The sequence below is a fragment of the Nicotiana sylvestris genome, chromosome 5 (assembly GCF_000393655.2).
Source record: "Nicotiana sylvestris chromosome 5, ASM39365v2, whole genome shotgun sequence".
NCBI lineage: Eukaryota > Viridiplantae > Streptophyta > Magnoliopsida > Solanales > Solanaceae > Nicotiana > Nicotiana sylvestris.
Window position 1 is genome coordinate 146,790,280 of NC_091061.1, and position 72,089 is coordinate 146,862,368.

At 42.8% G+C, this 72,089-nt stretch overlaps 1 long non-coding RNA gene across 1 annotated transcript; it reads right to left on the reverse strand.

The window, feature by feature from the left end:
- Positions 1–26,389: 26,389 nt before the first annotated feature.
- Positions 26,390–40,054, reverse strand: LOC104237123 (uncharacterized). Its single transcript, XR_713556.2, has 3 exons — positions 39,868–40,054; positions 26,883–26,927; positions 26,390–26,633 (listed from the first exon to the last, which is right to left on the reverse strand). It is a non-coding gene; the product is annotated as an uncharacterized lncRNA (long non-coding RNA).
- Between the last annotated feature and the right edge of the window lie 32,035 nt (positions 40,055–72,089).

Consider the following 72,089-nt stretch of genomic DNA (forward strand, 5'->3'; position numbering starts at 1 on the left):
ATCCGAGTACTAAACTTTTGTTATTCCATTCTCTCACAGATGGTGAGGGCACGCGCTACCAGGCGGGGTGGACGACCACTAGTGCCACCAGCTGAGACCACCAGAGGCCGGGGATGCGATCGTGGTCGTGGCAGAGGCAAATCAGCGAGGGCAGTACCTGTTGATCCACCAGCTGCCCCAGCTTAGGATCAGGCTCCAGCTATGGATGCTCCAGCAGCACCAGTTCAGGCACCAGCTGTGCTCATCATGATTCCGGGTCTTCAGGAGGCCTTGGCACAGATCTTATCACTTTGCACTAGCTTGTCTTAGGCGGTTTCAGCCACAACTACTTCACAGGCCGGGGGAGGCAATCAGACTCCCGCCGCTCGCACATTGAGCAGCTAGTGCAGGGACTTCAGACACCGGGAGGGCATCAAGCCCAGCCGGTCACAGATGCTCAGGGCTATGTGGTTCCTGTCATGCCGGAGGATGAGCAGCGTAGATTGGAGAGGTTTGGTAGATTACAGCCTCCGACCTTCAGTGGCGTAGAGGGCGAGGATGCCCAGCGCTTTTTGGATAAGTGTTAGAGGACGTTTCATCCTACCGGTATTCTGGAGACCAGCGGGGTCGCTTTTACCACCTATCAGTTTTCAGGAGCTGCTTTACTTGGTAGGAGGATTTTGAGAGGCGTAGGCATGTTGGTGCAGCGCCCCTTACTTGGCAGCAGTTCTCTGTTTTCTTCCTGGAGAAGTATGTGCCGCAGTCCCACAGAGCGGACTTGCGTAGACAGTTTGAGTGGTTGCGACAGGGGAATATAACTGTGTCATAGTATGAGTTGAGGTTTTTTGAGTTGGCTCATCATGCCATCTGGATGGTTCGGATAGATCGAGAGAGGATTAGGAGATTTGTTGATGGTATTACTTACCACCTCCGTATCTTATGACCAGAGAGAGGGTGACTGGTGCTACCTTTAAGGAGGTTGTTGATATCGCCCGTAAGATTGAGACTGTTCATCGTCAGGAGCGAGAGGCGTGGGAGGCCAAGAGGCCTCGAGGATCTGGCAACTATAGTGGTGCTCCTTCAAGGGGCCAGTTCCAGCACAGTAGAGGTCGTTCATTCAGGCCTGCTCAGTCAGCTCACTCAGGTTATCGGGGGGCATCTTCGGGTCATGGTTATCATGGATATCAGCAGGGCCAGTCCGCACTCAGCGCCCTTTTAGCTTAGAGTTCATCTCGTGCCCCATCGGTTCAGGGTTCTTCTATGCCAAGTGCATCAGCTAGTCACTCCGGTGCGAGGGGTTCCCTTTAGTCCCCTTCTCCAGCACCTGGGTGTTGTTATGAGTGTGGCGAGATGGGCCACATATGGAGGCAGTGTCCTCGTCGTGTTGCTAGTTTGTCCCAGCAGAGGGGTCAGTCTTTGGCTTTAGCACCAGTTTCTTCACCACCACCCGCTCAGCCAGCTATGGGTGGAGGTCAGTTAGCCAGGGGTTGCCCCAGAGGGGGAGGTCGATTAGAGGGCGGTCAGGCCTGTTTCTATGCATTCCCAGGTAGACCTGATGTTATTGCTTCAGATGCTGCTATCACACGTATTGTTTCAGTCTGCCACAGAGATGCCTCTGTATTATTTGATCCTGGTTCCACCTTTTCTTATGTGTCATCATATTTTGCTCGTTATTTGGGTATGCCCCGTGAGTTTCTTGCTTTACATGTTCATGTATCTACCCCGGTGGGCGATACTGTTGTAGACTATGTGTACCAGTCATGTGTGGTAACTATTGGGGGTCGGAGACCCAAGTGGATCAATTACTATTGAGCATAGTGGATTTTGATGTCAATTCGGGCATGGATTGGTTATCTCCGTGTCGTGGTATTCTGGATTGTTATGCTAAGACAGTCACATTGTCTATGCCGGGTGTGCCACGGATCGAGTGGCGATGTGTGACTGATTATATTCCTAGTAGAGTGATCTCTTTTTTAGAACCCAACGTATGGTTAGGAAGGGTTGTCTTTCATACCTAGCGTTTGTGAGGGATGTCGGGGATGAGACTCCTAGTATTGATTCTATTCTAGTTGTGAGTGATTTTCCCGATGTGTTTCCTGTAGACCTGCCGGGCATGCCACTGGATAGGGATATTGATTTTGGTATTGACCTGGTGCCGGGCAGTCAGCCCATTTTTATTCTGTCGTATCGTATGGTACCAGCCGAGTTGAAGGAATTGAAGGAGCAACTTCAGGAGCTCCTAGATAAGGGGTTCATTCGGCCTAGTGTGTCACCTTGGGGTGCGCAGGTTTTGTTTGTGAAGAAGAAGGATGGCACAATAAGAATGTGCATTGATTATAGGCAATTGAACAAGGTAACAATTAAGAATAAGTATCCTTTGTCATGCATTGATGATTTATTTGACCAGCTTCAGGGAGTGAGGGTGTTCTCCAAGATTGATCTCCGTCCAGGTTATCACCAGTTGAAGATCAAGGACTCGGATATTCTTAAGACGACTTTCAGGACCCGATATGGTCATTATGAGTTCTTGGTGATGTCTTTTGGGCTGACCAATGCCCCAGCAGCGTTCATGCATTTGATGAACAGTGCCTTCCGGCCTTATCTCGATTCACTTGTCATAGTCTTCATTGATGATATTCTGGTGTATTCGCGTAGTCAGGAGGAGTACGCGGAGCATTTGAGAGTTGTATTGCAGAGATTGTGGGAGGAGAAGCTTTATGCAAACTTCTCCAAGTGTGAGTTTTGGCTTGGTTTAGTGGCTTTCTTGGGGCACGTGGTGTCCAGCGAGGGTATTCAGGTTGATCCGAAGAAGATAGAGGCGGTTCAGAGTTGGCCTAGACCGTCCTCAGCCATAGAGATTCGTAGTTTTCTTGGTTTGGCAGGCTATTATCGCTGGTTTGTTCAGGGATTCTCATCTATCGCATTGCCCTTGACCAAGTTGACTCAGAAGGGTGCTACATTTGTATGGTCGGACGAGTATGAGGAGAGCTTTTAGAAGCTCAAGACAGCTTTGACCACAGCTCCAGTGTTGGTTTTGCCATCAGCTTCAGGTTCATATACCGTGTATTGTGATGCTTCGAGAGTTGGAATTGGTTGTGTGTTAATGCAAGAGGGTAGAGTTATAGCTTATGCTTCTCGTCAGTTTAAGCCCCATGAGATGAACTACCCCATTCATGATTTGGAGTTGGCTGCCATAGTTTATGCATTGAAGATTTGGAGGCATTACTTGTATGGTGTATCTTGTGAGGTGTTCACAGATCATCGCAGTCTTCAGCATTTGTTCAAGCAAAAGGATCTTAATTTGAGGCAGCGTAGATGGTTGGAGTTGCTTAAGGGTTATGATATCACTATATTGTACCATCCGGGAAAGGCCAATGTGGTGGCCGATGCTTTGAGCCAAAAGGCAGGGAGTATAGGGAGTTTGGCATATATTCCAGTTGGGGAGAGCCTCTTACAGTGGATGTTCAGGCCTTGGCCAATCGGTTTGTGAGATTAGATATTTCGGAGCCCAGTCGGGTATTAGCTTGTGTCGTATCTCGGTCTTCCTTATATGATCGCATCAGAGAGCGCCAATGCGATGATCTACATTTGCTAGTCCTTAAGGATAGAGTTCAGCATGATGATGCCAGAGATGTGACCATCGGCGATGATAGGGTGTTGAGAATGCAGTGCCGGATTTGCATGTCCAATGTGGATGGGCTTCGGGAGTTGATTCTAGAGGAGGCCCATAGCTCGCGATATTCTATTCATCCGGGTGCCACGAAGATGTATCAGGATTTGAGGCAGCACTATTAGTAGAGAAGAATGAAGAAAGATATTTTGGGATTTGTAGCTCGGTGTCTCAATTATCAGCAGGTGAAATATGAGCATCAAGGACCGGGTGGCTTGCTACAACAGATGGATATTCCTGAGTAGAAGTGGGAGAGAATCACTATGGACTTTGTTGTTGGACTTCCACGGACTTTGAGGAAGTTCGATGCTATTTGGGTGATTGTGGATCGGCTGACCAAGTCCGCACACTTCATTCCTGTGTGTACTACCTATTCTTCAGAGCGGTTGGCAGGGATTTATATCCGGGAGATTGTTCGTTTGCATTGTGCTCCGGTTTTCATCATTTCAGATAGAGGTACTCAGTTTACTTCGCAGTTTTGGAGAGCCGTATAGAGAGAGTTGGGTACTCAGGTTGAGTTAAGTAGAGCTTTTCATCCTCAGAGGGATAGGCAGTCCGAGAGTACTATTCAGATATTGGAGGATATGTTGCGTGCTTGTGTTATTGATTTCGGAGGGTCATGGGATGAGTTCCTACCGCTTGCAGAGTTTGCTTATAACAACAGCTACCAGTCGAGTATTTAGATGGCTCCATATGAGGCTTTGTATGGGAGGCGGTGCATATCTCCAGTTGGTTGGTTCGAGCCCGGTAAGGTTAGGCTATTGTGGACTAATTTGGTAGAGGATGCTTTGGAGAAGGTGAAGGTGATTCAGGAGAGGCTTCGTACAGCGCAGTCGAGGCAAAAGAGTTATGCTGATAGGAAGGTTCAAGATGTGTCCTACATGGTTGGCGAGAAGGTTCTGTTGAAGGTTTTACCCATGAAGGGTGTTATGAGATTTGGGAAGAAAGGGAAATTGAGCCCTCGATTCATTGGTCCTTTTGAGGTGCTTTAGAGGATTGAGGAGGTGGCTTATGAGCTTGCTTTGCCACCCAGCTTGTCGAGTGTGCATTCGGTATTTCATGTTTCTATGCTCCGGAAGAATATTGGAGATCCGTCTCATGTTTTAGATTTCAGTAAGGTTCAGTTGGAGGGTGATTTCGTATTCCGGAAACGTTCAGTGATACTTAAAGTAACCGGAAGATATTCGTATTCCGTCACTCTGCAAGGGGTTGCTTTTTACTCAGAGTTTAACATCGACGATGATGAAACTTTGAGTGATTTTCTAAGGACTCTGGATGAATGCCGGGAATTTCTTGTAATCACAATGTTGGAGATGTACGTGAAGGTCGAAGACGTTCCAAAAAACGAGGTTGTGCATAGCAGAGATAACCCCCAGTCATCGAGTGGTTATTATGGAGCAGTTTTTGCCGGACAGGTTTCGGATGAAAGAGTTTTCCTTGATTTAAACTTATCACCGCCGGCGAATGAGCAGCGAGAAAATAATTTATACCCTACTTTCCATAATTCACAAGACGAGTGGTAAACTTCAATTTTCATTTGTGTTAATTATGTATATTTTTGGCGTATTGAATTTGTATTAACGCTCATATATTTAATAGGGGTACCGACTGGATATGAATTTTACAAGTGGCCCATCCGGTAGTCATCACTTAATTGAAAACGCCCATCATGAAATTTCATCACATTACGACTTGTAAGTGAAGTGATATAGCCATATGGAAATCATTTATTAATTCAGTAGCTTATATTTTTGTTGGTTGTGCAGTGAAAACGAGCAAGTTGAACCACCCGTACTCACTCAATTGACCGAAAAGGACGTATTACATCGGGATCTGGCAGATGCACAAAGTGAGGAACAGAACAGTGATTACGATAACAATGTCGATGAATCCGGAGACGAGACACCCTTTTTTCGTGAGGATGGTGATGAGCAAGATGAGGAGGAAGGACCTGATTTGAAGAGAGACCCCCTATACGAAGAGTGTATGAGTCTGAAGTGTCGTTTCATTCAAGGGAGATTCCTTACATTGATAACTTTCCAACTGTGCTGGATGTGGAAGCTCTAACAAGGGATTTTGATGAAATCTGGACAGCAATGTGGGATGAGTCTAGACCAACGGTGCTTGCAAAGGGGATGTTTTTTCCTGATAAAACGCGCTTAAGCAGGGCTTGAAAAAATGCACAATGTAAAAGAGTGTCGTGAAATGCAGGTATGAGAGTCAAGTCCGATGGTATACAAGGTTGTTTGCGGCAGGTGGTTTTGGCCATGTAATTGGATGTTGCGTGCGACCAAGAAGAAGACAGGTATGTGGAAAGTGGGTAAATACATTCACACCCAAACATGTGAAATGGACACATTCAACGGGAATCACTTCAACTTGGATATTGACTTGATTTCTCTTATACTTATTCTGCATATCGAAGCATCCATAAGGTATACAATCAAAGAGTGCATTACATCGGTCCACCGGGAATATGGGCATACCATTACAAAAAGAAAGGCATTTCTCAGGCGCAAACGAGCATTTGAAATTGTCTACGGTAATTGGGATAAGTCATTTGCATCTCTGCCAAAGTACATGGCCGCACTGCAGCACTTTAACCCAGGGACAGTTGTTGAATGGAAGCTTGAGCAGAGTCCGGGAACACCAGAATACATATTCAATTACGTGTTTTGGGCGTTTAAGCCAGCAATTAATGGTTTTTCGCATTGCCGGCCAGTAATATCCATAGACGAAACTCATGTCTATGGAAAGTACGATATCAAGCTATTGATAGTTGTGGCAGTAGATGGTAATGGACAGATATTTCCTCTAGCTTTTGTTGTTTGTGCCAATGAAAGCACAGAGACGTGGACGCTGTTTTTGAACCACATGAAAGAGCACATTGTCAAAAAGCGTTCAGGTATTTGTCTAATATCTGATCGGCACGGTGGGATATTAAGTTCTGTGGAGAACTTGCCTGCATGGCAAGAACCTTATGCATACCACCGTTACTGTGTGAGGAACTTTAAGGCCAATTTCCAAAAGGCACATCCCAACAAGTATCTACATGATTTGATGTGGATGGCAGCAACAGACCACCAACAGCATAAATTCCGGAGGCATATGGATTCTATCAGGCAAGAAGACGAGGCATTCTATTGTTGGTTAATGTGACATGACCCTGAAAAGTGGACGTTGCATGCGTATGGTGGAAGACGATGGGAATTCTTACTACAAACGTGTCAAAGTCCTTCAACGGGTTATTGAAGTCGGCAAGAGGATTGCCCATCACAACCATGGTGCAGATGTCATTCAAGCAGATGGCAAAGAGGTTTGTTCAACGGTCTGCAGCTGCAACGGAATTGATGGAGAGGGTGTTGAATTTATGCCAGTGCCTATGAAGAGATTTGAGAAATACAGACGGCGAGCACATTGGCATTCATTTTTGCAGTATGATAACGAAAGAGGTATTTTTGAAGTTCGCACCGCTATCCATAATAATCGGGGTAATAATGTACATACTGTAAATGAATCTGTAAGGTTATGCTCCTGTGGAATATGGTCCATCTACCACATGCCTTGCTCACATGCCATCAAGTGTTTTCAACGTGTTGGTTATGCGGAAACCAACTATGTTGATCAACAATATAGTGTTTCCAAGTACCTAAACACATATAGTGGTCAGTTGCAGCCAGTGGGTGCTGAGCATTATTGGCCTCCGGAACAATTTAAAATGGTGTGTAACAAGTCCTATTTGCGTAAAAGACAGAGTGCAGAAGAGAACACGTATACGGAACCAAATGGATGTTAGTGACACCGTTTATGCGCGCAAATGTGGTATATACTTGCAAACAGGACACGACCGTCGTAACCTTCAGCTGGTTTGGGTGGCAAAACTAATCAAGCTCGTGGTGGGTGTTCTTCTAGTGTACCTAACTACCCATGAGTTGATGTTGTAATAATTAGTTGTTATATCTATGTTGCAAGATTTATGAAATAAAATTATGCTTGTTAACTATTATTTGTACTTTCCCATTTTACCTATTTAAATAATAATTTAATAAAATTATCTGTATATTTATTATGTGTGTGTTGTCTTGTCGAACTGAAAAAGCTGACCAGCTGACATAAAGTTGTGTTGTCAACATCGTGATATTTAACACGCAAAGTATAGCGCCATTAGATAGTCCGTTATGTGTGTGTTGTCTTGTCGAACTGAAAAAGCCGACCAGCTGACATAAAGTTGTCTTGTCAACATCAATGATATTTAACACGCAAAGTATAGCGCCATTAGATAGTCTGTTATGTGTGTGTTGTCTTGTCGAACTGAAAAAGCCGACCAGCTGACATAAAGTTGTCTTGTCAACATCATGATATTTAACACGCAAAGTATAGCGCCATTACATAGTACATTATGTGGGTGTTGTCTCGCCTATAAATAACAGGCTCATTGTAGTTATGTTGTGTGCTCAAAATTTACTAAAAGCAAATATTTTATTAAATGTAAGGTTTTTTTTTACTAAAAGCAAATATTACACAAATGGCTCAAACTCTTCGTCCACCAAAGTGCAACTGTGGAAAAGCATGCTTGATGCAAAATTGTTGAGAAGGTGGTGAAGTTGGACGCCGCTACTGGCACTGTATGAACCAGTTTTACAAGGTTTCCGGCGAACCTATTTGTGATTTTCAAGAATGGGTTGATGAACCATGTTATCAGGAATGTTACAGAGAGCAACTCCAGTTTCTTCATAATATGTGTTTAAGATAACAGGAACATGAAAAAGAAAGCAATAGAATTATTGCAGACTTGAGGGCGAACCTGATGGAGGTGGGAGAAGAAAAATGGAAAACACAATGGAATTGTGAAGCACAAAAGGATCGAAAAAAAAAATATAAACTGGAACTTGTGGAGGTGAAGGTGAAACTGAAAGAGGTAGAAGAAGAAAAAGAACATCTGGAAGAACGATTTAAGTGGTTAGAGCGGAGAATACATAGCAACCAGGGCTAAACATTGGCATGTATGTGTTTAGTGTATTTTTCATATTTCATGTATTTTTATTATGTTGGCCTGCTATATTTGTGTTTGTGATTGTGTTTGTACTGTAGTAATGTTTTCCTTGTGTGTTGTACTAAATTTTATTTTAATTGAAGTAGAAGTTAAGTTTAAGTGCTTGTGTTGTACTAAATTTTATTTTATGAAACTATCAAACGAATGGAGAACTAAAAAAAGTAATGCGCATATTCGATTAAATAATATTGTTAATGTATACAAAAATATTATTTACATCATGTCAATGTGTCCCGCATCCGGTGTGTCTCAATGCAGCCGCTGGCATGAGGCGCATCTCCTCCCGCCCGGGTACGCTATCAGGATCATCATCATCAAGTCGTCTCCTTATAGCTGGATGCGGCGCAAGATAACATGTATCGGTGGTGTTGTCAGCTCCAGTAGAAGGCTACATAATAATATGAAACTTAGTATAGAAAACTACATAACAATTCACAACAATTTATATTGTCTTACCATCATCGTCTTTAAATCCTGAATGTAGTCATCTGTCGCTGCATCGCATGAAGCCTTAAAAAGGAAATTAATAAAGTTAAAGAAAATAAATAAGTTACAGTTAACATAAATTCAAATTCAATACTAATAAACTCATACCTACGCATATGATGTGGAGCCACGTTGTTATGATGGGTGTGTGTAGTGCATTTAGGACTTGATTGAGCGACAAGTTTGCAAAGTTGCTTAGTGGGAATGAGTGCAAGTTGAAGTTCTGTTGTTATGTGTTGTTGGACGATTGAAGCAACATGTTGCCTAGTGTTCTCAATTCCTCCTCCTGGAATGTATGGTTGTCGAGTAGAGAGTGGTATGCTTGAAGCATTTCCGGAGCATTCATGTTGTAGGGCTGAGTTTCGGGAGGACTGAGGTGGATTAGGTTTTGGCCATTCCAATTGTTCATGGGCGGGAGGTTTGATGATTCCACTATTTAATTTTCCTGCAATGGGTAGTAGTTGAGTGGGTGTGGTAGAGCTTGGTATGGTATTATGGTGTTGTTCCCTAGCGGCATGGGAGCTAGTTGGAACATGCATGGTGGTGGAGGAAGCGTGCATGGGATGAGGGCAAGGGTGTTTGGAGTTGGAGGTAGAGGTTGTTGGTTCATTAGGCGTGGAGGTCCTCCCCAATAAGAAATACATGAAATAGTGAGGGTAAGTACATCATCTCCCTCATGGATTATTTCAATTATTTATGCAAAAAATAACATACTTTATAAGAATGTTTTGTTTGCTAACCTAAAAGAAATGGCTAGCATTATACATCTTCCTTGGTTAATTTGTGGAGACTTTAATGAGGTAACAAACGCATCCGAAAAGCTTGGGAAAAATCCCATAAAAATAACAGAGTGGTTGCTTTCATTGACTGTATAATTGCTATGAATATGATGGACTTAGGTTTTGTAGGGCCACGTCAATCGTTCTACTCAGCAATAGGAAATTCCCCTCCCCCATAGGTCCCGGGAACTAGAGGAAAACAAACAAAATACTCACGATTCAGTGATGGAACCACTCTTTTTGACGGAGGAATGTTTAACACTAACTTTTCTCGAAAATACAGAAGAACGAATTCTGCTTCAAGCACCTCCAAACACGTGCAAGGTATATCTCAACATACGATCTTATGCATGGTTGCCGATACAACAATATGTGGTGAACATATGCCCAGCTACTGCAACGAACTTGGACCTAACACTAGCTCCAAGAGGGAACTTAACAAATTTCCTGCCAATGAAAATTCTCTTATGGAACTGTAGAGGTAGAAACAATCCTACCTTCTAGTGTAATATGGACGCCATTCTATAAGGAAGCATACCATCCGTGTTAGCTCTTACTGAAACACGTATGACTGACCATGAAACTTTACTGCAACAACAGCCTTTCACTAACTTAATCCAAGTGCCAGCTTACTGCAACGAACTTGGACCTAACACTAGCTTTAGGAGGGAACTTAACAAATCTCCTGCCAGTGAAGATTCTCCTACGAAACTGTAGAGGTGGAAACAACCCCACCTTCCGGCGTAATATAGACGCCATTCTACAAGGAAACACACATCCGTGTTAGCTCTTGTTGAAACACGTATGACTAACCATGAAACTTTACTGCAACAACTGCCTTTCACTGACTTAATCCAAGTGCCAGTTTCAGGTTTCTCTGGAGGAATAGCCTTGCTGCGGAACAATCACAAGGTCACAATTGAACCAATGGTCCTCAGACCAAACAAGAAATACATGAAACAGTGAGGGTAAGTACATCATCTCCCTCATGGATTATTTCAATTATTTATGCAAAAATTAACATATGTTATAAGAATATTATGTTTGCTAACCTAAAATAAATAGCTAACATTATACATATTCCTTGGTTAATTTATGGAGATTTTAATGAGGTAACAAACGCGTCCTAAAAGCTTGGGGGAAATCCCATAAAAATAACAGAGTGGCTGCTTTCATTGACTGTATAAATGCTATGAATATGATGGACTTAGGTTTTGTAGGGCCATGATATACATGGACAAACAAACCTAACTGGCTAAATAATAACAAACTTGTTTTGGAAAGATTAGACAGATTTATAAGTAACCCTGAGTGCTTAGACCTTTACCCTAACTCAAACGTAATCCACCAACCCTGTATCTACTTCGACCATTGCCTCTACTTCTTAACCTTACTAGACAACATTCCAAACCTAAAAGTAATTTCAGATTTGAAACTCTGTGGCTACGTCATCCAGCTTTTAAGCATTTAGTGTCATCTTGTTGGCACTCTAATCTAGATTACAATAACGCAATAACTACTTTTAAAAAAATGTCGCAACAATGTAACTCTACTTGTTTTGGTAATATTTCTCAAAATAAAAAGGAAGTTGGCAGCTAGAATTAAAGATCTTCATAAAATAGATCCAAATCACAAACACATGTTCCACTACGACCTGGAAACAAAACTTATTTTTGACTACAATAATATTCTTTGTCAAGAGAAAGATTTTGGAAACTAAAATTTAGGGTTCAATGGCTAAATGAAGGTGATGTCAATACAAAAAATTTCCACACAACTACCATCCACAAATGACGCAAAAACAGGATTCTTGGCCTAACTGACACTGTAAGAAACTAGACTTTGGATCAAGATGCAATTATCTCTACTGTCACAAATTATTTTGAGGAAGTGTACACTACTGAATTAATTTATAGTGTTAAAGAAGTCATCCCCAGAAATATTAACTCCCTAACATATGAAGACCAATTGTCTCGCATAATACCACTTTCAGCTTACGAGATCCAACACGCTATCAAATCCTTTAAACCTCTTAAAGTACCAGGACCCGATGGTATCCATCCTCTATTTTCCAACAATTCTAGGAAGGCACTAACTGTGCTGTTAGCAAAATTTGCATGGACGCATTCTCCTCATCCCAGATACCTCCTGAAATCAACTCTACTTACATCACCCTCTGTGACGACCCGGCCAGTCGTCTCATGAGTTACCGCTCCGTTTTCCCTATTTTAGCTTATTTACGCTTCGTTATCCGTGTTTTATGTAATCGGATTGATTAGTTTGAGTTCGGAGAGGATTTGGTAAGAAATGAGTCACTTAGTCTCTTTTAAGAATGCTTAAGTTGGAAAAGTCAACCAGATGTTGACTTATGTGTTAGAAGACTTGGAAGTGAGTTCTGATGGTTCGGTTAGCTTCGGGAGGTGATTTTTGACTTAGGAGCGCAATCGGAATGGGTTTTGGAGTTGTAGAGAAGATTTAGGCTTAAATTGGCGAAGTTGATATTTTGGCGATTTTTGTTGATAGGCGATATTTTGATATAGGGGTCGGAATGGAATTTCGAGAGTGACAGTAGTTTCGTTGTCTCATTTGGGATGTGTGTGCAAAATGTTAGGTCATTCGGACGAGATTTGATAGACTTTTTGATCGAAAGCATAGTTTAAGAGTTCTTGGAGTTCTTAGGCTTGAATCCCCTGTTAAATTAGTGATTTGATGTTGTTGTGAGCATCCCGAGGTTTTGAACAAGTTTGAACGATGTCATGGGTCATTCCGGGATGTTTTAGGCCAAAATCATAGGTGTATCAGATCGAGAAGGGTTGCAGGCCTCGGAACTCACCCGCATGGACCGCACAAAATGAAGTGCGGTCATGGTATGTGTGGGCCGTAGTAGTTTTGTGCGGGCCGCGGTGGTTTTGCGCGGACCGCGGTGCTTTTGCGCGGACCGCGGTGGTTCTGTGCGAACCGCGGAGGCTGAGATCTGAGGGGTACTCTATAAATACGAGGTTTTGGGTTTTATTTGATATCTTGACCTAGAGAGCTCGGATTTTGGCAATTTTCGAAGGTTTTTCAAGAAATTCATCGGGGTAAGTGATTCTAACTCAGATTTGGCTAGAGTACATGAATCTGTCGTTGCATTCATCATTTAATTCATGATTTGGGATGGAATTTGGGAAGAAAATTGTGAAACCTTTCAAAAATATAAAATGATTATTTGAAGGACCAAATGGTATCGGAATTGGATAATTTTGGTATGGTTAGACTCGTGAGGGTATGAGGATTGTGAAAATATAAATTTTACCTGATTCCGTGACGTGGGCTCGGGGCTCGGGTTTTGCTAATTTCGTGATTTTTGATATTTTTCGGATATTTTCGCTTGGGCTTTGTTCCTTTAGCATATTGTGACGTATTCGTTCTGATTTTGGATAGATTCAATGCACGTGGAGGCCAATTCGAGGGGCAAAGGCGCCGCGAGCTATAGAATTAGCCGGCTCGAGGTGAGTAATGGTTGTAAATGATGTCCTGATGGTTTGAAACCCCGTATTGCACATCGTAGTACTATATTGAGGTGAGACACGCGTTGGATGATGAGTGTGGGGTCTTTTACTGCTAGGGATTGTGACTTGGTCCGTTCCGATTGATGATTTTACCACGTATTTGACTGAAATTTATTTGTTATCATCACGATTTGGGCTAATTGCCATATTTGGGCTTCGTGCCAACTATTGGAACCCTTCGGGGATTTTTATCACTATTTCCTCACTGCTTTGACTTATTATTTGAACTTAGTCCTGTTGATGTCTACTGTTTTACAAACTCAACCACTTTTACTTAGATTTGAAAACTTATATGATATTTCTAAATGATGCTTTGGGCTGAGAACTACTATTTTACTAATGCCCGAGGGGCTTGTGATGATTTTCGGGCGGAGTGAGGCCGAGGGCCATATATGAGGATATGTTGAGTGATGTGAGGCCGAGTGACGAGTGATGTGAGGCCGAGTGCTGAGTGATGATGCCACGAGGTGGCTTGATATAGCGCTTGGGCCGTAAGGGGCCCCTCCAGAGTTTGCACACCCACAGTGAGCGCGGGTACCCATTATGATCTGAGAATGAGCCCGAGGGGCTGATACTATTCTGAGTGATTGATACTGAGCCCGAGGGGCTGATACTGTTCTGAGCGATTGGTACTGTGCCCGAGGGGCGGATTTCTACTTGTTATTTATCTGTTAAATTACCTGTTTTACTTGTTTTCAAAAGGGATATCATTTGATTTCTTCACTGATTTACTGTTTTAAGTGATTTTATTGCTTGATATGGAATTGCTTTGTGCCTTTACGTGTTTTCATTCTTTTAGCCATTATTTATAATTATTACTTACTGAGTCGGAGTACTCACATTACTCCCTACACCATGTGTGCCGATTTAGGCGTCGCAGAGTCCGCTCCTGAGTGCTGATTCTCCCAGTTCAGACAGTGATTCGGAGACTACGAGGTAGTTGTTGGCATTCACAGCCCCGTGCCTCCCTTATCTTATCATTTTCATATTTTTAGAACTATTGTATCGGATTTAGTGTTTAGTAGACTTGTATCCGGATTTCTTAGTTGCTCATGACTTGTGACACCCTGGTTTGGGCTGTGTCGGGATGGTTTCTACTGTTGTTATCGTTAATTCCGCAAATTGTTGCAATTACATCATGTTTTAGGACTACTTATGGTATTTAACTGTTTAAAAGAGGTGGTCTATTTTGGTCTGGCTGGCCTTGTCTTCACGAGAGGCGCCATCACGACCGGGTTCGGGGAATTGGGTCATGACAAGTTGGTATCAGAGCCTAGGTTATATAGGTCTCACGAGTCATTAGCGAGTTTAGTAGTCTCGCGGATCGGTATAGAGATGCATATGTTTATCCTCGAGAGACTGCTGAACCTTTTTAGGAAAAACTTTATATTCTTGAAACTCTCGTCGTGCGAACTTGTTGGTCCGAGTACTAAACTTTTGTTATTCCATTCTCTCACAGATGGTGAGGACGCGAGCTACTGGACGAGGTGGACGACCACCAGTGCCACCCACTGAGTCCACCAGAGGCCGTGGACGTGGTCGTGGTAGAGGCAGAGCAGCGAGGGTAGCACCCGTAGATCCACCAGCTGCCCTAGCTCCGGATCACGCTCCAGTTATGGATGCTCCAGCAGCACCAATTCAGGCACCAGTTATACCCATCGTGATTCCATGTCTTTAGGAGGCCTTGGCAAAGATCTTATCAGTTTGCACTGGCCTGGCTCAGGCAGTTTCAGCCACTACAGCAACAGCTACATCATTGGCCGGGGGAGGCAATCAGACCCCCGCTGCTCGCACACCTGAGCAGGTAGTGCAGGGACTACAGACACCAGGGGCACCTCCAGCTCAGCCGGTTGCACCAGCTCAGGAGTTTGTTGTGTTAGTTAGGCCGGATGATGAGTAGCGTTATCTTGAGAGGTTTGGTAGACTCCAGCCTCCATCATTCAGTGGTGCTGAGGGCGAGGATGCCCAGGGTTTTCTTGATAAGTGTCAGCGGATGCTACGTACAACAGGGATTTTGAGACTAGTGGTGTGGCATTTACCACCTTTAAGTTTACTGGGGTTGCCTTCACATGGTGGGAGGCATATGAAAGGCATAGGCCGGTTGGAGCAGCGCCCCTTACTTGGCATGAGTTCTCCACTCTATTCTTGGAGAAGTATGTACTGCGGTCTCACAGAGATGATCTGCGTAGGCAGTTTGAGTGGTTGCGACAGGGGGATATGACTGTGTCACAGTATGAGTCGAGGTTTTCTGAGTTGGATCGTCATGCTGTCTGGATGGTTCAGACAGATCATGAGAGGATCAGGAGATTTGTTGATTGCCTTAACTACCATCTTCGTATTCTGATGACTAGAGAGAGTGTTTACATTCAAGGAGGTGGTTGATATCGCTCGCGAGATTGAGATGGTTCGCCATCAGGATCGGGAGGAAAGGGAGGCCAAAAGGCCTCGAGGATCTTGCAGTAACAGTGGTGCTCCTTCGAGGGGCCAGTTCCAGCATGGTAGAGGTCGTTTTTTAGGCCTGCTCAGTCAGCCCACCCAAGTTATCGTGAGGCATCTTCGGGTCATGGTTATCACGGTACTCAGCAGGGCCAGTCATCACTTAGTGCCCTTCCAGCCCAGAGTTCATCTCGTGCCCCGTCAGCTCAGGGTTCTTCTATGCCGAGTGCATCAGCTGGTCACTCCGGTGCGAGGAGTTCCCTTTAGTCCCCTTCTCCAGCACCTGAGAGTTTTTTTTAGGAGAGTTTGGACATGTGTGGAGGCAGTGTCCTCGTCGTATTGCTAGTTCATCTCAGCAGAGGGGTCAGCCCTCGACTTCTGCTCCAGTTACTTCACCACCCGCCCAGCCAGCTAGAGGTGGAGGTTAGGCAGCCAGGGGTCGCCCTAGAGGGGGAGGTCGATCAGGAGACGGTCAGGCCCATTTCTATGCACTTCCAAGCAGGCCAGATACTATTGCTTCAGATGCTGTCATTATAGGTATTGTTTCAGTCTGCCACAGAGATGCCTCTGTATTATTTGATCCCGGTTCCACCTTTCTTATGTGTCATCATACTTTGCTCGTTATTTGGGTACACCCTGTGAGTTTCTTGCTTTACCTGTTCATGTATCTACCCCGGTGGGCGATACTGTTATTGTAGACCGTGTGTACTGGTCATATGTGGTGACTATTGGGGGTCTGGAGACCCGAGTAGATCTATTGCTATTGAGCATGGTGGATTTTGATGTCATTTTGGGCATGGATTGGCTATCTCCGTGTCGTGCTATTCTAGACTATCATGTTAAGATAGTCACTTTGGCTATGCTGGGTGTACCGTGGATTGAGTGGCTTGGTGTGACTGATTATGTTCCTAGTATAGTGATATCTTTCTTGAACCCAACGTATGGTTGGGAAGGGTTGCCTTTCATATCTAACATTTGTGAGGGATGTTGGAGCTGAGACTCCTAGTATCGATTCTGTACCAGTTGTGAGGGATTTTCCCGATGTATTTCCAGTAGACTTGTCGGGCATGCCACCGGACAGGGATATTGATTTTGGTATTGACCTGGTGCCGGGCACTCAGCCCATTTCTATTCCGATATATCGTATGGCACCAGCAGAGTTGAAGGAATTGAAAGAACAGCTTCAGGAACTCCTAGATATGGGCTTCATTCGGCCTAGTGTGTCACCTTGGGGTGCACCAGTTTTGTTTGTGAAGAAGAAGGATGGCACGATGAGAATGTGCATTTATTATAGGTAATTGAATAAAGTAACAATTAAGAACAAATATCCTTTGCCTCGCATTGATGATTTATTTGATCAGCTTCAGGGAGCGAGAGTGTTCTCCAAGATTGATATCCGTTCCGGTTATCACCAGTTGAAGATCAGGGATTCAGATATTCTTAAGACTACCTTCAGGACCAGATATGGTCATTATGAGTTCCTTGTGATGTCTTTCGGGCTAACCAATGCCCTAGTAGTATTCATGCATTTGATGAACAACGTATTTCGGCCTTATCTAGATTCGTTCGTTATTGTATTCATTGATGATATTCCGGTGTACTCGTGTAGTTAGGAGGAGTACGTGGAGCATTTGAGAGTTGTGTTGCAGAGATTGAGGGAGGAGAAGCTTTATGCAAAATTCTCCAAGTGTGAGTTTTGGCTCAGTTCAGTGGATTTCTTGGGACACGTGGTGTTCAGCGAGGGTATTCAGGTTGATCTAAAGAAAATAGAGGCGGTTCAGAGTTGGCCTAGACCGTCCTCAGTCATAGAGATTCGTAACTTTCTTGGGTTGGCAGGCTATTATCGCCAGTTTGTTCACGGATTCTCATCCATTGCATCGCCCTTGACCAAGTTGACTCAGAAGGGTGCTCCATTTGTATGGTCGGACGAATGTGAGGAGAGCTTTCGGAGGCTCAAGACAGCTTTGACCATAGCTCCAGTATTGGTTTTGCCATCAGTTTCAGGTTCATATACCATATACTGTGATGCTTCGAGAGTTGGGATTGGTTGTGTATTGATGTAGGAGGGTAGAGTTATTGCTTATACTTCTCGTCAGTTGAAGCCCCATGAGAAGAACTACCCTATTCATGATTTGGAGTTGGCCGCCATAGTTCATGCATTGAAGATTTGGAGGCATTACTTGTATGGCGTATCTTGTGAGGTATTCACTGATCATTGCAGTCTTCAACATTTGTTCAAGCAGAAAGATCTTAATTTGAGGCAGCAGAGATGGTTAGAGTTGCTTAAGGATTGTCATATCACTATATTGTACCATCCAAGAAAGGTCAATGTGGTGGCCGATGCTTTGAGCCAAAAGGCAGCGAGTATGGGGAGGTTGGCGTATATTCCAGTTGGGGAGAGACCCCTTGCAACTGATGTTCAGGCCTTGGCCAATCGGTTCGTAAGGTTGGATATTTCGGAGCCCAATCGGGTGTTGGTTTGCGTGGTTTCTCGGTCTTCCTTATTTTATCGCATCAGAGAGTGCTAGTATGACGATCCGCATTTGCTTGTCCTTAAGGACAGAGTTCAGCATGATAATGCTAGAGATGTGACCATTGGTGATGATGGGGGTGTTGAGGATGTAGGGCCGGATTTGTGTGCCCAATGTGGTTGGGCTTCGGGAGTTGATTCTGGAAGAGGCTCATAGCTCACGGTATTCCATTCATCTGGGTGCCACGAAGATGTATCCGAATTTGAGGTAGCATTATTGGTGGAGAAGAATAAAGAAAGATATTGTGGGATTTGTAGCTCGGTGTCTCAATTGTCAGTAGGTGAAATATGAGCATCAGAGACTGGGTGGCTTGCTTCAGTAGATGGTCATTCCTGAGTGGAAGTGGGAGAGGATCACTATTGACTTTGTTGTTGGACTTCCATGGACTTTGAAGAAGTTTGATGCTATTTGGGTGATTGTGGATCGGATGACCAAGTCTGCGCACTTCATCCTTGTGTGTACTACCTATTCTTCAGAGCGGTTGACAGGGATTTATATCCGGGAGATTGTTCGGTTACATGGTGTTCCGGTTTCCATCATCTCAGATAGAGGTACTCAGTTTACTTCCCAGTTTTGGAAATCTGTTCAGCGAGAGTTGGGTACTCAGGTGGAGTTGAGCACAGCTTTTCATCCTCAGACGGACGGACAGTCCGAGCGTATGATTTAGATATTGGAGGATATGTTGCGTGCTTGTATTATTGACTTAGGAGGTTCATGGGATGAGTTTCTACCGCTTGCAGAGTTTGCTTACAACAACAGCTACTAGTCGAGTATTCAGATGGCTCTATATGAGGCTTTGTACGGGAGGCGGTATAAATCTCCAGTTGGTTTGTTCGAGCCCGGCGAGGCTAGACTATTGGGGACAGATTTGGTTCAGGATGCCTTAGAGAAGGTGAAGGTGATTCAGGAGAGGCTTCGTACAGCGCAGTCGCGTCAGAAGATTTATGTGGACCGGAAGGTTTGAGATGTGTCCTACATGGTCGGTGAGAAGGTATTGCTGAAGGTTTTGCCCATGAAGGGTGTTATGAGGTTTGGGAAGAAAGGGAAGTTGAGTCCTCGATTCATTAGGCCTTTTGAGGTGCTTCGGAGGATTGGGGAGGTGTCTTATGAGCTTGCTTTGCCACCCAGCTTGTCGAGTGTGCATCCGGTATTTCATGTTTCTATGCTCCGGAATATTGGGGATCCATATCATGTTTTGTACTTCAGCACGGTTTAGTTGGATGATGATTTGACCTATGATGTGGAGCTAGTAGCTATTTTGGGTCGTCAGGTTTGGAAGTTGAGGTCAAAGAATATAGCTTCAGTGAAAGTGCAGTGGAGAGGTCGACCCGTGGAGGAGGCTACCTGGGAGGCCGAGTGGGAGATGCGGAGCAGATATCCTCACCTGTTTGAGGCTTCAGGTATGTTTCTTGACTCATTCGAGGACAAATGTTTGTTTAAGTTGGGGAGGATGTGACGACCCGACCAGTCATCTCATAAGTTACCGCTCCGTTTTCCCCTATTTTAGCTTCTTTACGCTTCGTTATCCATGTTTTATGTGATCGGGTTGATTAGTTCGAGTTCGGAGAGGATTTGGTAAGAAATGAGACACTTAGTCTATTTTAAGAAGGCTTAAGTTGGAAAAGTCAACCGGATGTTGACTTATGTGTTAGAAGGTTCGGAAGTGAGTTCCAATGGTTCGGTTAGCTTCGGGAGGTGATTTGTGACTTAGGAGCGCAATCGGAATGGGTTTTGGAGTTGTAGAGAAGATTTAGGCTTAAATTGGTGAAGTTGATATTTTGGCGGTTCCGATTAATAGGCGAGATTTTGATATAGGGGTCGGAACGGAATTCCAAGAGTGACAATAGCTTTGTTGTGTCATTTGGGATGTGTGTACAAAATTTTAGGTCATTCGGACGAGATTTGATAGACTTTTTAATCGAAAGCATAATTTAAGAGTTCTTGGAGTTCTTAGGCTTGAATCCCCTGTTAAATTAGTGATTTGATGTTGTTGTGAGCGTCCCGAGGTTTTGAACAAGTTTGAACGTTGTCATGGGATGTGTTGGTGCAATTGGTTTGGAATTCCAGGAGTTCTGGGTAGGTTCCGAGATGTTTTAGGCCAAAATCATAGTTGTAGCAGGTCCAGAAGGGTTGCAGGCCTCGGAACCCACCCGCGTGGACCGCACAAAAGGAAGTGCGGCCGCGGTATGTGTTGTGCGGACCGCACAAAATGAAGTGCGGTCGCGGTAGTTTTGTGCGGGCCGCGGTGGTTTTTTGCGGACCACGGTGGTTTTATGCGGACCACGGTGCTTTTGCGGGGACCGCGGTGGTTCTGTGCGGACCGCGGAGGCTGAGATCTGAGGGGTACTATATAAATACGAGGTTTAGGGTTTTATTTAATATCTTGACCTAGAGAGCTCGGATTTTGGCGATTTTTCGAAGGTTTTTCAAGAAACTCATTGGAGTAAGTGATTCTAACTCTGATTTGGCTAGAGTACATGAATCTATCATTAAATTCATCATTTAATTCATGATTTAGGATGGAATTTGGGAAGAAAATTGTGAAACCTTTCAAAAAATATAAAATGATGATTTGAAGGACCAAATGGTATCGGAATTGGATAATTTTGGTATGGCTAGACTCGTGAGGGTATGAGAATTATGAAAATGTAAATTTTACCTGATTCCGAGACGTGGGCCCGGGGCTCGGGTTTTGCTAATTTCGGGATTTTTGATATTTTTCGAATGTTTTCGCTTGGGCTTTGTTCCCTTAGCATATTGTGACGTATTCGTTCTGATTTTGGATAGATTCGACGCGCGTGGAGGCTAATTCGAGGGGCAAAGGCGTCGCGAGCTAGAGAATTAGCCGGCTCGAGGTGAGTAATGGTTGTAAATGATGTCCTAAGGGTTTGAAAGACCGGATTGCACATCGTAGTGCTATATTGAGGTGAGACACGCGTTGAATGATGAGCGTGGGGTCTTTTACTACTGGGGATTGTGACTTGGTCCGTCCCGATTGATGATTTTTCCGCGTATTTGACTGAAATTTATTTGTTATCATCACGTATCGAGCAAATGAGGAGCTCTGAGATTTTCTGAAATAGGAAGTTTTTTATGAAATCGCAGATAAGAATCTTTTTCTTAGTTTCATGCAAAAAAAAGTGGAACAATCAGAACGTCAAATATGCAATTTCTCTTCTATTTCTGGGTGTACCTGTATTTCATGTTTATGTAAATTGTACAGATTTTTTCTTCTTATTGATTTTTAACTGATTTGCTTCAGATCTTCTGGGCATGCGCCTCACTGGTGGGACACAAGGTGTGCCAAGGCGTACGTCTGAGTGGTTTGAGCGTGCGTTCCGTGGATATGCGCCCCCCACTCTCACCTCAGTGCGATTTACCATCGCCTCGCCCAAAGACGAGTCTCAAGGCGCGCCCCATCAGCGCCTTTGAAAACACTGATTCTACCCTCCACAGACTCCGGATTTTACTGGGTTGTTGTTGTCGTTTTATTATTTATAAAAATAAAATCTTTTTCCCCATTTTCATGGGTTTTGTTTGCAACAATGGGAATGGATCTTCTACCCATTTTTTTCTCGGACATAGTTAACGAATTCACCCAAATCAAAAACCTTATAATCTATTGATTAAAATGTGCAGAAGTTTTGGGATGATATGCGAGTTAATAATACTAGATTTTGGGGAAAAGATGAAGAATGGTATAGTGGAGGCAGAAAAATAGGTTAGTGATTAGGCCATTTGGTGAAGAAAAATGTTTAGTGGAAAGAAAAAATAATTTTACTCCTATGACATATTTTAGGCGTATCAAAAGTTGTATCTAATTTAATTAAAAAGTTAAAAAGTTGTAATAAGTTGTATATAAAATAATATTTTAAAAGTGGTTGTATTTTTTTATAAATAACTCTTTAGATTGTTGTATTCCGGATAAATTTCCCCTAATTCTTCCATGTTGCTCTTATGGTAAACAACCTCCACTTCCAACCAAGAGGTTGTGAGTTCGAGTCTCCCCAAGAGCAAAGTGGGAAGTTCTTGGAGGGAAGGATGTCGGGGGTCTATTTAGAAACAGCCTCTCTACCTCAGAGTAGGGGTAAAGTCTGCGTACACACTACCCTCCTCAGACCACATTAAATTGGATTATACTGGGTTGTTGTTGTTGTTGTTATTGCTTCCATGGAAGTCGTCTATATAAGGCTAGCACAAACCTAAACAAATGAAAATAACAATATAACCTCTTTCTATGGTTAGCATTAAGATCTGTATCTATACCATATTAAAAGCATGAACCCCTTAGTTAAAAGTTAAATTACTTAAATGCCCCTTTAAATTATATTAAAACCCTAATTTTAAAATAAAAAATAATAATGCCTACAAGAGGGCCCAAGCGACGTTTCATGCTTTATTAAGAGACTATCACGACCTAACCCCGAACCGGTCGTGATGGCGCATCTCGTGAAGACAAGGCCAACCAGTTGCCAACTCAACTTTTAAAGCAGATAATCAACATAAAAATAGTCTAAACATGATTTAAAAAATACTAAATAGCGAAAATATCGATAGCAATGCGGAAAGTCCAACTTGACACAGCCCTAACCGGGGTGTCACAATTCACGAGCATCTACTAGGGTATAAATACAACTGAAAGTCTGAAGTGTACAAATACAGACTAATGAAATGAAGAGAGAGAAAAGTGGTGCTGCGAACGTCGGCAACTACCTTGCTAAACTATGATGATTCTGCATCCGACCAGCCAATACCCACTACCAGGTTCAGAAATACCTTAATCTGCACACAAGGTGCAGGGAGTAAAGTGAGTACTCCAACTCAGTGAGTAATAATCATAACTAAAATCTGAATGGTAAGAAATCACGTAAAGCATATCAGGATGTTGTATAGAAGCAGTTCAAATCCAGTAAGAGAGCAGTGAAGCTGTAAAATCTCTTAAAACATCTTAGCTCAGTTTGAAATTTCTTTGAAAATGACTTTTTTCAACAGTTATACAAATGAAGGCAAAACAATTAGTGCAGATAAGCACAGAAATTCGCCCCTCGGGCACAGATACACAATTTAAACAAGTAAATGGCAGGCAAATAAGAAAAGATAAGCACATAAGGTTCGCCCCTCGGGCACAATGTCATCAAATCCGCCCCTCGGGCAATATCTCAGAACAGTACCAGCCCCTCGGGCTCAATCTCACATCACAATGGGTACCCGCGCTCACTAGGGGTGTACAGACTCTGGAGGGGCCCCTTACCGCCCAAGCGCAATATCAAGCCATCTCGTGGTGTCAAATCTAGTCCCTCGGCCTCATATCAATCAACAGGCCACCTCGTGGCGTACATATCTCAGGCCCTTGGCCTCATAATCAAATCAGTATCTTAGTGCTGCGGCGTGCAGCCCGATCCAAAAGTATCCTCACAATACAGTCCCTCGGCCTTACTCAGTCAAACATCACATAAGCCACTCGGGCAACAGTAAAACATGATGCTCAGCCCAAAATGTTGTTTGAAATATCATTTCAAGTGTTAAAGCAAAATAAACTTGGCTAAGTTTTGAAAACAATGGAAAATAACATAACTGAGTTCAACTATAAAATTAAAACAGTGAGGAAATGTCAACAACAATCCCTGAAGGGTTCAAATAGCTGGCACTAGGCCCAAATATGGCATTCAGCCCAAATAATGATGATAGCAATTAGTTTTCAGTCAAATACGCGGTAAAATCATAAATCGGGATGGATCAAGTCACAATCCCCAATAGTACACGACCCCACGCTCGTCGTCAATCGTTTGTCTCACCTCAATATAGCACTACAATGTGCAATTCGGGGTTTCAAACCCTCAGAATATCATTTATAATCATTACTCACCTTGAACCAGCTAAATCTTTAGCTCGGGCGCCTTTGCCCCTCGAATCGGCCTCCACGTGCGTCGAATCTATCCAAAATCAGAACGAATACATCACAATATGCTAACGGAACAAAGCCCAAGCGAGAACAATCAACAAAGGGCACGATTCCCGAATTACCAAAACCCGAGCCCCAGGCCCACGTCTCGGAATCGGGTAAAATTTACATTTTCAAAATCCTCATACCCTCACGAGTCTAACCATACCAAAATTATCCAATTCTGGTACCATTTGGTTCTTCAAATCATCATTTTATATTTTTGGAAGATTCCACAACTTTTCTTCCCAAATTCCATCCCAAATCACGAATTAAATGATGAATTCAATGATAGATTCATGTATTCTAGCCAAATCTGAGTTAGAATCACTTACCCCGATGAATTTCTTGAAAAACCTTCGAAAAATCGCCAAAATCCGAGCTCTCTAGGTCAAAATATTAAATAAAACACAAAACCTCATATTTATAGAGTACCCCACAGATTTCCACCTCTGCGGACAACACAAAAACGACCACGGTCCGCACAAAAATGACTGAGGTTGCACAGGTTGCTTTAGTATTTTGGCCATAACTTTCGCTACAAATGTCAAAATTGCAATATCTTTACTTATCTGGAAACTAGACACGAAGGGCTACAACTTTCTTTGAATCATCTCAAAATTCCTTCTGGAGCAAAAGATATGAGCTTCCGAAGTAGGACCAGTGAAATATTCCCCACCGCGACCACACTGCATTTTGTGCGGTCTGCACAGCACCTATCGTGGCCGCACTTCATTTTGTGCGGACCGCGCTGGTGGGTTCCGAGGCCTGCAACCCTTCTGGACCTGCTACAGCTATGATTTTCGGCCTAAAACATCCCGGAACCTACCGGGAACCCCCGGAACTTCAAACCAATTGCATCAACACATCCCATGACATCGTTCAAACTTGTTCAAAACTTTGGAACGCTCACAACAACATCAAATCACCAATTTAACATAGGATTCAAGCCTAAGAACTCTTAAATTATGCTTTCGATCAAAAAGTCTATCAAATCTCGTCCGAAAGACCTGAAATTTTGCACACACATCCCAAATGATACAACGAAGCTACTGTCACTTTCGGAATTCCATTCCGACCCCTATATCAAAATCTCGCCTATCAACCGGAAATCGCCAAAATATCAACTTCGCCAATTCAAGCCTAAATCTTCTCTACAACTCCAAAACCCATTCCGATCACGCTCTTAAGTCACAAATTACCTAACGGAGCTAACCAAATCATAAAAATTCCAATCCGAGATCAAATACAAATAAGTCAAATCTCGGTCAACCTTTCAAATTTTAAGCTTTCAACTGAGACTGTTCTTCCAAATTCATTCTGATTAACCTGAAACCCAATACCAACGATTTACATAAGTCATAATACACCACACGGAGCAAGTCATGCCCGAGAACTGGCGAACGAAGTGCAAAAGGTCAAAATGGCCGGTCGGGTCGTTACAGAGACACAACTTACAACCATTCTGCGAGGGAAAAGACACATTGAATAGCTAACTCCAAATGGTGCTATTGTTAATAAAATGATTGGTACCAATTATTGCCGAAATATGACAATATCCAAAGCGTATCAAATACGAGCATTATATATCACTACAAGAAAAATGGTCATTAGCGACAACAAATCTAGTTCCTAAAGGTGTGATTCTGGTCCTTGAAGGTCAATAACGACCAGTAAAATCTGGTCACCACTCGTCGCTAAAGGCTCCGCCGCTAAAGGCCAATAACGACGAGTTGAGGAGCTGGTCCTTGAAGAGTTTTAACGACCGTAAAAGTTCTAGTCCCTAAAACAGTTTTAGCGACCATAAATCTGGTCCTTAAGCACTTTTATTTTGGTCCCTAAGTATAGACCAATTGCTGCCTACAATATTTAGTAACCAGTTATACGAGTCTTTTCCAGTCATATTTTATTTATAAATTATATTATTTTTAGTATATAAAATCACATGCACGTAACAAAAATATCAATAAAATCATGCTTTCATATACAAATATACAAATGTACATGTATAAATTGGTTATGAATTACAAAAAAGCGTATTACATCCCATTGGTAATTGTATAACCATGAACCATATGTCACCGTGCTCTTTACACAATCTTTTAGCAAAAATAACTGCTTTCCTAACTACCCTTGCAAGTGAAACAATATTGCATGAAGTCTTCAAAACTTGCATCTTGACTTGTAAGTTCAACTCTTCAAACCCTCTAAAAAATAAAAAGTAAATTTTCCTTTAGAAAATTATGAAGATCATATTATGTATTTGAAAGATAACAACAATGAGAGGAACACTTGAATATTGCATACTTTCTTCTCCTTAAAATAAAGCATATCATTTACATATATAGTCCAATTTCACCTTTTCAAATATAGATTAATGTAAAATAACCTATCCATATTTACAAAACACATTATACGAGTAGCAATACTTTTACAAGTTTCAATAATGTACATACCTTTAACCAATATACAGTGAACCGTATTTCCTCCAGTGAGACAATCTGGAAGTAATTAAATATAGTTTAGATCATGAAAATCAGTTTGTGCTCAACACATAAATTATAAACCAACAAAAATATCGTATAAAAAAGTTTACTAAAGCGCAACCTCATGGCCAATGATAGTGACTAACAACTCAAACAATTCAAGGAGGAAAGACTTCTTCATTTGCCGTTCAAGAATATGAATAAAGAAAAGAGTAAAACTATTATTAGCCTTATAATCAATAATTTTGAGAACTAGATATTGAGCAAATTACATAACTAAGAGCCCAAGACAAAAGGCATTATACAATCTGGAGGATGAAGCTCAAACCACTAACCATTCTCCATATATGTTTTTGTTCAAATAAAATAATTAGTCTAGAGCTAACATTAGTCATAACCTAAGAACTCCAATGAAGATGTTCCTTAAGAACTATTTATTTGAAAAAGATCAAAGTAGATGCTGAGAATTACAATAAGAAAATTTTATTTACATGCCATATATATTGATATTTCCTCCAAAGCTTGACCAAAAAAAGAACGTCATGAAAGTTCCATTCACAACCCATCTCAGGGTCATAATAGATACCTTATCAAATTAGGCACAGGGGCTAGGCTACTATGTGAGATAATTATACTGGGGCTATTAGCTTTAACAAGGATGAATCATTAGAATTGAACTATCCAATAGATAAATTATACCCATAACAGAACTGCAACAAAATGATAAGAATAATTATGTTCCTCCAATGTAAAGACAGAGATCCATTTTCAATGGCCAAAGTGAACAAATATCTGAAGATAATAACAACTTTTAGTTAGAGTAAGATGCAATTGTCCTTCTTACAATATTTTTAACTACACCCAACCTCTTTCCTTTCTATTATTTACTTCGTGAAGTTTAAGTAAGATGCAATTGCCTTACAACCAATATATTCTCAAAACAACCAATATATTCTCAAAACAATAAGAACAAACACCAAATATTAAGATTGATGAAGCATTAGAGTTAAATTTCATAAATTAATCGCCCATAAAGGTATTGCCAAACAACTTTTATTGAATTATATTTGGGTTTAACATTGTCTTCTAATTCAATTAAAACTAGCTAAGAGATATTGAGATTGATAAAATAAGATGTTTGTGAGCTAAGAGAATGACCTCATGTGTAATCTGATGTTGCAATCTTAAAGAACGTTTCTTTTGTCGATATCAACTACTACGTCTCATCTTCCACAAGTTCAAACCACCAGTTGCGAAAAAACATATTATAAATGCATAGTGTTTGAAGATTGCAATATATTATAAATAACTAATAGAAAGTGTGGTAGAGTAAGCTATTGCTATGTTGAGCTTTCTATTCTCTCATCTCACTCTGTTTCATCTCCTTTTGTCTTCTCTCTATCAGTTGGTTTCCATTATTGTTCAATTGCAATTTCCCTTATTAGTCTATTGTAATTTAGTTGAGTAATTTTGGTATAATTAGTGTATGCGACGAAATTAGAGGGTCCAATTTCTTGTTGTTAAGTCACTTCGGAAGAACACCTCGAGGCCTCGAGGACCCGAAGTTGTGACCGAGTTCCCTCCTTCGAAACTCGTCAATGTCCGACCCGAAGAGAATATTGATCGAGGCTAGAGTAAAATAGGGGATTCCCAAGGCACACTGCTAAGTCTGACAAAGTCGGTCTGCCCGAAGCCTGTATCAAGGTGTCGCATCTAGCCGTCCCATCTCCAAACCTTTACAATTAATGCATATTTGTACTATGTTGGATTCTCCCTCCTATATAAAGGGGATCCTCATCACTTTGTAAGGGGTTGTTGTTGCTCCAACTACTCTACACGAAATATAACAACTCTCTCTCTTTTCTCTCTAACATATTTTCCTATCGCTATTACTTATTATTCTCATATTTGTTCTTCATTTATTGCTTGTTATTGGTCATATAGAGCCTCCCTTGATTATATCCTAACTATTAGCCTTTTCCCGATTACCCCTGATAGCTCGAGCCCGAGCCCAGACATCGACCTCGAGGCCCCTCATCGGTCAGTCCGAGGCCCAAATAGCTAGCCCCTCGATTTGATTATTGTATGCGGCGAAATCAGAGGGCTTAATTTCTCGCTATCAAGCTACTTCGGAAGAATACCTCGAGACCCTGAGGACGTAGAGTTGCGACCAAGTCCCCTCCTTCAGGGCTCGTCGAGGCCCGACTCAAAGAAGACGAAGATCGAGGCTGGAACAAAAAGGGGAGTTCCCTAGGCACGCAGCTAAGTCTGATAGAGCCAGCCTACCCAGAGCCTGTGTTAGGCGTCACATCTAGTCATCCCATCTCCATACTCCTACAATTAATGTATGTTGTACTATGACCGGATTTCCCCTCCTATATAAAGGGAACCCACACTACTTTGTAAGGGGCTGCTGTTACTCCAACTATCCTATCCAAGATCAATAATCTCTCTTTCTTCTCTCTAACTTATTCACTCTTACTCACTCGAGGCTACTCTTTGCATTTATTGCTTTCATACTTATTCTTCATTTAATGTTTGGTCTTGGCCATAAAGAGTCTCCTTTGATCATATTTTAACTGTTATCCCTTCCCGATTACCCTCGATAGATCGAGCTCGAGTCAGATATCGACCCCGAGGTCCTTCATCGGCCCGTCTGAATCTCGGGCAGCAAGCCCCTCGGTTTGATTATTGCCCTGTTTTAGCTCGTATCTCATCGTCAAAACTTCATACTCTTAGCATCAGCTACTCTAACAACTAGCATAAAAATAGATCACGTATTTTTAGAATCCCATTTTACAAATTTAATTGTCATTACCATTTTCACGGTAAACAGTTTGGCGCCCACCGTGGGGCTAAAAAAATAGTGATTATTTTCTTGCTAGTTTCATTACACAAACACAAGTTATCTTTCACGTCTTTTCTTGTTCAAGATCTTTGATTTCAGGTCAAAATGTCTGGCTCGGTAAATAGAGTCGAGAACGACAACCTCGAAAACCACGGGGAAAACAGTGTGGCTATTTCGGCTGTCGACGCGCCACCACAGAATCCCGGTAAGACGCCCGGACCGATTCTAGTGGACGTAGATTCACAGGACGCACAACAGGTCGACGAAACCTAGCACACCGATAGGAGCATACGATATAACGACCGATAGGAAGCCCAAAGAACCCCAGCCCGGGAAGAACATGAAGTTAGTCTTCATGTTATTTTTGAAATGTTCCAGGCACAACAATTGGCCATCGCTCAGTTACAAAGCCATCCAAACACTCCCAGCATAGCAGTGCCGGAAACAGCTCCCCCAGTCGAACATGTACCCGAGAGATCGAGCAATAACGGATCGGTAGCCGATCCCGCCATCGCGAAAATGCTGGAGGACCTCACAGAAAGGATCAAGTCAGGCGAGAAAATGATAGCAGCCAATGATAAGAAGGTCGAAACCTATAACTTCAGAGTCGATCAAATCCCGAGTGCGCCCCGGCCCTAAAGGGTGTAGATTCGGGGAAGCTCGTGCAACGGCCATTCCCCGACGAAGCGGCCCAGGAACCCACTCCAAAGGAATTCAGAATGCCTGAACTCCCTAAGTACAATGGGACCTCAGATCCCAACGAACACATCACTGCCTATACGTGCGCGGTAAAAATCGATGACCCAAAGAACGATGAGATCAGGTCCGTCTTATTGAAAAGGTTTGGGGAAACACTCTCGGAAGGGGCCATGATATGGCATCATAACCTAGCACACAACCCCATAAACTCACTTACCATATCGGCAGATTCCTCCATAAAGGCACACGCCGGTGCCATCAAAGCAACGGCGAGAAGACCCAACACATCCGGGACCAAGCAAAGGAATAACGAAATGCTGCGAGAATTCGCATCTCATTCCCAGATGGAGCAAATGGGACTACCCCCGGTCTCGGATGATAGGGCAATACATGTCTTCACTCAAAGCCTAAACAAACCAAGCCCGACGATCCCGAGGCAGTTAAAACAAAACTTGCTCGGGTACCCAGCCAAGATCTAGTCGGATGCCTATATCCGGCACCAGTTGCAAACCAGGGCCGTGGATGACTATCCAGGAGTCCCCTCGGGCTCAGCATACCCAAACAGGCTTCTAGAAAAGAAACCAATGCCAAACAGAGAGAGGTACCACCCGTACGTCGCAGGCGGGAGAAACGCCCCAAGGCGCAATCTACCTCACAACGATTGGAGAATGGATCGAGGACAATATCATTGAGGTATCGTTAATAGAACCAGATTTGACGGGGACACGAGGCCAGCGAGGGTGCCTCGCCCATCAAGATACAATTTCAACATCGCTGTATCAAACATACGTGTTCATCGTCAGCAAAACCAGGGACACCAGATGACCCAGACCTATTCAACAGAACCCCTCTCAGAGGAATCAAAGCTGGGTATGTGAACTACATAACAAATGCGAACGCAAAGCCGGGGATAGCCACCAGCTCCGGAGGAAAAGAGCCAAGTCACTCAACAAAAACCACTGTTGAGAACTGACGAGTGACTGAATTCAGGTTCAGCCCCGAGTAGGGAAGGCGGCCAGGAAGAACGAAGCAAATGGGCCGAAGCATTTTTCCACGATAGTGGAGGAGCAACGACACTTTTAAAGAACTCATAAAAGGGAGAGCACAAATGCTCGCCGCCAGAGAAAGGCGGATCTAGGGACATATCCCCGGGGACACCCTCACAATCAGCAAAGAGGGCACCAAGACCTTGTCTCGGCCTCACACTGACACACTAGTAACCTTCTTCCTCACTCAATCCATTTTAAATAAAACATGTGTTCATAAGTTCAGATGGCTCGATCAATGTTGTCGGGCCGAGGATAATAGGGCGGTTCGATCTGCCGGGTCAAAACACTACCACCTCTTGAATCTTTGACGGATTCCAAATGGCTATCACTACGACAAGGAGAAAGACCACTCTCTCAGTCAGTGTGGCTAGCGTAGACCGGAACGCCAAATCCCATATCGTCAAAAGAGGCGCAATGAATGAACGCCTTATTCAGGCGGTCGCGGATACACCGCATGAAAGTGGTACCTCCCCCTCTTCGCCAAAGAATGAAACCCCCAATGGAGGATGGAATTGAAACCGTCTGTGGGGAACGACACGCAACAACAAAAATGTTTGCATTACGAAACGTGGCGCCGGTATCGATATCTCCACTCTCGAAAGAGTCAAAGGGTAAGAGAACCACATATTCGGCCATGCTCGATTAAACACAGCAGAGGGTTTCACTAGAGTCCTCGCTCCAGAATAGCAGGACATATCGAACCCCAGAGCGTCGCCTGCGCATCCCGCGGTAAAGTAAAACTACCTCCCCCCCTTTGTTATTTTGCACTAACCTGTATGCAGACACCCGGCCAAGGCACTCGGAAGTGCTAACTCTACCTGAAGATCCCAAGGCCTTAACGACACATGTCGCACTCTTTCCGCTCGGCCGAACTTCCGCCCCGAAGAGGGTCTCATCAGCAAGGTTCTTAACAGAACAACGCGCCTCCTAAGGAGGATTCAATAAGCCTACCGGACTTTTTTCGCGATCAACCCTGTACCGGGAAAGGACAAATGAGGTCCCAGTGAGAAATCATGTACCGGGCCAAACAGTCAAAGGAACCGTGCCCGCACGGGCCGAGCTCACGACAACCAAACAACATGTATTTATGCCAAGTAATTAAAGAATATATTTCAACATCTCGTACTCCAAAAGAGAAAATTTCGGCATGCTCACGGCAAGGATTCCCTCCACTGGATACGTCCCGAAATACTCGGAGACTTAGCGTCAACAATGCGGCACCCGCACGACCTCAGGTTCAGAATTCCGAGCCCATAAGGCCCCAACGAGGCAATTCCGAGCTCACAAGTAACGGCCTTTGAGCCTAAGCAAACTCGATGACTTGGAGACTGTCGCCAATCACCATATGCTGGAAAACCCGAGGCCGTAAGTCCTCGAGCGGGTAGACTTGGTCTAAGCCAGATCTATTTTATATAGCAACAAAAACTGTAAGACCTCAACAGGCATGAAAATTTTGTAAGACCTCAACAGGCATGACAAACTGTAAGACCTCAACAGGCATGACAAAACTGTAAGACCTCAACAGGCATGAAAATTTTGTAAGACTCAATCCCGAAGTTTAGGCTACATGTCGCATTTGTAAGACTCCCGAAAGGGCATACCCTCGATGTAGACGCCTAAACTATTACTCGAGATCAAAAATGGCCCCGTCCAAACACATATGACTACGGTCAAAACGGCTGCACCAGCCAAATTAACGCGACTCGGGGATGACAGACCGTCGCTAACAAACTCGCAGGCCATTACTTCGAATCTACTTCGAAAAGAGCCGGTTAAAATGGGCTACCTTCAATAGGAAAACGAGCTTCAACCATGTCAACTCCAAATCACGAGGCTTCGAGCTACTCAGCCTACGAGCTAAACCTTCCGAGGTGCTGGAACATCGCCGCTAACGACTTGAAAACGAGGTTCTTCTTGAATCGACGACGGGTTAGGCAAAATTATTTTAAAAAGACCTTAATGAGAGGAAAACAAAGCCTACAATATGCCCACGGGCAAAAGTGTAAGAGCCATTTTTGCCAGCCAAACGAGCCTCCGGGCCGCACACTAAAAGGTTGCAACGACCAACAGCGTAAGAGCCACTGTCGCCAACTTGAAAAATTGAAAACTTGAGGATTAAAATGAGCTCGAGTCATAACCCGATTTGGAGACCGAATCGAAAATAGTTAACTACACATGCCTAAGGGCACATCGTAAGCGCCATTGCCGCCAGCAAAACGAGCCTCAGGGCCACACACTTAAAAGGTCGCTTCGACCCAAGGCATATAAAAGCCATTTTCTTCCGCCCATGCAGGCACAAAAAATTTGAGGGTCAATTAAGCTCGAGTCGCAACACGACTTAGAGACTGAACCCAAAATAGTTAAAATACAAATGCACAAGGGCAAGGAATAAGAACCATCATCACCCGCCCGTGCAGGCACAAGAGATTGAAGGTCAGATAAGCTCGAGTCAAAGCCTGACTCGGACACTAAGCCCAAAACAACTGGGCAAAGCACGAAAGCTCTAATGCCTACTCACGTCAAAAATCGCACTTGACCAAGCATGAAAGAGTCTTCGGGCCTGTCTAATGAGTTTCGGATCCATAGGGCTCCCGCCAAACACCGAAACCACCCGCCTGGTCAAAAGCAATGCAGAAAGAGATACAAAAAAGATAAAGCTTCAAGTTTCTTTTATTTACATACGCAAAAGGTGCGCTCTCCATTTACAAACATGCTCTGTGAATGTCAAATACAAAATGGAAAAGTGACGAAATCTACGTTCTGCTCCAAGAAAGCTACGGCCTACCAGCCCCAGCTTTGCTCTCTGTGACGTCGGCAAGAAGTAACCGAGCATCCCGCTCGTCCTCCCTCGCTCGAGCCAACTCCTCTGAGAGAACGAAACCCCTAGCGCTGATCTCTTGGAGTACCTCTCTCCGGGATCTGCAACAAACATATTCCTCGATCCTCTTTTCACGATCAAGGTCCCGTCTCAACTCGGCATGGGCATCAGTACCGTCCTTCAAATGAATCGCCATCTCCTGATCAGCCTTATCCCAACTCAATGCTGCTTCAGCCCGAGCATCAATTATCTCATCCCTGACCGTCGAGATATCAGACTCGAGCCTCGCGATCATATCCAACTAAACTGAAGCGTTGTCACGAGCCAAACGGAGTTGGGCATCGAAAGCGGGAACTTTAGCCAAGGCACCCTTTTCTTCTAAAGCTTGAGCCTACACCTGAGCCCTCAGTTCACCACAAGCACTCCTAACTCAGTCAGCTTCGCCCCTAAGGTACTCCAAAGCCTCCATCTTTTTTTGCAACTAAGATAGGCAAAAGGATTAACCTTAAAGGTCAAAAGGGCGAAACACATCCTACGAAAGGTTACCTGCTCCATCAAATAGATCTCGTAATTCGAGCTTCAGAACGCCTTATATCGCCAGTGCATCGACTCAACCTCCTTCTCCTCGCTAAGGAGCCTAAGGGACTCACCCTCATCCAGAGCTTTCCGAAGCCTAGCCCCATGACGGAGCAGATCAGACCTAAGCCTATCAAAGGCCTGCAAAAGAAAAACTCGATAAAGAAAGGAAAACGCAAAATACAGAAGGTCTTCACCGAAACTCACCATGAAGTGAAGCCGACAGACTTCCTCGAAGGCCGAGCACACTCCTGTTGGTCCAGCCCCTTCGGCCCTGGAAGAACCAACCTCGGTCGAGGCATATTCACTCGGAGGAACTACCGTTCCGGAACCAAATGCTCTGGGAACAGCAGGCTCGGGCGATGTCCTCTCCTCGAAGACATAGGCTCGTTTAGCCCCACTAAAAGCTCCATCGCGCTGCGAGTGTAAGTCCCATTCACCTCCATCGTCCCTTGGCTCGGAGGCCGATGACTCCTCCCCCTCTCCGGAGGAACACCCGATACCTACGACGGCAAAGCCAGTAGAAAGGGGAAAATGTCATTTCGAATATACGTAGACCAAGGTGAAAGCAGCCTATGCGCATACCTTGATATTTCGCTTCCCATCTGCCACGGGACACAACTCGCCACCTACGCTCGTCGCAAGTTGAATGGGTCACCAACTTCCAGACCCAACCGGGCAGATCGGGAACTTCACCTGGCGTCCATGAAGTTGCTATAGAAGAGGAGGACACACAATTACTCAACTGGTTTTTGCTATAAGCAAATCTAAAAAAGCACGAGACACTCCACTCACGTGCGTAATTCCATCCCTCGGGAAATGGCATGAGCTCCACGGGGATGATGTCAGTCGTCCGAGCCCGGACGAATCGCCTGACCACTCTTGATCCTCATCTTCCTCATCATTGACAACAAAGGGCGTGGACGAGCAGCATCGCAAGGTTAACATGCCTCGATGATGAAAGGGCCAGTACAGCCTGACAAGGTGGCTACACGTGAATTAAAGCCCAGCCTTCTCCGCAAAGAACCTCATCATCAGTACCACTCACCAGGACGGATGTATCTACGCCAAAGTAACCCGATACTTCAGGCAGAAATCAAGCACGACCCTATCAAGGGGGCCTAATGCAAAAATGTATACGTATACATTCAAGAATCCATCAGCAGAGTCCGTAATACTCTCATCGGGGGAAAGCACCTGCAGCGCTATCCCCTCGCCCCATCTGCAGTATCTCCTTACCGTCTCCAGATGTTCCTATATTATCAAAGACATAATCTTTAGAGTGAACTCCCGTAGATCCTGAACACTAGGAGTGGAACTCTCCCCTCCCTGCCGGGCCAGCCCCGAAGTAGCTGCCATAGCTATGGTAGAATTGACTGACTAAAGTAAGGACATGCGCCAACACTTTTTGCGCCTGAAGAAACGAAGGACCCGATGCCAAGGCAGAAGGATAGATATCTAAAATAATGATATCTTCCAAAGAAGCAAAAGCCGCCCCACATATATGTGGGAAACAACAACAATTCGCCTATCTATAGTAAGCCCCGGGAGGCCAACGGCCTCGGTACAGATCCCGGGGTGGTACCCGACTTCCGAGACCTTCATCGACAAGAAGGTAGGCTTCAAGGAGCCAAATATATCATCTCCAGCCCCGAGGTGGTGCCCGACCTCGAGGACCTTCAGCAAAAAGAAGCCAGGCTTCGGAAAACCTTCAGCGCCATCATAGAACTCGAGGTGGTACCCGATCTCGTGGTTTTCCTTTCTAAAACGAAAAGTAAGCACCTAAAGCTCCGCCCATGAAGACTCAAGGAAGGATCAAGGCATCGCCTAAGTATAGGCAACCCCTCAATGGAAGTCTATCCACTACGCTTTAAAAGGCTATCTACATCAAGTTCAAAGTATCCCCAAAGGTACCCGAAGCTGACCTTCGCTCAGGATACCGTTCTCAAAAACTTCGAAACTTAGCGTACTATCTCCATGCAACTTGAAGGGCCTGACGGCCCGAATCCATCGGACCAATTTAGTCTTGGTCCGATGTATGATAATGGGCTCGAAAAAGAGCCATGCCAATCGGTAGAAGATCGAAAAGAATACTCGCATCCAAGTTAGATATTAGCGGTCGACAACAAAGGAAAACGTTCAAAAACCTCGAAGCGCACAAGAACATACAACAATAGGGCATGTATCAAAAACAGGAATCAAGGAAGTATCTTTATATTCATGAATATTCATGTAGCACAGCCCTCGAGCGGCCCTCTCATATGATTATAAAAGCCTAGAGACTGGTCTACTTTCGAAGGTCTGCCTCCTGCAACAAGCGCCTCCGGGCACGCATCCTCAGAAGCCTCATCTCGGCCTTCCATACTGATATCCCCAAAGGATAGGGCGAGAAGCAGGGAGGGATGAAAAAATGCCATAGCTCTCCGAAGGTCGAGGACCCTCGCTGGCCAAGAGAACCTCAGAGAAATAGCGGACCGGGCGAGCCTCGGCCTCGCTTGCACGGCTACTTAGAGTCCACTTCTTGGAACATTTAGCCGTGCAAGCTACCAGCTTGAGGCAGAGCACCACGTCGAGCCAGGGTATGAAGGTGAGCAGTGGTGTACAATCCGAGCCCCTTTTTGAGCAGCGATATATAATCCGAAGAGCTTTTCGCGAGCAACGAAAGTTGACCCCCATATGTCATCATCTCAAGCAAACAAGGACAACAACAACAGACGTAACAACAACCACAGCAGCAACAGGATGGCATGGTCGTGCTCGATAAAGGGAAGCCCCGGCAAGAGGCCGCAACACAGCCTGCGGGAGCTCTGCCGAACGGCCTTGAGGCCACGAGTCCCAAACATGATGTTCAAAGATAGAGGAAGATGATAAGAAGAAATGGGCAAATGAGCAGATGAAGGCATCTTGGATATAAAAACTATGCCAAAGCACCCTCATTTATAGGGGGTAACTACACAGTCATTGAGGCTTTGGAAGATTGACCAACGGACGCAATTACTGCGTTCATGAAGAACCGAATCGATGGCGGTACATTCATCTTGAATAATGGAAATCGACAGTGCATTGAATGGTGTCAAATACACAAGTCCGTGGGATATCTCGGTTGTCGCAAATGCTTGCACTACAGGTTGCATCATTGGTATGACATCACCGCGAGAAACTTGTGGAGTTAGGTGTCAAAATCATTTCCCATCGCTTCGTTCTGGGAAACGCGGAGATTATTTATATGTGGAAAAATTAGAGGGCTTAATTTCTCGCTATCAAGCCACTTCGGAAGAATACCTCGAGACCCCGAGAACGTGGAGTTGCGACCGAGTCCTCTCCTTCGGGGCTCATTGAGGCTCGACTCAAAGAAGACGAAGATCGAGGCTGGAACAAAAAGGGGAGTTCCCTAGGCACGCGGCTAAGTCTGATAGAGCCAGCCTACCCAGAGCCTGTGTCGAGGCGTTACGTCTAGCCGTCCCATCTCCATGCTCTTACAATTAATGTATGTTGTACTATGACCGGATTCCCCCTCCTATATAAAGGGAACCCACGCTACTTTGTAAGGGGCTGCTGTTACTCCAACTATCATACAGAAGATCAATAATATCTCTCTCTCTCTTTCTTCTCTCTAACTTGTTCGCTCTTACTCACTCGAGGCTACTCTTTGCATTTATTGCTTTCATACTTATTCTTCGCTTATTGTTTGGTCTTGCCCATAAAGAGCCTCATTTGATCATATTTTAACTATTATCCCTTCCCGATTACCCTCGATAGATCGAGCTCGAGCCAGATATCGACCCTGAGGTCCTTCATCGGCCCATCCGAATCTCGGGCAGCAAGCCCCTCGGTTTGATTACTATCCCGTTTTAGCTCGTACCTCATCGTCAAAACTTCATACTCTTAGCATCAACTACTCTAACAACTATCATAAAAATAAATCACGTATTTTTAGAATCCCATTTTACAAATTTAATTGACATTACCATTTTCACGGTAAACAATTATAACTCTACTCTAGTTCGTATTTCGCCGTTAAGCTTCACACATCTAGCATCAACTGCTTTAACAACTAGCATAAAAATAGATGATCCATAATTTCAGCAATATTGAAGCACTAATAGTACAACCTCAAAATATATGATCCATAGTTTATTCACAAGATCTAACACCACATAATTAGAAGACAAAATAAAATCCAAAGGATTTGATCTTATCATCAATAGACAGCTTTCTTTGTAACAAACTCCACCTTAGAGGATAATTTAAATAGATGAGGCTTCATCAAAGGCATTTTATTCATAAGAGATGGACTTTTACGTTGTTTAATGAGGTTTCATGCATTCAAGCAAATAACTTTTCTTATAAGTAGATCCAATCCAAACAACCTAGTCATATTTTGATACCAAATGAATTTTAATCCCACCTCACTAGAAAAATCTAGGAACAGAGTGAGAAAACTTCAGCAAGTGACACCACAACATTGCATACTACAATCTCCTTTCCTTTCCTAACACAACACGTCATATTTGGGTCAAAGATTTTTTTCTTTTGTTCTTTTTAACTTTGGAATAATAAAAAGACAAACTTTTTAGACTATATAACAATTAATTTAATCAACTTTCAGTATTTATTTTCATTTTTTTGAGAAAGTGCTCACAATCCCAAAAATACAAGTATTTACAGTTGCATTCAAAGGGACATCTAACCAGAGAAAGACTTCTGTTATCTACATTTCTTTCTTCTCACAAACAAAACAACTAAAGGGAGATTTCGTTTATTCCCTCATCCTCCTTGCTCTACACCCAATCTTTAACCCTAACCATAACCGCCATCCTCACATCTCGATACTCCCACTTTAAATCCTACACCGCAATAATAAATATTCAGCATAATTCGTACAAAATATCATCATTCTCTGCTATCAATATTCACTAAAAAAAATTTTAGTCTTCAACCAAAAAGAGAAGAAAAGTGACAAACCTGTTCAAATTGATAACCATTGTTATTGTTAGTTTGTGAGTCTTCACCCAGTTCAAATAGATATCACGTGAGTCTTCAGACTTTAAGACATAAATTTGAAAGAGTTGATTGTTAAGGACTTCATATGCTTTCAGATTAAAAAGCACATTGAGAGAATAGGGTTTCATTTTGGGGGGAAATACGAGAGAGAGGGGGGAGGGGGTTGGTGGGGGTTAATTAATATGCGTATTCATATTTCATCTAATAAATAGGAGTAATTTTTTGTGATAACCCAAAATGTAATCTTTAAATTAAATAATCATCTCGATGTTTTAAGACCTTGAAAAGTGGTATCAATAATTTTTCGACTTGCGTGCGCAGTCCGTATAATTTTCCGGAAGGCTTTTATGTGAAAAATGGATTAAATTGTGAACTAGAGCTTTAAAACTCAACTGAGTTGACTTCGGTCAACATTTTGAGCAAACGAACCCGGATAAAAGTTTTTACCATTTCGGTAGTTCTGTATCGTGATTTGGGACTTGGTCATATGCCCAAAAGTGAATTTGGAGGTCCCTAGATCAAATTATCGCCATTTAACGGAATCTAGAAATCTAAGGCTAAAGATTTCTTAAGTTTGACCGGAGAGTTGAATTTTTGATATCGGGGTCGGAATCTAGTTCTGAAATTTTTTATAGCTTCGTTATGTCATTTATGACTTGTGTGCAAAATTTAAAGTCAATCGGACTTGATTTGATAGGTTTTTGCATCGAATATAGAAGTTGGACGTTCTTAGTTTCATTATGCTTGAATTGGGATGTGATTCACGGTTTTAGCATTATTTGATGCGATTTGAGGTTTCGACTAAGTCCGTATCATGTTTTAGGAGTTGTTTGTGTATTTTGTTGAAGTTCTGAGGGCCTCGGATGGATTTCGGAAGGTTAACGAATATAAAAAGGCTGTTGAATTTTCTTTTACAGCATGTGAACAGTACCCCATGAACAGTGCCGTGTACAGTACCCCATAACAGTACCGTGTACATTACCCCATGAACAGTGCCGTGTACAGTACCCCATAAAGATTACCCCGTGAACAGTCGTGAACAGTGTGAACGCGTGAACAGTACCCGAAATTTTTCTGGACAGAACATTAAGTTCTGAAAATGGGACAAGTTTTCCATTTTTGTCAAATTGGAGCTCGGGAAGAGGCGATTTTCGGGAGATTTTCGGAGAAAACAATGGGGTAAGTGTTCTTAACTTAATTTTGGTTAGATTACCCGAATCTATTACTAGTTTCGGTATTAAATCTATGAATTTAGTTGGAGGAGTTTGAAAACTCTCTCGGATAGATTTGAGGATTTGAGGGTCGAAATGTTATCAAAATTTAGTAATTTTGGTATGTTTAGACTCGTGGTTGGATGAAGTTTCATATTCCATAATTTTTGTCGGGTTTCGAGATGTGGGGCCCACGGGCGAATATTTAGTGCAATTTCGGATTTTAATGGAAAATGTAGAATTTCATATGGATTTAATTCCTATAATTTTTATTGACTGAATCGAACTGTTTATGACTAGATTTGAGAATTTCGGCCACGAATTCGCGAGGCAAAGGCTTGTTGGAATTTTGAATTGGTTGCAAAGCGAGGTAAGTATTTGGTCTAACCTTAGCTTGAGTGATTAGGAGTTGTGTCTTATTTGTTACATGTTAATTGTGGAGTACGACGTATAGGCATGGTGACGAGTATCTATACGTTGGTGTCAAGCTTGCCCGTGAGTCTTGTATTATAATTATTGTGAGCACGTGATTTTTGCCCTATGAGAACTATTCCCAAAAATTCAAAATAAAATGGTTTTTGTGTTGTTTGTAATTTATGTGTATTTTGTCTATTTTCTATTTTAAATGAGAAAAATGCAAAAAAAAAAACAGATGTGTTGCATATGCATTTAGGATTTAATTTTGCAAGTTAGGATTTAATTTTACAATTCAGGATTTAATTAAGCAAGTTTATTTTACAAAATAGAAAAATCACAAAAAAATATATGCTTTGCATTTAATGTCCGAATTGTGTAATTTTATCTTTATTTGATGTTTAAATTCATGAGATAGCTATTATTGAGGGTTAATGATTTAGCTAATTGTCAATTTTACAATTAGGATTTTTAGTGGGTAATTAGGAATTAAAAAGAAAAAATGTGGAAGAAAAGGAAGAAATAAAAGAGAAAGTCGGACTGGGCCAATTTTAAATTGAATAGACCAGGCCCAAACCAAAACAACCCCCCCCTTACAGCCCATTCCAAATATCCTTTTACCCGGACCAGTCCGTTTCAGGGACAAACCAAACGACGTCGTTTAGTAGCGCCCAATCTGGGCCGTTGATCTCAGCTGATCAACGGTCCAGATCAACTCCTCTGTCACCCGACCCGTTCCCATCCAAGACCGATCCGGTCTCAAGGGTGAACGAAGCGATGCCGTTCCTCTTAAATGAAGCAATCCAGGCCGTTGATCTCATCAGATCGAACGACTTGGATCCAATCCCCACGTACGTATATAAGGCCTCCAAACGAACCCCACCCCCAAACCAAGCCCCCCCCTCTCATTCTCTCCCAAACCTTGTCTCTTTCAGAGACGAGGAACCCTAATAGCCGCCACCCTGTCCCTTCACCGTAAACCCAGCGGCGCCGGCTCCGATGGCCGTGAAAATAACACCCCTGAACCTCCTAACCACCCTCAACACGATTCCATACTCCATTAACTTCGAATCATACCCCAGCTTCTTGAATCTTCGATCAAAGACCCCGTCCCAAACCCTAGCTTGTCCACTTAACCCCAAAATCACACCCAATAATCCCCTTGACCTCCTTGTCACTAATCCCTAACCAGATTGGCTCGAATCCAAGTAAAAACTCATCGAATGGCGGATCTAGGGCTCGATAGTTCGAGATTGTTTCGAATCTGTCAGGGTCGAACGGTTTCTGGTTAGTATTATAAGTCTATTTCTGATGAAATAGACGTATAATACTAACTGGAAATCAAGTTCGAAAGGGCATATGGTTGAAATCCGAGAAAAGAACAGTGAGTTCTTCTTAAATTCTTTTTCTTTTTCTATGTGTTTGTTTGTCTGTGTGATTAGTCGTTTCTTTAGGGTTTTTAGTTTAAGTTAATCCAGTATGTATATTCTATTTCTTTTTCTGATTTTGGTTAGATTAAATATTCCAATGTTGTTTGAGTAGTTCAATCAACTCTTGGTTTACCTAAATTAGGTTCATCGTAATTCGTCTATTGTCTGTTATTTTCTCTCTTCTCCATCAGTTTATGTTCTGTCGATTAATAACATAGGTTATAAATAGTTTCGTCGATTAGTTCGTTCTTGTTTGTAAACCAATAAGCTCGTCAAATGGTTGTTATGTATGCTTGATCTGTGGACACTTAGCTTCAGGGCATTGTCAATAGGCTGACAATGAACCTGCATTCATGTACATTTTGATTCAATTTTCAATTTCAGTTTAAATGATTCTGTCTAGTTCTGTGTGGTGATTTAAATTTAGTTCATTTGTTTAAATACAAATTCAACCTTAATCATTTAGCTGTCAATAAGTTTGGTTATAGCTGTTAGTCAGATTTAGTTTTTAAATCTTTGTTAGCTTGAACATATTTCAGAATTAAAAGTTTTAATACAGTTGAATAATTGTATTATGGACAGTAATATTAAGGGATTTCAGGGGTGATTTGGGAATGAAACAGTTAGATAATATTTTAATGTTAGTGTTTTGTTAGTGAGATATTAATGTCTTTAAATTAATATGGTAATGGGGAAAAAAGGGAATGGAGGCTGAAAATAAGGAAAAGTTTTCCTTAGTGGGATTTTAAGTGGAAAAATTCATATTTTTAGTAGGAGAAGGGGGTCGGGTAGTAAGTTTAAAAGGAGGGCAGGTCTGCATAAGAGGAAAAAAAGGAGGTCTGTAGAAGGGGACTGGGATTAATTTTGAGATCTTGGGAGTTGAAAAGAATAGCTACTGTTTTTCATCGCCTCACTTAGGATCTGAAAAAGCTAGAACATTTCCTCTTTATACTTCTGATCTATACTTGGGGAAGTTCATAGCTGCTGGTTATTTGTTGCTGCACTACTGTTGCAACTTCTGTTTGCTACACCTGCTACTGCTGACTCTCTTCTTCTTCTTCTTGTATTGTCAATACCAGGTGTATGCTTCGAACTCCCTTGATGTAGTTCCTTGAAGTTCACAAAAATGGAAATATTCACAAATTTGTGTTCATTTGTAGGCTGCCTGTTGTTTACAATTAGATGAACTGTTAGTTAATTATACCTAGTGGGTATTGGTTAGGTGTTTTGTATTATGTGAACATTGGAGACATATGGATTGTAATTAAGATCTAACTAAACTGCTATGCTCATGTTGACATGCTTTTAATTTACAAATTTAAACTGCTATGTTCATGTTGACATGCTATTAGTTTACAAATTTGAGCTGCTAGGTGGTCAGTTCGCCTCACCTAAACATGATTTGAGTTGGAGTTTGTGGTTATAATTGCTGCGCCGGTATTTTAGGAGTGAGTTTACTTAAAGGATGATTTTGTAATTGTTGGCATTAGAACGTATTCAGCCATTGTTTAGCGTATCTGTTTGTTGGTGATCTTATGGTAGAACTCAATTGTTATAAGGTTTTGTTGGCCTTTTTGATTAGTTGGAAGTTTGATTCCTATTATGGCTCCACCTTGGTGACTGATTGAAATATGTTTGTAATTTATTGCTTACTGCTAATTAACAAAGGGTACAATCTATTGCTTCTATTTCTATACCATGTTCTTTCTAGAAGTCCAGGCAACAAAATCCATTAAAAAGGAAATATAACAACCCACTTCTTTATGCTTGAATACTAGTTGATTATTGTTACAAAAAAGCTCATGTCTAATAAGCGACAAAAATAGAGGCGAACGAACTTGAGATTTTGAATGATGTCATATAATATTTGTTTGGTTGCGCTGATTTTGGTTCCGAATTATTCTGTTAATGAGCCGTTTCGATAATTGTTTAAGCCATAAGGCCATTGTGAAACAAGGTATGTATAGCCTTGCAACTCATTTGGGCCAGCTGCCAGCCCAATGCCATTTCAGTTGAACGCTTAGCTTCATTTTAACACAAGCCCAATAGTTATTAAGTTAGTTTGAACATTAGCCTAAAATAATCAGAATTCCTTTAAGCTCTCCTTAATTAATTAGACTCTTACGATTGGTTTGAGATGCCCCATATTAGCTAAGCCAACAATTATGGCCCTCACTTAATTAACTTTAACCCTTTAGAAATCGAGGTGTGCCATTTAGTGAATTTTCCATGGCCTTGCAAAGTTAAAAACGCATAACGGCTTTTAAGGGCGGTATTTTAATAAAGTTATTTTCGTAAATTCGGGTGCGCATTTATGTGACCCAAATCCAAATCTCAACGAAGTCGAAATGTGTCGCTAATCACGGGTACATTGATTGTGACGTGGTTCGAGATGCATTTCCACGACATTGCAAATTCCTTTTAAAAATAATGAATGAGACGAGCCTCGACAAACAAAAATACACAAGCTGCGGGGCCTTCTATACGGGTTGGTAAAGTTACTTACACTTCAGGATAGGCCGTTTATCAAAATTTTACGGCCCTACCCAAAATAATAACACGCTAGTCGCTTTAGGCGCGTATTTAATAATGTTATCTTCTTAAACTCGGGTGCACATTTATGTGACCCAAATCCAAATCTCAATAGAGTTGAAATGTGTCAATAACCACGGGTGCATTGATGTGACGTGGTTCGAGATGTATTTTCACGATGTTGCAAATTCTCGGTAAAAAAAATAATAATAAAAGCGGTACACAGTTAAAATTTGCACATAGGTTCATAATTGTATAAAAAATCAGATAATTAAGCCGAATATGACAGTTGAGCGACCGTGCTAGAACCACAGAACGCGGGAATGCCTAATACCTTCTCCCGGGTTAACAGAATTCCTTATCCGGATTTCTGGTGCGCAGACTGTTAAACAGAGTCATTCTTTTCCTCGATTGGGGATTAAAACCAGTGACTTGTGACACCATAAATCTCCCAAGTGGCGACTCTGAAATAAATAAATAAATCCCGTTTCGAATGTCCTTTAATTGGAAAAACTCCCTTTGCGCCCCTTTGCGGGGGGCACGGGTAAATAAGGATGTGTGACAGCTCTGGCGACTCTGCTGGGGATCGAACCCAGAATCTCTGGTTCAGGGTTCAGAATTCGAGCTTAGATGAATTGTTATATTTGGCTTTATTTATTATCTGATTTGATTACATGTTTGGTCCTAATGTACTAAATGTTGTTTTTACCGCTTTGATATTGTCTGAACTGTATATATAAACTGCTACGAAGCCCCTCTCTTCTCTCTCGAGGAGTGCATGCTGGTCGTGACTTCTTTCTGTTAGTGTCATATCCCAAAATAGAACGAGGATTCGGAGGAGTTGCAAAACCGGATGATCTTTTGGTTACCGGTACGCAGTTCCCATCCTCGGCACGAGTTGTCCGCTCGGGTAAGCCAGGTCTAGAACAAACACCCAGGATAAACCTAGTATAACAAAACCTCATGCCGGATCCCTAGTAGGAACGCTTATTTGCATCATGTGCACATGACTTAGGGGACTCAACACAGGGGTTGGGTCCGTCTAGGACAAGCGACCTGAAATGAAAAGACCATCCTGCTGCATCATGTTTGTTTTACGCATTTATTTGCTACAGACTTGCATGCTGACCAGCTTCTGAAAATACTGGAATATTGGAAAAAAAAAGAAAAAGAAAATAGCAGTGTAGAGAGATAATTCTGAGTTACCGGCGAACTCTGCCAAAATTTTGTGAAAATGAAAAAAAAATGTTTTTTAATACAAGTCTTGTTGTCAGAATTAGTTTATTGTCATGGCCCGAACTACGCCGGTTTGATTCTCACAGGATATGAGATACGTAGGCAGCCCTCATCGGGTCCAACCTCCTCTTTTGCAAAAATAGCCAAAAAATGTCAAAATTTTTAATCTTTCGTCATAAATAAGTCGGGTGATTCCATTCTTGTAAAAATAGCCGAATGTCCCTAAAAAGACGCCGGAAGGCTGTTTTTGCGAAAATAGCCACTTTTGGGCATTTTCAAGGTTTTGTCCGGTTGGTAAAACACAGCCTTTAAATCTTCTTCGAAGTGCTGAAAGGCCTTATTGACAAGACCGGAGTTTTATTTAAATGTATGTCAATTTTAGTTTATTCTTTCTTTAAGTCCAATGAGTGTTAATCACCCCAATCAAACATACAGAATGAACCCGGGTCCAAGTTTGCCGGTAACAGTTAGAAGCAAGATCCCTTTGGAGTTGCGCTTGTGGTGGGAGGATTTGGAAAAGTCAGAGCGAGATAAGATCAAAGCACATCTGGGAGGTCTCACCAGTTTGTTGAACGTCAGACCCAGATGTGACATCATAAAAGCTTTAGTTACATTTTGGGACCCGGCCCACAACGTATTCCACTTCTCGGATTTTGAACTCACCCCAACCTTAGAAGAGGTAGCAGGATATATGGACATTACTGAGGGTCTAAGGTACAAATATCTGATTGCTCCAAGAGCCGTCAATTCGCACAAGTTCATGAATCTGTTGAAGATAAGCAAGGGAGTCCCGTATTCTGAATTGGATAGGGGTTTTTCTACTCTACAGTTCATATACTAGAGGTATGGGCATATAGGAGGGTTCGACGATCTGGAAAGCGGGGTTTGCAGCAGAGGGAATCGGACAAAATGGGATGAACATAGGCGGTTTGCCATCATGGTAGCGTTCTTGGGCATTGTGGTGTTTCCTCGGAAAGACAGAAATATTGATTTGAAAGTGGCTGGAGTCGTCAAGGTCCTAATTACCAACAACAAAAGCACGCTTGCCCCTATGATAGTGTCCGAGATATACCGAGCTCTCACAGCCTGTAAAGCCGGGGCAGATTTTTTCGAAGGATGCAATTTGTTATTGCAAATATGGATGATCGAGCACTTGTGTCTTCATCCTCAGTATATAAGCTATAGATCTACAAACGAAGGTTGCATTGAAGGATATAAAACGAGGATTTCAGGGCTCAAATTGCCAGAAGGGTCTGAAGACTGGGTATCTTGCCTTCGCGCCATCACTGCAACAAAAATAGGGTGGACATTGGGTTGGCTTCCTGTTGAAGAAATTGTGTACATGCCCGCCACTGGTCCTTACTTCCTCTTAATGGGACTCCGAGGCATTCAGCCTTATGCGCCTTACCGGGTGATGAGACAGTTAGGGAGGTGTCAGGTGGTACACCCAGATGAAGATCTCAGTGTTTATGCAATCGAGGTTAGCACCAACGGCCAATTTCATGAAGAAGCCGTTCGTTCTATATGGAATGAATGCCAGTATTTAACGGTAAACACTCGAGTGTGCGACCTATCCAGAGGGGAAGTCTCACCGGCTTATATCGCCTGGTACAGGAAGAGAAATGTTGTAAGAGATGAGCCAGAACGGCCAACCAAAAAGCATCACATTCAAGAGTTCGTTGAGGCGTCACAAAAACCGTGGGATTGGTTGGCCAAAGAGCGCGAATATCGGGCCAAAATAGGCAAGCTGAAACAACAGATTAAGGATCTGAAATTTGAGAACAAGGTACAAGTTGTTGCCGATGAAGGAGAGAAGAACAAAATAGCTCGAGGAAGCGATGTCCTCAAAGCTCAAATCCGGGAAATGAGAATAGCTGCCAGAAACCCGAAGAGAAGCCGGGCTGATGAAAAGCTCATAAACGGTCTGAAGAAAAAAGTCCTCGAGTATCAAGAAGACCTGGAAAAATCTAAAGCTGGTCTAGCGAGAATCTAGGTAAAATGGATAAAGAAGGCAGAAGAGCGAGCACGGTCTATGCAACAAATGAAGAGGGACTACGAAAGGAGCATCACTATATTGAGAGGAACAATATTCACTCTCGAAGAGCGGATCTTCAGACAAGCCCGAGATGCCAGAGTAGATAGGAAGCGCTACTATGATCTAATGGCCCGAATGGAGAAACAGATGAATGAGTTTCAGGATCAACTCATTTACAACGCGCAAATGCTAGGGATGCAGAATCAACAAATAGAGCGATTGCTTATGGAAAGGGACAGAATCAAGGGAAGAATCGACGACATCGGGCACTACATCACCATAAAGTGCCTAGCTTGTGAGGATATGTCCCGTACCACCTTCGTTGCTTCAATAATGATTTATGTCCACCAGATTATGGAAGATTTGAAAGATCTGCAAATGGGCCTTGCACCAAAGCCTGCGGCGAGGCCAAACAACGCCCCATGGGCGCCTAAATTCAAAACTCTGAAACATTCATAGTTTGAGTCTTTATTTTCCTTGTCTTCAGAGTCTGTTGTCCGTCGGAGTTTGTATTTACCTTTTAGCATAAAAGTTTGTAGTCTGTATCAAGTCTGTCAATTTCCTTTCAAAAATGTTTTGTCTTGTAATAAAACGTTTTGCTAAGTAAAGGTTGGAAAATCCAAAAAAATGATGTCTTTATTTTCCGCACTTGTGGCAGAACTACGTCTGGTCTGATTCATGCGGGGACATGATATGTAGGCAATCCACATAAGATTCGACCACCACTAAAAAAAAAAGTTTGGAGGCACTTAAAAGAAGTCGGAATGACGCATGTAGTCAGAACAAAGACATGATAGAAATGGTTAAACTGCTTAGGAACATTGCATCCCCAACGTGAAATTGCAATATGTGTTAAACTCTAACGTTAACAAGTTTGTTGTTGATCCAAAGATTTCGAAACAGTTAGCTCGTTAGAACGTTCTGGCAGATTACCATTACCACACAAGATCTAAAGGGCCCATTCCGAAAAGTATGTCTGGTTTGGACAAAAGTGTTGAGGAGGAAAAGACAGAGATGCAAATGATGAAGGAGGAAGTAGACCGGTTGAGACAAGAGATAGCTGGGATGAACTTAGCCTGGGCTAAGGGACAAACATCACCAATACTGCCCCTACTCCTACCCTCTCACCGGCTCGGACTCTGGAACACCCTTCCACTGGTCCATCAACGAGCTTCCCCATTGCCCAATACTATCAGGGGGAAACTTCCTATAATCCCCAAGCTCCGACACCTAAACAAAACCCTCTTCCACCAACTGTTCCTATTTTTGTGGCACCTCCACCCGCAATATTGCAAAAATCATCCGATGAACCAGTGTTTCAGGTTCACGACAACTAATACTATCCTCCCGAACTCACCTTCAAAGCACCCGAGCCATACACTTACACCCTTCACCTTCAGCTCCCGGTGGAAACTGAGAGGCCGACTAAGAATCCGGAGTAGGACGAAGTGCTTCGTAAAGTGAAAAGCCTGGAGCAATCCTTCAGGAATATGCATGGATTGGACAGCCAAGTTAGTGTGGCCTACAAAGATCTGTATCCCTTCCCCGATGTTCAATTTCCGGTAGGTTTTAAGATGCCAAAGTTTGATCTATATGAGGGATATGGTGATCCCATGGCACATCTACGAGGTTTCTGTAGTAAGATGAGAGGGGCAGGTGGAAAGGATGAGCTGCTGATAGCTTATTTTGGTCAAAGTTTAAGCGGGTCCGCACTGGAATGGTACACGAGGCAGGATCCTAGCAGGTGGTATACTTGGGACGATCTAGCACAAGCATTTGCAGGTCACTTCCAGTATAACCTTGAGATCGTCCCTGACCGTCTCACACTGTTGAAACTTGAGAAAAAGCCTAGAGAGAGCTTCAGGGAATTCGGATTCCGTTGGAGAGAACAAGCAACAAGAGTCGATCCACCAATGAGGGAAGGTGAAATGGTGGACTACTTCTTACAATCTTTGGAGCCAACTTACTTTGGTCACCTGGTGACGTCAGTTGGTAAATCTTTCAATGAAGTAGTAAAAATGGGCGGTATGGTTGAAGAGGGACTCAGATCCAACAAGATAATGAGCTATTCGGCAATCAAGGCCACAACTCAGGCTATCCAAAGCGGCACAGGAGGTGTGCTCGGGAAAAAGAAGAGAGAAGAAGTCACAACAGTCGAAGCAGGTACTTGGTCCATATCCAGAGGTCCTTCCCCTCGCTACCAACCCGTACCCCATCACCCAAATTACCCACACACTCCATACAACCCTCCACAACCCTATTATTCACCGCAAGAGCCACATTTCTCCGTCTATCACGCCCAAACTTACACCCAGCCTCTGGCTCGCCCACAATGGCATGCGCCGTTTCCCCAGAATACATATCCACCTCCAAAAAACACATACCCACCTCCACAAAGCACATATCCACCACCAAGGGCCTACAGGAATCCTTCAGGGCCAAGCTTCCGTGGAAATCAGGCTTTCAGGAATGGCAGGGTGCACAGGCAGAGAACATTCACTCCGCTGGGAGAAACCTATACTACTCTGTTCCACAAATTGAGGCAATTAGGCCTATTGAGCCAAAATTACCAAATCTCCTTCCCAAAAATCTAGACCACTCAGTAAGCTGTGAATATTGTTCGGGGGCTCCCGGCTGAGAAGTGTTGGAAGTTGAAGACTGTCGTACAAGATCTTATTGACACAAATAGGATCGAGGTTCAGGCACCAGAGGCATCCAACATCAATAAGAACCTGTCACCGGTGCACCATGAGGCCCACATGATCAAACTAGTGCACGAAGGAGGGAAGCCCAAGAAACCCTCACAAACGGTAATGATGATTCGTGCAAGTCCAAGCGAAAAGCCGACCAGTGGGAAGGTAGTGGTACAGTTGGGAAGGGTAGATGACAAGCCAGTTGTGGTAATGGAGAAAGGTTCATCTGTTGTTGCGAAGAAGCCAGAGCCAGTCAAAGTAGTGGTGCAGGGAGTACCAAGTACACCAGTATTAGTTGTAAAGGCGGCCCGCGTCGAACCAGTTGTTATCAGGCCAGTAACGCAGTTACCGATAACAAGTGAGAAAGCTGTGGCATGGAGCTACAGTCAAGTGATGGTGATGCATAAGAGGAAAGAGGTTGTGGAAGAAGTATGCGAGGCCCAGGGGTTAACTCGTTCGGGAAGGTGTTTTGCTCCCGTAGAATTGAGAAGGGCCAATCCTATAACAATAAAGAAGCCGGTGACGGAGGAAGAAGCAGAGGAGTTTATGAAGAAGATGAAGGCACAGGACTACCCCATTGTAGAACAGTTGAGGAAGACCCCGGCCCAGATTTTGTTGCTATACTTGTTGATCCATTCAAGCTATCATTGCCGGGCATTAATGAAGATTCTGAACGAAGCCCATATTCCAGACAAGCTCTCAGTGAACCATTTGGAGAAAATAGTGCACAAAATCTTCGAGGTAAACCGAGTGGCATTTTCTGACGATGAGTTGCCATTAGAGGGTACAGAACACATTAAAGCACTCTATTTGAATGCAAAATGCGAAGACTCGGTGGTCACTCGAGTACTGATTGATAATGGGTCCAGTGCCAATATCTGTCCTCTGGCCACTCTGAACAAACTGAAAGTTGATGATGATAGGATTCACAAGAATAGCGTCTGCGTACGAGGTTTTGATGGGGGGTGATACTGACACAGTGGGTGATATCATCCTGGAATTGACAATTAGTCCGGTCGAGTTCACCATGGAATTTCAAGTGATAGACGTGACGGTGTCGTATAATCTTCTGTTGGGGCGACCCTGGATCCACGCAGCCAAAGCAGTGCCTTCTACACTGCATCAGATGGTCAAATTTGAGTGGGATAGACAAGAGATTGTGGTACACAGAGATGACGGTACAAGCGCCGTCAGTGATGCCATTGTGCCCTTCATAGAAACCGACGATGACAAGGGCCCATGGGTTTATCAGGTTTTTGATGCAGTCTCAGTGGACAAAATTCCTGAGGGCGGGGGCCTTCCACTTCCCAAAATCGCAGTTGCGACCTTCATGATAGCCTCGGAAATGTTCGGGTTTGTACCCGGAAAAGGTTTGGGGGTTGATCTGCAGGGTATTGTCCTACCAGTTTCTTTGCCCAAGAACCTGGATACTTTTGGGCTAGGATTCAAGCCTACCGCAGCGAATGTGGGACAGGCCCGCAAGTTGAAGAAAAGAGTCTGGGTCATTCCCAAGCCAATCCCGCGCCTATCCAGATCATTTGTCAGAGCAGGTTTCAGAAAGTTGTCGGTCCCGAAAGTTTTCGAACCACTGATCGGGCCAGATGGAGATTTAAAGGAGGGCTTTGAAAGGTTGTTCGCTGATGCCAACATGATAGAAGCTGGAGAAGGTTCCAGTAAGACAGACATACAGTTTGTGGGGCCTAGGGCCAATGTCAACAATTAGACAGCTACTCCTCTTCCTACCCGGAGGGAGTCTTGGTAGTGGGCTCTGATTTTTTCTTTCTTGTTTCTGGATTATTGCAGAGTTGTAATCCAATTTTTGTTTTATTTTTTGTATTCGGCAAAAGTGTGAAACTCTGTTATCCCGCAGTTTAATAAAGTGAAAGTTTTCTCTCTTTATTTTGTTTTAATTCTGTTTTCTTCTTTTCTCTTTCTGAACAGTTTTCTTCATACTGGTTCTAATGACATGGCATGCACAACGGATCTTCAGCCTAGTCTAAAAAATCAATCTGATTTCGAGCTAATTGTACAAGAGGTCGATTATGATGATGAATCGGAATACGATGAGGATGAGGCTTTTGAAGAGATAAACAGAGAATTAAGCCAGTTCGAAGAGAAACCCAAGCCCAACTTAAATGACACAGAGGCCATCAATTTAGGGGATGCAGATGATATCCGGGAAACTAAAATAAGCATCCACATTGCACCAAATATCAGGGAAGAACTAATCAAAGCATTTATTGAGTTCAAAGATGTTTTTGCATGGTTATATGATGACATGCCGAGGTTAAGCACGGATTTAGTGGTTCACAAATTGCCCATTAACCCGGCATGCCCTTCCGTCAAGCAGAAATTGAGGAAGTTCAAAACAGACATGAGTGTGAAGATTAAAGAGGAAGTAACCAAGCAGCTACAAGCAAAGGTTATTCGGGTCACTTGATATCCTGATTGGTTGGCTAATGTGGTGCCAGTACCAAAGAAAGATGGGAAGATCAGGGTATGTGTCGATTACCGCAACCTGAACAAGGCAAGCCCAAAGGATAACTTTCCATTACCCAACATCCATATCTTGATCGATAATTGTGCCGGACGTGAGATCAGATCTTTTGTGGATTGCTATGTTGGGTATCATCAGATTCTGATGGATGAAGAAGATGCGGAAAAGACGGCTTTCATTACACCGTGGGGGACTTATTGCTACCGGGTAATGCCATTTGGTTTGAAGAACGCTAGGGCAACGTACATGAGAGCAATGACTACTGTGTTTCATGACATGATACACAAAGAGATTGAGGTATACGTGGACGATGTGATCATAAAATCCAAGCATCAGGAAGACCACGTAACAGACCTAATGAAGTTTTTCCAAAGACTTCGAAGGTACGATATTAAGCTCAACCCATCCAAATGTGCCTTTGGTGTTCCATCTGGAAAGTTGATGGATCGTCAGTCAGCGAGGCATTGAGTTGGAATTGTCAAAGATCAAATCCATCCAAAATTTGCCACCGCCGAAGAACAAGACAGAAGTAATGAGTCTGTTGGGATTGAATTACATCAGCAGGTTTATTGCGCAACTCACGGCAACTTGTGAGCCCATTTTTCGGCTACTAAAGAAAGATGTTGCGGTAGAGTGAACGGCAGAATGTTAGGAAGCATTTGACCAAATCAAAGGATATTTGTCAAATCCACCTGTGTTGGTTCCACCTGAGCCGGGAAGACCGTTAATTCTTTATCTAACAGTCCTGGTGAATTCATTTGGCTGCGTATTGGGGCAGCACGACATTACGGGAAGGAAGGAGAAAGCCATCTATTATCTCAGCAAGAAGTTTACAGGCTATGAGGTTAAGTACACTCAACTCGAGAGGACATGTTACGCCCTAACTTGGGTGGCCCAGAAATTGAAGCATTATCTGTCATCATATACTACTTATCTCATTTCACGCTTGGATCCACTGAAGTATATTTTCCAGAAGCCTATGCCCACAGGGAGATTGGCGAAATGGCAGATATTACTCATAGAATTCGACATCGTCTATGTGACGAGGACGGCCATGAAGGCCCAAGCATTGGCCGATCACTTGGCTGAGAATCCTGTTGATGAAGAATACGATCCATTGAGGATGTATTTTCCTGATGAAGAAGTAATGTATGTAGATGAGTTGGACTTACCTGAGGAACCAAGTTGGAAGCTTTTCTTTGATGGAGCCGCAAATGCGAAAGGAGTTGGAATAGGAGCGGTACTTATTTCTAAAACAGGACACCATTATCTTGTTACGGCACAACTACGTTTCTATTATACCAACAACATGGCTGAATATAAGGCATGCTTTTTGGGTTTAAGGTTAGCTGCGGACATGGATGTCCAGGACGTCTTGGTCTTGGGAGACTCGGACCTTCTGGTGCATCAGATTCAGGGTGAATGGGAAACAAGGGATTTGAAGCTCATACCATATCGACAATGTTTGCACGATCTGAGTAAGCAATTTCGATCAGTGGAGTTCAGACACATCCCAAGAGTTCACAAGAAGGTTGCCGATGCTTTGGCCACTTTAGCATCAATGTTGCACCACCCAGACAAAATTCATGTTGACCCATTGCATATCCAGGTTCGTGATCAGCATGCCTATTGCAACATGATAGAGGAAGAAATGGATGGCGAGCCATGGTTTTATGATGTCAAGAAGTACCTCAGGATGAGGATATACCCGGAGCAGACCATCGGAGATCAAAAGAGAGCCATTCGGCGACTGGCAAATGGATTTTTCCTCAGTGGAGGAGTGTTGTACAAAAGAACACCAGATTTGGGATTGCTGAGATGTATAGATTCTAGTCAAGCCACGACAGTTATGACAGAGGTACATGCTGGAGTTTGTGGTCCACATATGAGCGGATATGTGTTGGCGAAGAAGATTCTTCGAGCAGGGTACTATTGGCTCACTATGGAGAGTGATTGTATCAATTTCGTGCGAAAATGCCATCAGTGTCAGATACACAGAAATTTGATTCATTCTCTACCGACAAAATTACATACAATGTCAGCACCATGGCCATTTGTCGCTTGGGGCATGGATGTCATTGGACCTATTGAACTGGCAGCTACCAACGGTCATAGGTTCATTCTGGTGATCATCGATTATTTCACTAAGTGATTTGAAGCTAAAACTTTCAAGTCGGTAACCAAGAAGGCAGTGGTAGATTTTGTTCATTCCCATATCATCTGTAGATTTGGAATCCCAAAGGTGATCATCACGGATAATGGTGCCAATCTTAACAACAATTTGATGAGAGAGGTATGTTAGCAGTTTAAGATTGCACACCATAATTCCACCCCATATCGCCCCAAGGCGAATGGAGCGGTCGAGGTGGCCAACAAGAACATAAAGAAAATACTGAGGAAGATGGTAGAAGGATCCATATAGTGGCATGAGAAATTACCATTTGCATTATTGGGTTATCGCACTACTGTTCGTACTTCAATAGGTGCAACTCCTTATTTGTTGGTATACGGAACTGAAGCAGTGATACCGGCAGAAGTTGAAATTCCATCCCTTCGGATTGTCGCTGAAGCTGAGATTGATGATGACGAGTGGGTCAAAGCCCGTTTGGAGCAGTTGAACCTCAGCTGTGTGTCATGGCCAGTTGTATCAAAAGAGAATGGCAAGAGCATACAACAAAAAGGCGCGTCCCCGGAAATTTGAAGTGGGCCAGCAAGTGCTGAAACGCATCCTCCCACATCAGGCCGAAGCAAAGGGAAAGTTCGCCCCGAATTGGCAAGGGCCATTCATTGTAACCAGAGTGTTGTCCAATGGCGCTTTATGTTTAACAGATATCGAAGGGAAATGCGTCGACATGGCTATCAATTCTGACGCAGTTAAGAGATATTATGTATGATTTCTTTTGATTGTAATTGTTGTTTGTTTGTACTTGGCATTTATCGGAGAATGAAATGACGGAGACAATTCTTTCTTCTATCCAAACACTTTAACCTTTGCTTCCCCTTTTGAGCCTTATTTATTCTTTCATACCCCTCTCTTGGAATCAGTAATGAAAATGAAAAAAAAAAGAAAAATAATGATAATAAAGACAAAAGAAAAGTCACAAGAAAAACAAAGGAATGTGGAACTATGTTTGACCTGATTCTTCAAAGAAGGATACGTAGGCGCCTCACGGCTCGATCATAATGTAACATAGTGTGCATAATGTAACATAGTGTAACAAAAAAAAACCAAGCAAGAAAAAACTGGGGCAGAAGTTTGTGTTTATAATTTTGGGAAAGAAAGTTGATTCCAAGAGTTGTAATGTTTTACCCATCAAAATTATTTTGAACTCTTGATACCCCTTTTCTTTATCCATACACGAAAACCCATATTGATGTTCAAAAAAAGACCTCCCGATCGGTATCCGAGAAGTGCCAAGTCATGCAAACGGAAGTCGGGGATAACACCCCGATCCCCAGCAGAGAAGAGGATCATGAAGTGGAAATGAATTGATAGCCGAAAAGAATCCCCAGTAGAGAGAGTCATATCAGCTGCACTCCAATCCCCAGCTGAAAAATAAAGTAAAACGAGAGAGTCTTATCGGTAAAAACCTTCACGGGCACCATAAGGCGACGGGAGTTGAGAGAAATGAGAGAGTCTTATTAGTGAAAACCCCTCGAAGGGCACTATGAGGCGACAAGACAAGATTGGCGGGAAGGATCCGCAGTTGGCAAAGAGTTGAATGCCTGTTTATCCCCAGCAGGATGAGGTCGTCCGAAAGATTGATTGATACGAATAGACTGGGTTGATTAATCCGGAATGCACGACATGATCGTTGAGATCGGTTATATCATTCAGATAAGTTTTTTTCTTTCTTTTTCCCCAGCATTTGTTCAGAAAGACTTCTTCTTTTTCTATTTTTTTGAAATCATCACTTTTTCATTTCTTGGTTTGAAGACTTTACCTCCCCAACAGTTTGTTTTTGAAATGGATTTTCAGAGCTTACTACTAGTTGCCAAAATGGTGCAAAACAAAATGCAAATAGGACATGCCAAAGATAAGGTGACAAAGCGAAAAGAAGTTTGTCGCAAGACCAAATGATGAATGGGTCTAGATTCCAAGAGGACCAAAATTTCCAAGGGATGTTGGAGAAAAACAGAAAAAAACAACAGTTGAGAAGTTATGGATCAAATTCCAAGAGGATCCTCAGCAGATTTGCGAGATGCAGGAACAACTCCGACAGATTATCAACCAAGTTCCGCGATGGTCGGACAACACAGAGCGGGGAAGGAAGAGAAAAGAAAATCATCCCCGGCAGGAATATCATCCCCAACAAATAATATCATCCCCAACAAGTTTTATAATAAAACGCAAAGCAGGGAAAGGAAAAAGGGAAAACCATCCCCCAGCAGAAGTGGCACGATCACTCACCGCATTTTAAACTAACAAATTTTTCTTTGATTTGAAGCAGGGAAAAGAAATATTATTGACAACAGGAAGGCATGGCCACAAAGAAGATTATCAAACTGGGGCAGAAAAGTTTCTCTCGTTGCGATTTTTTTTTTTTGAAATTAGATACCCACTTAAGGAAGATGGAAGATAACACAAGTTTTGAAGGAAGTAAAATCTCCAGCAGTATACGAGAAGGGAGATACAAGTTTTAAAGAAAAGCAATCTTGGAAGAAGCAAGATAACCCAAAGTTTAAAAGGTAGTGGCCTTTGAATCAGTATCATCCCCACCATTGTTAAAAGGAGGAGAGTAACTGGTCTTAAAAGAGGAAGATAATTCCCCAGTAGTGTTATTCCCGGCAGGTTTCAGGGAAGTGAAAGCACTAGCTTTAAAGGAAGCAGTCTTTGAAGAAGGAAAATAACATATTTGTGAATAAAATATCGGTGTTATCCCCAGCAGTTTTCAGAGGAATAAAACACAAGTTTTGAGGGAAGCAGTTCTGAAAGAAGATGATTGAAGTTGTTGAAGTCAGGAGCCCGCCTGGAGAATGGAGGTGTCATATTTTAAGGTTTATTGAAGTCAGGAGCCCGCCTGGAGAATGGAGTTGTTATGTTTTAAGGTTTATTGAAGTCAGGAGCCCGCCTGGAGAATGGAGGTGTTATGTTTTAAGAAGTTGTTGAAGTCAGGAGCCCGCCTGGAGAATGGAGGTGTTACATTTAAGAAGTTGTTGAAGTCAGGAGCCCGCATGGAGAATGGAGGTGTTATGTTTTAAGGTTTATTGAAGTCAGGAGCCCGCCTGGAGAATGGAGGTGTTATGTTTTAAGAAGTTGTTGAAGTCAGGAGCCCGCCTGGAGAATGGAGGTATTACATTTAAGAAGTTGTTGAAGTCAGGAGACCGCCTGGAGAATGGAGGTGTTATGTTTTAAGGTTTATTGAAGTCAGGAGCCCGCTTGGAGAATAGAGGTGTTATGTTTTAAGAAGTTGTTGAAGTCAGGAGCCCGCCTGGAGAATGGAGGTGTTACATTTAAGAAGTTGTTGAAGTCAGGAGCCCGCCTGGAGAATGGAGGTGTTACATTTAAGAAGTTGTTGAAGTCAGGAGCTCGCCTGGAGAATGGAGCTGTTATATTTTAAGGTTTATTGAAGTCAGGAGCTCGCCTGGAGAATGGAGGTGTTATGTTTTAAGAAGTTTTTGAAGTCAGGAGCCTGCTTGGAGAATGGAGATGTTACATTTTAAGAAGTTGTTGAAGTCAAGAGCTCGCCTGGAGAATGGAGGTGTTACATTTAAGAAGTTATTGAAGTCAGGAGCCCGCCTGGAGAATGGAGGTGTTATATTTTAAGAAGTAATTGTTGTTGAAGTCAGTAAAGTAGCGGGAAACAACAAAATCCCCAGTAGAGGAAGGCAGTTCAAGATTCGAAGGAAAATAACGCGAAGCTCACAAGAAGGAAATAAACAGTTCGAGATCGGCGATCAAGGGAGAATACAAGTCAAGTCAGAAGTAAAAGCAACATCAGAGGAAACACAAGGCAACGAGGCAACACCAGTCACATGACCAAGTTTGAGAATAAAATTTTGTAATGCATAGATCATAGCTTAGTATAACTTCTTTATCATTTAGCAATGGTGTAATAAGGAGGTCGAAAAGCAGTAGCAACAGCATGCAGCAGCAGTAACAGCAAAAGGCAGTCCCATGGTAGTCCCAGCTACCAAAATTTCCCGTACTACATTAACCTGATTCCCTTCTAGCCAGGGATATATAGGAAACCTTTGAAGCAAAGGTTCGGTTAAATCTTGTCAAAAAAATGCTTCACACGAAGTATTCTAACGGGCAAAAATCGCTCATATCCGCTCACTTTATCTTTGCACGAAAACTCTTTGTGTTTTCGGACAAAGAGGGGCAGCTGTGAGCACGTGATTTTTGCCCTATGAGAACTATTCCCAAAAATTCAAAATAAAATGGTTTTTGTGTTGTTTGTAATTTATGTGTATTTTGTCTATTTTCTATTTTAAATGAGAAAAATGCAAAAAAAAAAGATGTGTTGCATATGCATTTAGGATTTAATTTTGAAAGTTAGGATTTAATTTTACAATTCATGATTTAATTAAGCAAGTTTATTTTACAAAAATAGAAAAATCACAAAAAAATATTGTCACACCTCCTTTTTCCGCCCCGCGAGGAGATAAGGGAGTTTTTCCAATTAAAGGACAATCGAAACGAGATTTGTTTATTTATTTCAGAGTCGCCACTTGGGAGATTTAGGGTGTCCCAAGTCACCAATTTTAATCCCGAATCGAGGAAAAGAATGACTCCATATTACAGTCTGCGCACCAGAAATCCGGATAAGGAATTCTGTTAACCCGGGAGAAGGTGTTAGGCATTCCCGAGTTCCGTGGTTCTAGCACGGTCGCTCAACTGTTATATTCGGCTTGATTATCTGATTTTATACAAATATGAACTTATGTGCCAATTTTATCTTTTAACCGCTTTCATAATTATTATTATTTTTTACAAGGAATTGCAACGTCGTGAAAACATACCTCGAATCACGTTACATCAATGTACACGTGATTGTTGACATATCTCGACTCGGTTGAGATTTGGATTTGGGTCACATAAATGTGCACCCGAGTTAAGGAAAATAAATTATTAAAGGCGCGCTTAAAGCAACTAGCGTATTGTTATTTTGGGGAAGGCCATGAAATTCGCTAAACGGCATGTCCCGAATTCTAAGTATTTTAATATATATACATTTAGAGGGCCCCGCACTCTGTACATTTTTTGTTTGTCGAGGCTCATCTCATTCCTTAGAAAAAGAATTTGTAACGTCATGGAAATGCATCTCAGACCACGCCACAATCAATGTACCCGTGATTAGAGACACATTTCGACTCCGTTGAGATTTGGATTTGGGACACATAAATGTGCACCCGAGTTTAAGAAAGTAATTTAATTAAGTCGCGTCTAAAGAGGCTACCGTGTTATTATCTTTGGGGAAGGCAGTGAAATTCACTAAACGATCCATCCCAAAATCTAAGTATTTATTATGACTAGTTACTGAGGGCCCCGCGATTTGCATTTTTATTTGGCAAGGCTCGTCTCGTTTTATTTTAAGGATAAACCTACATCAACTACATTTTTCTATTAAGTTCGTCTCTAAAATAAAGAAAACTCTTAATTAATTACATGCTGAAAAACGTAATTTGTTAGTTATTAGTTTATGACTAACGCAAATGAAAACTTGCAGCAGAGTTTGTACAAAAGGGATTGCTTTCGTTCTATATTCTATTACTCAAGAAGGTTGAGACATGAGATTGACGCACAATAATATCGAAACAGATTATTCTTAGGCGAAGTATTCAGACGTATTCAACCTTATTCATTTGACGGACATACGTACGAAGTTCAGTTAATTATTTCTTACATGCTCGACATTAAAAAAAACGGGACAACTGAAACTAAACCTGTCTAACTTAAACGGTATTACCATGTGTTTAGCTATACTATTTTTCTTTCGCTATAATCCAAATTGCCTAATATGCCTTCGAAATACCCATTACCTACTGGTGAATTAAGATGACACAAATGTGATCACTTCATTTATTTTAACAAACCTTATGTGAAACCCTTGTTGGCCGAGTATAACTAACTTCTTTTCTGATTTACATACAACGACAGGTTACAGACCAAACTCAATAAGGCTAAAAATTGTTTCGTTACATAGTTTGAAAGCCAAACTTTACATGTTGAACATATAAGTATTCTAAACTACAAACAGCAGAAAAGTGGTAACTATGCTAGTGTTTGGACTGCAATACTTCTCATGCCCTTATTCAACTCCAAACTTCACCATTTACATCAATGAATTTAGAATGAGTACCTGGATGTTTGAACAATAAGAAGGAGATGAAGAAAAGTATCAGCAATAGGCAACCAAACAACAAGCAACACAGAAACAATAACCAGCCACAGTGATGAAGCTCACAAGTGGTCGAGCACCAAACAAACCAGACCCAGGAAACAGAGTAGTAAAATGCAGCCGAGAAAACCAGAATGTTCAATGCAGTAGCAGCAGAAATTCAATAACCACAAAAGCTCAGCAAACAACCAACAGCAATCAACAAAGACAGCTTGACCAACTTGAACTCTTACACAGTTTTCAGATGATACTTATTCACAGTATTCTGAAATTTCTTTCTGTTTTTTTTCTCTGAAGACTAAAAGTCCAGCCCCTTTTAAGTTCTGAAACAGCTTATTTATAAGCCAACAACCCAGTGCAGTCAAGCTGCCTGGATCCTGCCAATTGCAATCTGCCCATACCCCTTAGCTTCCCATGCCTAGAGGCATTTTTCTTGGTAAACTTAATCAGCCCCCATGCTTTGTCCTATTGCTCTAATCAAGAGTTATGGGTTTAAAGTATTCATTTAATTCTCATGCTCTTGTGTTTTGTTCCCCATTAATAGTATTTTAATTGACACTTGACATCTTCTTTAATCCTGAACACTTAGTCAGTTTCTTCCCCCCAACCAAAACTATCCCACAGACCCTTGATCATTGCTGTCTTGCCCCACCCTTTCATTCTATTGTATCTGTCAGTCTACCAGTTCGAATCCCCCATCCCACAACTAACAAACCAACCTACAATCAGTCCAACACAAGCATTTAACAAAAACAGCCAGTAAGAGTTAGGTCGTTTGTTATTTGATGCTGTGAAACTAACGACAACATGTGTCGAGTCGACTTTGCGAGTTATAATGTATACTAACTAATCGCTGATCGATTGAACTCAAAACAGAACAAATGAGTGATTCAGGCATTTTTCCGAACAACGATGGAACTTTACGACACTTAATTCTTTGATGACGTTACTCAAATTGACTATACGAACTAATATACGTAACAATTAATCGACAAACAACACAGACTAAACAAGGCACCAATTTATTTCAACACTCGGGGCATTTAACACGGAGTTTATGAAACATAACTGGTCGACGACATCCGTCGAAGCGAACAAACATCTTATAACACTCATTTAACATTTAAGAAAAGAAATCGACCAAACCAAAAAGGGTCTTTCGAAGATGGGGAGAACTGACAGAAAATAATCAAAAGATTCAGAACAAATATACGAACATATGCACAAACAAAAGGAAAGAAAAGAAGATTACACCGGGAACTTACCTCAACACGAAACAGGTTTGGTTTTTTAGGGTTCTTGAACTCAGATTTGGGATTCGACAAGTTCTGCTTGCATTTGACCGGAAACAAAGCTGATTAAGGCCTGAGAGACGTTAGGGGAGTGACTAGGGTGAATATGGGGTGGTTTGGTGTAGATCTAGGTTTGGTCTCGGATCTTCGAATGAAGATTCGAGACGTTCGGGGAAGATTCGAGGTAACCTGAGTGTGGATTTGGAGAGGGGGGGTCATGGTGGTTCAGGGGTGTTAGACTCACGGCCAATGGCACCGTTGCCGCTGGCTTTCAGGCGAAGGGGTGGGGTGGAGGCTAGGGTTTGGGAGTTAGGGTTGGTCAGGGAGACGATGAAGTCGGGGGGGGGGGGGTGTTTTGGATAGGGGGCGGGGTAACCAAGTTGGGATTTATATATGATTTTGAGGTTTAGATCCTGGCCGTCGGATCATGTGAGATCAAGGGCCAGGATCTACTCATTGAAGAGAGACGACGTCGTTCGGGGGCTTATGGTGGGTTGAGACCGGGTAGGGGATTGGATCGGGTCAAATTTGATGGGCCTAAGGGAAGGCCTGGATCCGTTGGATCAAGGGGTTGGACGGCTCCGATCAATTGCCTAAGACGGCGTCGTTTGGGTTAAATGAGTGGCCCGATCGGGACCGTTCATTTGAATAAAATCAACGGCTCGACACAGGGACGCTGATACGGCGTCGTTTGGGACGTACCCGGGCAGCCTGTGCTTGGACTGGACCTGTGTCCTGGTTTTGGGCTTGATTTTGATTCATTTCTTGGCCCAAACCAATTTCATCACTCTTTTCTTTTTGTTTTCTAATTTTAAAGAAAAATAAAAATAAAATAAAATAAAAAAATGAAATTAAAACCACCATTAATTTAATCACTTAACACAATTATCACACATATAAAAATATTTGAAGTAGGTTAAATCACAACCTAGAATAAAAGATGCATATATATTTTTTGTGAATTTTCTTTTAATGACCGAATTATGGTTTAATTACCATGACATACATATTTTGTATTTTGTTCGATAGGATTAAATGAAAAATGGACAGAACCACAAATGACTAACTGCATACGTCACGGAAAATCGAAATATTGTACAGCGAGGTCATTTGTCACTATTTTTGTTTTCTTTTGGAGTGATTGTCCGTGAAGCAAAAATCACGTACTTACAACTGCCCCTCTTTGCCCGAAGACACGAAGGGTTTTCGCGCAAAGATAAAGCGAGCGATTTTTGCTCGTCCGAGTACTCCGTGTGAAGCATTTTTTGAAAAAGATTTGACCGAACCTTTGCTTCAGAGGTTTCCTACATATCCTGGGCTGAACAGGAATCAGGTCAATGTAGTTCGGGAAATTTTGATAGCTGGGACTACCGTGTGACTGTAGTGTTCGCCGCTGTTGTGTGCTGCTTACATGCTGCTGTAGGATGTTACCGCTTACCGATCTCCTTGTTACATTGTTCTAAAAGGAAAAACAAGAAGCTACGCTAGATTGTGGATCATAAGATCTCATCTATCTTCAACTTGTTCTTGTCGCCTTGCTTTTTTGTCGGCTTGCGTTTTCCTCCGATGCTTTTATTTTGTGAACTTGAGGGATGGTACTGGCCCTTTGCTCCTCTGAGTACCAGTTTTCATCATTTTGCTCGGCCCGCTGGGGACATGACCTTCTTCATTAAGCTTTTCAATGGTTCCTTTGGTGGTACGGCCCTCTTCATCAGACTTGTTATGTTGGGCATGGTCTAATGTTCGCAAGCCGCTTCTTTCAAAACGCGTCCTATCTTCCTTCTGACGCATGCACTTGAGTTTTCAACCTTATGCTTCCCTGTGCTGGGGGGTTTTATTGTTTCCTGCTGGGGATTCCTGTTGTAACCTTCCGCCTTCCGATGGGGTTACTGATTTCAAAATCGGCAATATAAGACTAAACGTATTCCCGTATTATACTGGTGGGCGACCTAGAACATAAAGCATTCCCGCATTTTACTGGTGGGTGACCTAGAACAGAAAATATTCCCGCATTTTACTGGTGGGCGACATAGAACAGAATGTATTCCCGCATTTTACTGGTGGGCGACCTAGAACATAAAGTATTCCCGCATTTTACTGGTGGGCGACCTAGAACATGAATGTATTCCCGCATTTTACTGGTGGGCGACCTAGAACAGAAAGTATTCCCGCATTTTACTGGTGGGCGACCTAGAACAAGAAAGTATTCCCGCATTTTACTGGTGGGCGACCTAGAACAGAATGTATTCCCGCATTTTACTGGTGGGCGACCTAGAACAGAAAGTATTCCCGCATTTTACTGGTGGGCGACCTAGAACAGAAAGTATTCCCGCATTTTACTGGTGGGCGACCTAGAACAGAATGTATTGTCGCATTTTACTGGTGGGCGACCTGGAACAGAAAGTATTCCCGCATTTTACTGGTGGGCGACCTAGAACAGAAAGTATTCCCACATTTTACTGGTGGGCGACGTAGAACAGAAAGTATTCCCGCATTTTACTGGTGGGCGACCTAGAACAGAAAGTATTCAATTTGTTTCCTCGTTCTTCCGAGAAATTTTTTGACAACGGCAGAAAATTTTCTGCCCCGGTTTTGGTGATTTCCCTGGCTTCGCGTCTTGCTGCCATCATCAACCTTTATTTTCCTGTAGCAGACAAAAGGATTTAGTTAGTTTTAATCATGGTGGGCAGCGGTGTCTTCCCGCTGGGAGATGATTTTTCTCTCTTTCTCTTTTCTGGCTTTGTGCCCCCCCATAACTGGTTGGTAGGCAAAATTGCTTGCTGGGGGTGACCCGTCTGATGGGGATGGTCTTCCATTTATCCCCCTTTTTGCTTTCCTCTTTACAGAACCAACTGTGTGAGTCTGCTTCCCTCCCGAAACCACTCCCTTAAGAGTTTACTTCCTCCCGGAATTGCAAGGCATAGAACTTTATAACCTTTGGGACTGTTAGGGTTATCTTGCATCGGATCAATTTCCCTTTCCTGTGGAGTCCGACCACTTTGGACTTGGGTCCGTGATTTATCGATGTTCTGCGGGGAGACCTTCTCGGAACTTGGTCCACGAGTCCTTCACTCGTCATTTTCTGCTCTCTTTTACGTCACCCTCCTTTCGATGCAATTCATCTTTTGGTTTTGCGACCGACGCCTTTTGTCTTATTCTCAGTTTTTGGCCTATCCCTTTCGTATTTTGCTTTTGGACCCCTTCAGTCTTTGGTAGTAAACTTTGAAAGATCCTTTTCAAAACAAATTTTTTAGAAAGAAAACGAAAAAGGTAGAAAAGGAGAAAAATCTTTCTGAACCAAAAACTTATCTGGATGACATGACTGGTCCTTATGATCATGACGTGCACCATGGATTCCCGACCCAGTCTATTTGTATCAATCATTTTGCCTGATGGTCTTACTTGCTGGGGATAAAAAAAAAGGTGTCCATTTCTTTGCGAACTTGGGTCCTTTTGCTGATCTGTCTTGTCGCCTCATAATGCCCTTGAGGGGTTTTCACTAATGAGACTCTCTCTTTTCTCTCAGCTCCCGGCGCCTTATGGTGCCTGTGAAGGTCTTCACCGATAAGACTCTCTCGTTTTATATCTCTCATCTTCCGTCGCCTTGTGGTGCCCGCGAAGGTTTTCACCGCCAAAACTCTCTCGTTTTATTTCTTCAACGGAGAATTGGAGTGATGTCGATATGATCCTCTCTTTTGGAGATTCCTTTGGACTATCAATTCATTTCCAATTTTTATGATCCTCTTCTTCGCCGGGGATCAGTGTATTATTCTCGGCTTTATTTTCCTGACTTGGCACCTCTTGGATATTGATCGGGAGGTCTTTTGGACGTCGATGTGGGTTTTGGTGTGGGGCTAAAAGAAAGGCTATCAAAAAATGAAATAACTTTGATGGGTGATCCGCTACAACTTTTGGAATCAAACCTTTGTTGAAATTTTAAAACATAACCTCTGCCCCATTTTTCTTGCTTGGGGGATTTTATTTTTTACTCTATGTTGAGCTATGTGCATTACGCAGCCTATTATGCATGCTATGGACATTATGCACACTATGACCGAGCCGTGAGGTGCCTACGTATACTCTTTGAGGAATCAGGTCAAACGTAGTTCCCACGGTTTTGTTTTTCTTGTGATTTTTATCTCCTTCTCTTTTTTTCTTTTTCTTTTACAATTTTTTTTCTCTTTTTTTTCTTTTTCATATCTTTTCCATTAGTGATTCCAAAAGAGGGGTATGAAAGAATAACTTAAGGCTCAAAAGGGGGAAACAAGGGTAAAAAGTGTTTGGATAGAAGAAAGAATTGCCTCCGTCATTTCATTATCCAATAAGTATCAAGTACAAACAAACGAACCAATAATTGCCATAATCAAAGAAATTACGCATAATATCTTTTGACTGCATCCGAATTGATAGCCATGTCAACACATCTTCCCTCGATATCCGTCAAACACAAAGCACCGTTAGACAACACCCTGGTCACGATATAAGGCCCTTGCCAATTTGGGGCAAACTTGCCTTTTGCTTCGACCTGATGCGGGAGGATCCTCTTCAATACCTGCTGCCCTACTTCAAACTTCCTGGGGCGTACCTTCTTATTATATGCCTTTGCCATTCTCTTTTGATATAGCTGACCATGGCACAATGTTGCCAATCTTTTCTCGTCTATCAAGCTTAACTGTTCCAATCGAGCTTTGACCCATTCATCATCATCAATATTGGTTTCAGCGACAATCCGGAGGGATGGAATTTCGACCTCCGCCGGTATTACGGCCTCAGTTCCGTACACCAACAAATAAGGAGTTGCACCTATGGAGGTCCGGACGGTAGTGCGATAACCCAACAGAGCAAAGGGTAATCTCTCGTGCCATTGTCTAGATCCTTCCACCATCTTTCGCAGTATCTTCTTGATGTTTTTATTGGCTGCTTCGACCGCTCCATTCGCCTTGGGACGATATGGGGTGGAATTGCGGTGTGTAATCTTGAATTGTTGGCATACCTCTCTCATCAGGCTGCTGTTAAGATTCGCACCGTTATCCGTGATGATTACTTTTGGGATCCCAAATCTGCAGATGATATGGGAGTGCACAAAATCCACCACTGCCTTTTTAGTTACCGACTTGAAGGTTTTAGCCTCAACCCATTTGGTGAAGTAGTCAATGGTTACCAGAATGAACCTATGACCGTTGGATGCTGCCGCTTCGATAGGTCCAATGACATCCATGCCCCATGCCACAAACGGCCGGGGTGCTGACATCGTATGTAACTCTGTTGGCGGAGAATGAATCAGATCTCCATGTATCTGACACTGATGGCATTTTCTCGCGAAAGAGATACAGTCATGCTCCATGGTAAGCCAATAATACCCTGCTCGAAGGATCTTCTTTGCCAATACATATCCGCTCATATGTGGCCCACAAACTCCAGCATGTACCTCTGCCATGACCGTCGTGGCTTGACCGGCGTCTATACATCTTAACAATCCCAAATCCGGGGTTCTTTTGTACAAAACTCCTCCGCTGAGGAAGAAACCATTCGACAGACGCCGAAGGGCTCTTTTTTGGTCTCCAGTGGCCTGTTCCGGATATATCCCCATTTTGAGGTACTCCTTCATATCATGAAACCAGGGTTCGCCATCCGCTTCCTCTTCCACCGTGTTGCAATAAGCGTGCTGATCACGAACCTGGATGTGCAGAGGGTCAACATACATTTTGTCAGGGTGGTGCAACATTGATGCTAAGGTGGCCAATGCATCCGCAACCTCGTTATGAACCCTCGGGATGTGTTTGAACTTCACCGATCGAAATCGCTTGCTCAGATCGTGCAAGCATTGTCAATATGGTATGAGTTTCAAATCCTGTGTTTCCCATTCACCCTGAATCTGGTGTACCAAGAGGTCCGAGTCTCCCAAGACCAAAACGTCTTGGACATCTATGTCCACAGCCAATCACAGACCCAAAATGCAAGCTTCGTACTCAGCCATATTATTGGTGCAATAGAAGCGTAGTTGAGCCGTAACAGGATAATGGCGCCCTGTTTCCGAAATGAGTACCGCTCCTATTCCAACCCCTTTCGCGTCCGCAGCTCCATCGAAGAAAAGCTTCTAACCCGGTTCCTCGGGTAACTCCAGCTCGTTTGTATGCATCACCTCTTCGTCGGGAAAATACGTTCTTAAAGGCTCGTATTTTTCATCAACGGGATTCTCTGCCAAATGGTCGGCCAGCGCCTGGGCTTTCATGGCTGTCCTCGTCACATAGACGATATCAAACTCTGTGAGCAGAATTTGCCATTTGGCCAACCTTCCTGTGGGCATAGGTTTCTGAAAGATATACTTCAATGGGTCCAAACGGGATATGAGATAAGTAGTATACGAAGACACGTAGTGCTTCAACTTCTGAGCTACCCAAGTTAGGGCGCAACATGTTTTCTCGAGTTGAGTGTACTTGACCTCATATACTGTGAATTTCTTGCTGAGATAGTAAATGGCCTGCTCCTTCCTTCCTGTGTCATCGTGTTGCCCCAGTACACAACCAAATGAATTTTCCAGGACCGTCAGATAAAGAATTAAGGGCTTCCCTGGCTTAGGCGGGACCAACACGGGTGGATTAGACAGATAATCCTTTGATTTGGTCGAAAGCCTCTTGACACTCTGTCGTCCAACTTACCGCAGCATCCTTTTTCAGCAGCCGAAATATGGGATCACAAGTTGCGGTGAGTTGAGCGATGAACCTGCTGGTGTAATTGAGTCTACCCAGCAAACTCATTACCTCTGTTTTGTTCTTTGGCGGTGGCAAATCTTGGATGGATTCGATCTTGGATGGGTCTAACTCAATCCCCCGTCGACTGACGATGAATCCTAACAGCTTTCCTGATGGGACCCCGAATGCGCATTTGGCCGGGTTGAGCTTGATATCATACCTTCGGAGTCTTTGGAAAAATCTCCTTAGGTCTGCTACATGGTTTTCTTGACGCTAAGCTTTTATGATCACATCATCTACGTACACTTCAATTTCTTTGTGTATCATGTCGTGAAACACAACAGTCATTGCTCGCATGTACGTTGCCCCGGCATTCTTCAGTCCGAACGGCATTACCTGATAGCAGTAAGTTCCCCATGGCGTAATAAACGCTGTCTTTTCCGCATCTTCCTCGTCCATTAGGATCTGATGATAACCCGCATAGCAATCCACGAAGGATCCAATCTCGCGCCCGGCGCAATTATCGATCAAGATATGGATGTTGGACAATGGAAAATTGTCCTTGGGACTTGCTTTGTTGAGGTTGCGGTAGTCGACGCACACCCTGATTTTCCCATCCTTCTTTGGAACTGGTACCACATTGGCCAACCACTCGGGATATCGAGTGACCCGAATGACCTTCGCCTGCAACTGTTTAATCACCTCTTCTTTGATCTTTACACTCATTTCTGTTTTAAATTTCCTTAACTTTTGCTTGACCGGAGGGTATGCCGGGTCAGTGGGCAATTTGTGAACCACTAAATTGGTGCTTAATCCCGGCATATCGTCATATGACCATGCAAAAACATCTTTGAATTCCATGAGGGTTTTGATCAATTCTTCCTTGACATTCGGCTCAATATGGATGCTGATCTTGGTTTCTTGGACATTATCAGCGTCTCCTAGATTCACAGCCTCAGTGTCATTTAGGTTAGGTTTGGGTTTTTCTTCAAATTGGCACAGTTCTCGGTTTATCTCTTCAAAGGCTTCATCTTCGTCATATTCAGAGTCATCGTCACAAACGACCTCTTGTATCATTAAGTCGGATTCAGATTGATTTATTAGACTAGGTCAAAGATCCGCTGTGCATGTCATGTCATTAGAACCAGTAAAAAGAGAACTGTTCAGAAAGAAAAAGAACAAAACAAAAATTAAAATGGGACAAAAGAAGAGAACTTTATTAAACTTGCAGGATAAAAGGGTTCACACTTTTACAAAACAAAAGTAAAATTTGGATTACACCCTGGAATAATCCGAACAAAACAAAACAAACAAAACATAAATCAAAGCCTACTACCAGGACTCCCCTCGGACAGGAAGAGGAGTAACTGTCCAATTGTTGGTTTTGGCCTCAGTCCCCACAAACTGTATCTCTGCTCTGCTGGAACCTTCTCCAGCTTCTACCATACTGACATCAGCGAATAGCCTCTCGAAACTCCGATTCAGGTCCCCATCCATACCAATCAATGGTCCTAGAATCTTTGGGACTAGCGGCCCCTTGGCACTTGCTCTGACAAAAGATCTTGAAAGACGTGGCACGGGTTTGGGAAGATACCAGACTTTCTTCTTCATTTTCCGCGCTTGCTTTACATCTGCTGCGGTTGGTTTGAACCCCAATCCGAAAGTTTCCAGATTTTTAGGCAGGGAGATAGGTTGGACAATCCCCTGAAGCTCGACTCCCAGGCCCTTTCCCGGCACTAATCCATTACCCAGCATTTCCGAGACCATCATGACTGTCGCGGCAGCTACCCTAGGGTGCGGGATGAT